Here is a 72,089-nt window from a genome sequence, read left to right as displayed (position 1 = left end):
TAGAAAATATCTAAAAAATTTAATATTAAAAACTACTTGTACTGATTTGCAATCTTAATAGAGCCATGTTACTATATAATACAATTTACATTTTACAAACAAGTACTGTACAAACATTAAATAGTACTAGTACTAACTGCAGGCTGTATCCAAAAAAAAGCCTCGCATCCTACTTGCTTAGTGAAAAGCAATATAGGATACAGCCATAGTAAAAAAAAACGCGCTTGCTATAAGAGGTCGGTGTATATATTCTTATTAAATCAAAGAAATTCAGCTAACTACCTCGTTTTGACTGGGCAAGTCGTGTGTTCTCGTCGTGTCGAAATCTTCTTCAGGTTGTTCTTCATGATAAAGACATGAGCAGACATTTGGGGAGATAAAGAACGCCAGGTAATACTGTGACAGCCCCGCCTGTGTCGCACGTTGATGACGCAGGAAAGGGGGGCGGGATGATGACGTGGAGGTGGACGTGGAGTCGGAGTCTACTGATATCATTGAATTATTTAACAAACTAAAAAGAAAATAAGAAAGAAATGAATAAAAAAAAAATACAACAATTACAAACAATGATGATTACTTTATATCCAGATTGTCCCTGACATAAGAACAGAATGCACATAAACCAGGATTTACTTACTGATATAACTGTATTTATTTCAATCACGTTTTTCCTTATATATATATCAACAGACCAAAGTTTGTACAGACCAAAAGTTTGGACACACCTTCTCATTCAAAGAGTTTTCTTTATTTTCATGACTATGAAAATTGTAGATTCACACTGAAGGCATCAAAACTACGAATTAACACATGTGGAATTATATATGGAATTATATACATAACAAAAAAGTGTGAAACAACTGAAAAATGTCATATTGTAGGTTCTTCAAAGTAGCCACCTTTTGCTTTGATTACTGCTTTGCACACTCTTGGCATTCTCTTGATGAGCTTCAAGAGGTAGTCACCTGAAATGGGCTTCCAACAGTCTTGAAGGAGTTCCCCGAGAGATGCTTGGCACTTGTTGGCCCTTTTGCCTTCACTCTGCGGTCCAGCTCACCCCTAAACCATCTCGATTGGGTTCAGGTCCGGTGACTGTGGAGGCCAGGTTATCTGGCGCAGCACCCCATCACTCTCCTTCTTGGTCAAATAGCCCTTGATGCCTTCAGTGTGACTCTCCAATTTTCATAGTCATGAAAATAAAGAAAACTCTTTGAATGAGAAGGTGTGTCCAAACTTTTGGTCTGTACTGTATATATATTTAAAATGTGCCTTCACAAAACACAGGCTTTTTTTTCGTACCACATTTGGTGTCACATTTAAAGCACCTATTTGAGGAACTGGTTCTATTACAGGAAGGCCAAATATTTTGGAGGCTTATTCATTATTTCCTGGTCTGGTTTGACTACTTCTGTCATGAAAGCACATACCATACATTGCAACATCTAACAAATGTACATCGATACTGTTTTCTAAAAAAAAAAGACATGGTTTTGAGAATTCAATGTATGCATATATTGCTGTATATTGTTCTCACTCTTCACTGTTGGATAAATCACACATTACAGTTTTTCTCAATTGCTAAAACACTAAACCCTATTGTCTAAACCAAATGCTCAGTTGCCTGAACCCACTGATTGAATCAATCACTCTTTTGGCAAAACCATAAGCACTTTTCACCTGTTTAGGCACAACTTGCCAACACATTTTCATTGTGATGCACCCGTGCTGCATAATGGTGAGCACAGGTGACAAAAGTCAAACACAATTAAAGCACAAGTTTCACAACTTGAACACTACAACTCAAAATGGATCACACTTGTGGCTAATGATGTGAGGCAACATGTAAAGTAAGCCAGTTCAGAGAGCACTGGTTTGTGAGACCCTACAATAGATAGAAATCTGAGAGGAAGAGTTTGTGTGAGAGGAGGTCGAGGTGGTCAGCGAAGACAAAGAACAGTAATATCTGATGAAATCAGAGCTACTGTGATTGACCATGTTCTTGTCCATGGTATACAGTTTTTCTCGATTGCTAAGACACATTTCTTGAAAGCTGCTCTCTTTTTCTCTAAACTGTGAACACAAAACCCAATTCTCAAGCTACATTCACAAAACCTCAGACTCTTCTTGCAAAACCAAACTTTCACCTCAAAACAGTTCAATCTGTGCTCAAAACTGAACTATGTTGTCAAATCGTTCCCCGAGTCAATCAAAATTAAAATCACTACGGAACAGTCACTAAACACTATGTAGAAAAATAGAAAACACAATGCTCAGGACATGAAGCTGGAGAAATAAATGTTTATTGTTCACTGTAGGCTAAATGCATGTTGCAAAACAAAAAAACCTGTGCATTTTGCACTTGTACAAAAAGACAAAACAGAAATCTTGTGCATTTACACGTAGCACTTGTAAAAACAGAGAGAAATCTTATGAGTTTGCCACTTGTGTACAGTAAGCCCATGTAAAAATAAAGAACAAAAATATACAAATAAGTGCATTACTCAGCCCAGCATCATGTCTCCGTACTGGGTCAGGCCACAGGGCTTCATCCACATCACAGGGCACATTTTGTCTGGCAAGGCAAAGGGGGAAAAAACCCTGGCATGCCGTATCCAGGCTTGGCATGCCTCCACACCTATGTCACCACAGGCAAATCCCATGGCTTGCAGGAGATTTACTCTGGTGTAGGGTTGGCGTTCATATACCTTCCATTGTCATGAGGAGAAGAATTCCTCAATGGGGTTTAGGAAAGGGGAGTACAGTGGAAGGCAAAGATTGATAAAACCTTGGTTCATATTGAACCACTCTCTAACCTGGAGGGCTCTGTGAAAACTCACATTGTCCCAAACAACAACATAAATGGGATGCTCATCCTGTTGCCCTACAGAGCATCTCATCTCGCGTGTGATTGAGTGAGATTTGGTAAGATTAAACCCAGCTTCATTCATGTACACGTATTCATGGGGTCTTTCCATTGCATCCAGTTGAAGAACCCTCTGCAGAAATAGATATAGTTTTGTAAGTGATACGGAAAAAGTGATTTAGGCCACTACAGTAAATCATTACTTAGAGTAATCAACATTGAATGTGTCTGGATATTTGCCAACCTGAACATACTGGAATCTTTGCTCTCTGACTCTGTCTGAGTTGCGATCAAAAGGCACTCTGTATAGCTGTTTCATGCGCAGTCTGTTGCGGTTGAGGACACGATCAACAGTAGAGAGGCTGACACTGATGAAACCCTCAAAATGTACATGGTCCTCAAAGATCTTCTGCTGAATTTCACTCAGTTTAATGGCATTGTTCTCACGGACCATATCTCTTGGTGGGGGGAGAACATACCTGTCCTCCCACCCCCATGTGGCAGTCTTTCAATTCTACAAAAATAGAACATGGAGTTACAAAAAATATACATGGAATACTAGGCCTACAAACAGTTAGACCAACCCTCCATGACAAGACTACAGTACATTGGTACAGTGATGTTCTGAAACATATATTTACTTACAGTATACTGTGGTACAATATATAGTATTTCATAGAGTAATTGCTGTCAACATTTACATACTGTACTATCAAAAAATGTAATTACCTGTTCTCTTCTCTAAATCTTCGGATTATGGTGGACACAGTGAATCTACTGATGTTTGGTTGTACCCTTTGTCCAGCCTCCCTCATGCTTATACCATGGACAAGAACATGGTCAATCACAGTAGCTCTGATTTCATCAGATATTACTGTTCTTTGTCTACGCTGACCACCTCGACCTCCTCTCACACGAACCACTAAAGATTCGTGTGTGAATCCACTCTCAGATTTCTATCCATTGTAGGGTCTCACAAACCAGTGCTCTCTGAACTGGCTTACTTTATATGTTCCCTTACATCATTAGCCACAAGTGTGATCCATTTTGAGTTGTAGTGTTCAAGTGGTGAAACTTGTGCTTTAATTGTGTTTGACTTTTGTCACCTGTGCTCACCATTATGCAGCACGGGTGCATCACAATGAAAATGTGTTGGTAAGTTGTGCCTAAACAGGTAAAAAGTGCTTATGGTTTGGCCAAAAGAGTGATTGATTCAATCAGTGGGTTTAGGCAACTGAGCATTTGGTTTAGACAATAGGGTTTAGTGTTTTAGCAATTGAGAAAAACTGTAAGCATGAGGGAGGCTGGACAAAGGGTACAACCAAACATCAGTAGATTCACTGTGTCCTCCATAATCCGAAGATTTAGAGAAGAGAACAGGTAATTACCTTTTTTGACATTATAGTACAGTATGTAAATGTTGACAGCAATTACTCTATGAAATACTATATATTGTACCACAGTATACTGTAAGTAAATATATGTTTCAGAACATCACTGTACCAATGTACTGTAGTATTGTCATGGAGGGTTGGTCTAACTGTTTGTAGGCCTAGTATTCCATGTATATTTTTTGTAACTCCATGTTCTCTTTTTGTAGAATTGAAAGACTGCCACATGGGGGTGGGAGGACAGGTATGTTCTCCCCCCACCAAGAGATATGGTCCGTGAGAACAATGCCATTAAACTGAGTGAAATTCAGCAGAAGATCATTGAGGACCATGTACATTTTGAGGGTATTATCAGTGTCAGCCTCTCTACTGTTGATCGTGTCCTCAACCGCAACAGACTGCGCATGAAACAGCTATACAAAGTGCCCTTTGATCGCAACTCAGACAGAGTCAGAGAGCAAAGATTCCAGTATGTACTGGTTGGCAAATATCCAGACACATTCAATGTTGATTACTCTAAGTAGTGATTTACTGTAGTGGCCTAAATCACTTTTTCTGTATCACTTACAAAACTATATCTATTTCTACAGAGGGTTCTTCAACTGGATGCAATGGAAAGACCCCATGAATATGTGTACATGAATGAAGCTGGGTTTAATCTTACCAAATCTCACTCAATCACACGCGAGATGAGATGCTCTGTAGGGCAGCAGGATGAGCATCCCATCTATGTTGTTTGGGACAATGTGAGTTTTCACAGAGCCCTCCAGGTTAGAGAGTGGTTCAATATGAACCAAGGTTTTATCAATCTTTGCCTTCCACTGTACTCCCCTTTCCTAAACCCCATTGAGGAATTCTTCTCCTCATGGTGATGGAAGGTATATGAACGCCAACCCTACACCAGAGTAAATCTCCTGCAAGCCATTGGACTTGCCTGTGGTGACATAGGTGTGGAGGCATGCCAAGCCTGGATACGGCATGCCAGGGTTTTTTTCCCCCGTTGCCTGGCCAGACAAAATGTGGCCTGTGATGTGGATGAAGCCCTGTGGCCTGACCCAGTACGGAGACATGATGCTGGGCTGAGTAATGCACTTATTTGTATATTTTTATACTTTATTTTTACATGGGCTTACTGTACACAAGTGGCAAACTCATAAGATTTCTGTTTTGTCTTTTTGTACAAGTGCAAAATGCACAGGTTTTTTTTGTTTTGCAACATGCATTTAGCCTACAGTGAACAATAAACATTTATTTCTCCAGCTTCATGTCCTGAGCATTGTGTTTTCTATTTTTCTACATAGTGTTTAGTGACTGTTCCGTAGTGATTTTAATTTTGATTGACTCGGGGAACGATTTGACAACATAGTTCAGTTTTGAGCACAGATTGAACTGTTTTGAGGTGAAAGTTTGGTTTTGCAAGAAGAGTCTGAGGTTTTGTGAATGTAGCTTGAGAATTGGGTTTTGTCTTCACAGTTTAGAGAAAAAGAGAGCAGCTTTCAAGAAATGTGTCTTAGCAATCGAGAAAAACTGTAAATAGGAACCTTTAATTCATCGTTCCAGTGATAATCTTCAAGCTTCTGGAAAACTGTGCTCAATCAGCCACCATTAAATTTAACAGTGGTGGACAATAATGAAGTAAATGTAATTCAATGTACTTATGTAGCTTTTTTTTTTATGTATGTCTGTACTTTCCTGAAGTGTTTTTATTTGGGAAGACTTTTACTTTAACTTTTTACTCAACTACATTGTGCAAAATCAGTTCCTTTTATTTATGAGAGGATAAACACGTAACTGGTCAAACCCGCGTGAAATAGTTTGGATTGCCGCTTGTAACATTAGTGTCATTTCACATAAAGTATTTAAGCAAAGAGTCTTATGACACAAATAATAATAGGAACATTATAGCCATAATAAATCATAATACTTTGGATACTTAATAAATAATATTTTTGTACTTTTACTCAAGTGAAAGTGTAATGGGCGCACTTTAACTTTTACTGGAGTAATATTTATCCTAGTCTAGCTCTTCTTTAAATAAAGTTCATGGTTTGTGTACTTTAGGAACTAGATTGGTCTTCCTTTTTAATTAAAGAGAAAAATCTCATCCTATAAACTTATAAACCACATACAGCTGACATCCCAATATCCCGAAATTGCGGTGGTATAAGGCGAAATAAAACATCCCCTGTTCCACTGGAGTGAGCAGATGAGAGGAAAGATAAAAAAAGAGGAAAAAAGAGATAAAGAGAGAGAGCGAGAGAGAGAGAGAGAGAGAGAGAGAGAGAGAGAGAGAGAGAGAGAGAGAGAGAGCACATTAAGGCACAGATCTGGGAAGGGAACAGAAATGTTTCTGCAGCATTGAAGGTCCCAATAAGCACAGTGGCCTCCATCGTAAATGGAAGAAGTTTGGAACCACCAGGACTCTTTCTACTGAGCGATCTGGGGAAAAGTCAGGGAGGTGACCAAGAACCCGATGGCCACTCTGAAAAAGCTCCAGCGTTCCTTTGTGGAGAGAGAAGAACCTTTTAGTAGATCAACCATCTCTGCAGGACTCCACCAATCAGGTCTCTCTCCTCAGTAAAAAACACATGACAGCCTGCCTGGAGTTTGCCAAAGACAAAGCTGAAGGGCTCTTAGACCATGAGAAACAAAGATTGAACTCTTCGGCCTGAATGCCAAGCGTCATGTCTGGAGAAAACCAGGCACCCATATTTATTTTTTTAATAAATTTGCACAGATTTCAAACAAACTTCCTTCATGCTGTCATTATGGGGTATGTAGAATTTAGGGTTAGGGTTAGGGTGTGTAGAATTTTTTATAGAAAATAATTAATTTAATCCATTTTGGATTAAGACTGTATCATAACAATGCAGAAAAAGTGAAGCGCTGTGAATACTTTCCGGAAGCACCGGATGCCAGATTGGTGTATTATTGCAACTTTTGTAGCAGATTAAACAAATACAGACACATTTAACAGGAACTATTTGTTCATTCGTCCTCACTAAGCAATTTCCTTCTTATTATGGTCACAGTGGAGGATACCCTAAATGGAATGCTGGTCCAACACATAGATAGCACTAGAGGCAATTTAGACCAAACCACTTACCAACATATCTTCTTGGGTGTGACAAAAGCAGAGAACCTGATGGAAACACTAGTAGGTTTTTTTTTTTTTTTTTACAATTTTTTGGTTATGATATTCAGTGTGCGTTTTTTTTTAAATTATTATTATTTCTCCAGCACCCCCTCAGTGTGCATTGATGTGAAAAAAATAATCAAAACATTCGGGGCAGGAGGGGAGAAAAATCATGTAGTTAAAATTTTTTTTTTATTATTATTATTTGATCTCTTTAAAACATTATGAAAAATATTACACACAAAGTAGGTGGTTCTTAATGCATCAGGTTGCTTTAGCTGTTTTTTCCCAAATTATATAACTTGTTCCCTTTCTCTCTCTTCCGAGCCAATTACTGGCCCATTTGTGTCGTTGACAATATGGCACCAGCTGGTCTCATATCCAGAGCGAGTTGTGTTAAAGTTGCCCTGGCTCAGGGGCGGCACGCTTGACCCTTGACGGTTTCCTCATTCATTGTCTTAATTAAGCACCATCGGTCCTGATAAATGGGCCAATCTGCAGTGCGTGGTCGCCTTGCATTTATGTGTGTGTGTGTGTGTGTGTGTGTGTGTGTGTGTGTGTGTGTGTGTGTGTGTGTGTGTGTATAAGAAGCCTCACTCACTTCTTTTTTCCCGTCCCATCAAGTGCATGAATATATATGACCCATATTGAAAGGCCTGGCTGGGCGGAACAGCAGCAGGAGGAGGAGTGATGAGATCAGTTTGACTGATTTTCAATTGAACGCACAGAGTGGGGCATCTGAAGGCCATATGGTCACATTTAGGGAGGAGTTCTGGGGGTGTAAAGGTTCCTATCTAGGGCACGGGCCCAAAGGGAGGTACATGCCTTGTGTGAAAGCTTTCTGTCTAATCAAAGATGAGTGTGGGCGGGCCATAGGGAGGGTCGAGGCTTTGCGACCATCACAAACTGTTGCTCTTGCTACAAACACATAGACGCACAAGAACAAACACAAGTTACTCGTTGCGTGTGACAGTCATTAGCTGGGTTAAATAATCAGATAAGCAGAAAGAGTGAAAGCATCCATCACCACTTTCATCTCCATATCACCCCATTCCCATTTCCATTTCCTGTCCTTTCTCAAAATAATCAATCAGCAGAAATAGAAATAGAAAATTATACAAATAGAAAAAAATATTTTTATTTTAGTTCTGGACTTTTTAGTTACATCTCCTTACATTTATTATTAAACTTTGTATATTTTCCTTTATTTAATAATTTCTTTATAATATTACAAACATACCTTGCAGGAGTGTTTTCTATTTAGTTTTTGTTTTATTTCTGCATTTTTCGTTCATTTTTAATAGAGAAAAAAGGAATGTGCTTAAAAAAGTGATATTATGATAATAATTTACAACACAAAACATACTTTTTACTTAAATTACATGACAATATTTATATACAAAACTTGTACAATGTAAAAAGTACAGAGTTAACTGTCAGTGAAAACTCTTGAATTCTCAATTCTTCCCAGTGTAGATTGATTTTCTTGAGCAGCAGCTTTGACAATAGTGCTATAATTCAAAGCCGGTTATTAGCTGGTTTTACAGCTAATTTAGAGCTAATACCACCTACACTTTAAGCATAGGCTTCGCTGCTACAGAACTGTATACTTAGTATAGTTACCCATAGAGAAAAAGTATTTTTAGGGTAGTGTTCATTTATCGCGGTCGGCACGTACCAAAAAGGGGGATTACTGTATATAAAATTAATTGTTGCTATTGAACAAAGAAAGAATTCAGAGTCATGGTGGTGAAGTTTTCTGTAAGCAAATGTTTATTTCCCATTTATAGCAGGGGTCTTCAGTGTTAGTGATTGGATATAATCAGATTTGTCATACAAGTTGCCAGTGAGAATTTTTCAGGTTTTTACTAACAAAAGAATTTGTAGATTTTTCTTTGTGGTATTAACTTTAATTAGAGAGTGAGGGAACGACTGTTTATAGCTTCTATAATGTAAGTATTAACAGATAGCAGATGAACAAAGAGAAAAAAAGATAGTGAGAAAGTGAGAGATTATTGAAACTTTTGTAGCAAATTAAATAAACACAGACACGTTAAAAGGAACTAAATAATATATCTTCAGTAAGCCTTTTTTCTCAACATTAAACCCTAATCATAACCTATTCCAAACCATATTCCAAACCATATACCTGTTCCTAACCCTAACCCTAACCCTTAACCCTAATCGTAACCCAACCTAAACCATATTCTAACCCTAACCCTAACCCTTAACCCTAATCATAACCCAACCTAAACCATATTCTAACCCTAAACCTAACCCTTAACCCTAATCGTAACCCAACCTAAACCATATTCTAACCCTAACCCTAACCCTTAACCCTAATCATAAACCTTAACCCTAATCATAATTCAAACCATACTCTATTCTAACCCTAACCCTAACCCTAATCATAACTCAACCCAAACCATATTCTTACCCTAACCCTAACCCTTCATTCTAACCCTATCACTTAACCCTAATCATAACCCAACCCAAACCCTAACCCTTAACTCTAAACCTTAATTATAACCCAACTAAAGCTATAACCTCAACCCTGTACCCAAACCTAATCCTATCCTTACTCTAACCCAAACCCCTAACCTTATCTAATCCCTAAACCTCAACATAACCCTAAACATATCCCAACACTATTTCAACCTTAAACCCAAACCTAACCTTAACCCTAACCCCTTACCCACACCTAATCCTAACCCTAAACCCTAACATAACCTTAATCATATCCTAACCCAATTTTAACCCTAAACCCTAGCCTAACCTTAACTCTACCCCTAACCCTAATATTAATCCTAATACAGTATAAACACTGATCTATTTTCTATGGTCTAGAACGCCAATTTAAAAAACAAAAAATAGCCATAATTTCTATTACCACAGTGTTTTGACACATGGCATTACAACAAATTCCTTCAAAATCCATTTAACATCCATTTAAATTCCACTCCAGAAGATTTTAATCATGTAGCCAGTGAGTTAAACAATCCAAAAAGATTAGACCTTTTTTCTTTTTTATTAAATGCGGTTATTTTTCTTCGTAAGAGCCTGCTCCAATCGGCCATCGTTTATGGCATTAGCCTGGCGCAATCCAATTTTCCTTCACTAGCTTGCTACCTTTTATAGATGAAAAAATAAAGGGATCAAAGCTAATGTCCTTCAGATTTGTTCTATAAATATATTTGAAAGTCCAGAAATGGGAAAGATAATAATAATGTAGTACAATTAATTTAATGTGCATGGTTTAAGGCTAATCTGAAGGAAATTTCTGCTAAATCTAAGTGATTGAGGGGAAAATAAAGCAGGTTTTACAAATGGTTTCTCAGTCAGGCTAGTTCATGGTAGGCATTTATACTTTAGACATTTTCAGTGGGTTGTGTGTGTGTTTGTATATGTAGATAATGGATAGTAAGATTCTACGATTCGCATCGGAGCATCGGCATAAAAGTAAACGATGTATTTGGAATCAGTTTCGGTGTCATTTCAAGCTTACTGATCTATCTTTGAATCCAATGAGGAAAGGCCACTGTGTGTTTGCTCCGTCCTATACAGATAATGCTTTCGGGGTATGGTTAAAGTGTGGTGTCATAGTCATTCTATGATCTTTACATTGACAATACCTTTGGCTCATTTGAACAACTTGTACAAATGTTTAACATTCACAGGACACATTTTTATAGGTATCTACAGCTGAGGAATTTTATTTCCTGTAACTTTGACTCCTTTGTCTCCTTCTCCTGAACTATCTGTACCATATTTATTTTTTTTTATTTTTTTTGCACTACATTGTTCTGGTTATATTCACTCCCGGGTATAGTTTTTAGGTTTACTGGTCGGCGCTATATTTGTTTTTTTGTCTTGTCTTGTGTTGTCTTGTGTTGTCTGTCTGCACTGTTTTTTGTCTGCACTGTTTGCACTAGGTTGCACTCGATGCACTTTATGTAGCTTTGTGTTGTGTTGTAGCTCTATGTTGTTTAGTGTAGCACCAGGGTCCTGGAGGAACGTTGTCTCGTTTTTACTGTGTACCGTGTACAACTGTGTATAGTAGAAATGACAATAAAAGCCTCTTGACTTGACTTGATATTGAATTGCAGAGCATTCTATATGGTTTTTTTCAGTGCATTGTATTGCATTGAATTGCATTGTGTTGAATTGAATGGAAATCGGATCCCACTGCATTGTAATGGGGTGAAACGTATCGCCTCGGTAACTGCTTCATATGTAACTTTAATGTATTGTATCATTATCTATGCATCGAGATGCGAATCACATCAGCCTCAGTTATAGAGATGGACATCCTTATTGTATATGCACTTACTTGTGTATTCTCCTCTCTCTCTATCTGTGTATCTGTGTGTGTCTTTGCCTGTGTGTGTTTTTGTGTTTATTTGTGTGTGTGTGTGTGTGTGTGTGTGTGTGTGTGTGTGTGTGTGTGTGTGTGTGTGTGTGTGTGTGTGTTTGTCTGTATGTCTATGTCTATGTCTGAGTGTGTGTCCTTTTTCACTGTACAAATGCTAAATAATCTCGACCTGCTCTGAGTTAACGGCTGCTTAAGAAGCCACCAGTTCACACTCACACTCACATCAACACTCACATCAACTCTCCTTTTTATATTTAAAAACCTGAGGCACACTTTTGCCTAATCGGAGTTGACAGGAAATAAAAAGAATGAGAATATTTCTGCACACAAATGCAAACAAATGGTTTATTTTTCTATCAATCCCACAAGCACATGCTGATCTTTGGAACGAAACCTCGTCGTCCCCCCCCCCCCCCCTTTATGTATTATTTCTTTCTGTTCCATTTAGTTTCATCACCCTTTGCTCATTGCCCCTGATTGGTCTTTAAACATTTAATATCCGGATGTAACCTGTCTGCTCCTCTGTCATCTTTCTCCTCGCTAACGCCACGACGATTACATCGACGATTAAAGGAAATCAAATTACTTAGTGCATTAGCAAATGAGGCCGGGCTCAATCTCCCTCGCACTCAAATGACTCTTGCTGTTTGCTTTTAATTTAAGCAATCCAGTGGAAGACTCATTACGGCGGCGAGTAGATTAACCCGTGGAGATGACTTAACTTAATCCGGGTTATCTTGGTTTTGAGGCCCTTTCAGAGATTTGAGCAGGAAAACGAAGCGTCGTCAAAAAGTCACCTCAACATCGGCGATATCACAATCATTAATAACAGGTTCATCGTTGTTAACGTCGCTTCTGTCATTTGTTAAAGAAAAGCAAATATGGTTAAGTAAAAATCTGTTCAATCCAGGAATTCATACAGATTTTTTAAAGATTAATCAGCATCTGTAGGTCAGTTTAAACACAGTGTAATTATTACATATAATGGCATCATTCTTTACTCACGTAATCCATTTACAAAAACACAATACAAAAAGATGTACTGATTTTACACTTGAGACAATTATAATTGGCTTCAGGTAAAGATCTATATTTTTTATCTTTATGCCATAACCAGAACTATTAGACTATTAGCCAATATCTGAAACCAATCTAAGACTGATTTTCTTATAATAATCAAACCTAGTGCATGATAGAGCTGTCAAAATACACTGACTTTTTCAGCCATATGTGGTTCTTTCCCAAACTGTTACCTCAGAGTTTGAGGCGCACACTTGTACAGGGTGTCTTTGGATGTGGTTTTCTCTTTTTCCTGCTTCGAACTCATCAACTTTGAGGACAAAATGTTTACTTCTATGTGAAATCAGGCATCAAGCACTGTAAACAAAAGGCATGATTCTTGTTTCATAGCACATCTGCGAAGATTCGCCTGTGAGATTGGTAGTCGAATCAGGCTCCTCTTATCGGAGCATCGAATCTTAGACTATTCTGGGTCACCCCTAATTTGTTTTTCCCAAAAAGAACTGTAAAAATTACCAACTAAAACAGTGTGGCACAATAATCAGGCTAAATAAAATAATACTAAATATATCAAGCTAGTTAGCAAACACTGGCTACATAGTTAGCCTAGCACTGCCTAGCATTACCAAGTTTTTGTGCCCTGACACTGATTCTCCAAAAAATAATGAAAAACAAGCAAACAAACAAATAAAAAATGAAACAAATCCTCATTGTATTGATATACTTCACTTTTAGCTTTCATTATAATTATAGGTTTTAAATGAATAAAAAAGTATTTGATATATGAATCTATTCAAATATATGTGCATTAAAGTGACACTTTTCATGTACATAAGACCAAAATGTTGAAGTATACATACAAAAAAATTTACAAATGACCAACAACTAAATTGTACTTTTTTAAAAAATTTTTTACTAAAAATGACTTGCACAGACTCTGATTCTCTAAAATTATTGATGCGCTGCTCAGTGAAAGTAAAAGCAGGAATGAAAAGGGATGAGAAAGCCAGATGAGACTCATTTCTTGCTTTAGGTGAATACTTTTGGAGCTTTGTTTTACAGTATCACAACACACAATCCTGTGTGTTGTACTGTTCTTACTACAGCATACAGAGTTTTTGATCCAGTGTGGCCAGGACTGTGAACATGATCTCCAGTGGTAAAAAGCATAAAAAGTAAATGTTAAAGCTAATAAAAGGCTGTAAAAGCACACACAGGCAGTGTTTATGTCCTGGGTAACGTCCCACAAAGCACATAAAACACCAGGCGCAACATTATGGTTGCTGGTCTATTGTTTACTTAGAAAACAATAGTCTGACAAGGCACCCCCTGTACCCCCACCCACACACACACACACACACACACTCACACATGCATAAATTTATCAATCAAACCCAGACCCCGCCTTTGCTCCACTAATTATGCAAAAAGGGGCTCCTCATAGATTAACCTAATTCAGAGCAGTAAACAACTCTTAGGCCTGGGATTAAAGTTTTTCTTTCTTTTTATTTTTTTTTCTCTATAAGACACACTTTAAATCTGTCTCTAATATAAACAATTTAACAGCACACATTTACACCGCTGTAGGGTTTAAAGATTATGATCAAACATACAAAGCTGCTCCTTAGACAATATTTTTACACTTGAAGCCCAAGGGTGACAGAATTGACCTTGTGAAATTTGAACTCACAACCTTGTGAGTCTGGTTTCATTCAAGCAAACGCAGGAGTACAAGCATTTTCTAGGGCATGTTGTGGTTAATGAAATATTTCAGAGAAAAGAAACTTCAGAGGCAGAGATCCAAAGTTGGATCCAAACCAGGGTTGATTTTAGACAATTTGGCCAAATTTGTCCAGTACACTCTGGGACTTGGACCATTCCTTGTCAGTGAAAACATGATTAAGGTCTAATTCCATATTCTGCTTTATTTTAAAGTGGGATGAGGAGCCCGACAGCACCATAAATATTTTCTTTATTATAAATATTGGAGACAGTACCAAACAGAGTTTGTGAACAATATTTGATATGTAGATTTCTTCTAACTGAACTGTTTCTCAAGTGCTTTCTTTCAGCACCACTGCTGCTACATCGTATAGAATATAGATTAACATGGCAGAGGTAGAGCTGCATCTATCTTTGTTTTAAATCATTTTATTTATTTTTTTCTGTTTGTGAAAATGCCATGCATTAGAAATCAGAAAGCACTGAAATAAATTGATGATTTGCTGTCTGTCTAAACCAAAGAAATAGAAGTGAACTAACTGTGCCATACTGAATTGCACAGCATCATGTTTTTTCCATTGCATCATATCACATTGAAACACATCGTGTTGAATCGAATGGAAATCAGATCACACTGCATCGTAATAGGGGGTGAATCGTATCGCATTGGTAGCTGCTTCATATGTATCTTTGATGTATCGTCTTATTTGCTATGCATCGAGATGCAAATTACATCAGCCTCAGTTATGGAGATGCACATTCCTATTGTGTGTCCATTTGTCTCCATGGAATTTCCTCTGGGATCTCGCTAAATTTCCCTAAACCTCAAATCCCAGCAGGTGTCGTGGCTGGATTCCGACTCCATCTTGACCCTGACCAGGATGAATGCCAGGTCATACATTATGGTCAGGTGTCCACAAACCTTTTTCCATATAATGCTCATCTAGGATTTAACAGTTTTTTATTAATTACTTGCTTTTATCCCAAAAACATATCAGAAGGTGGACTGAAGTGTAAAGGGGTGTGTGTGATTCTGTGTGTGAATGGGCCTCCGTCATGGTGAACTGCTAAGATTCCCACTTTGTACTGTTCCTGGTATGGGCTTCAGATCCACCATGACCTTAAGTCCAAAGCAAAAACAAACAAAAAAATAAATTGAATGAATAAAGAATTATTTTTTTAATTATATTTCCCATATCATGTGTTTTTGCTTTGATCATACTTATAGGTTTATCGAAATAAAAAAAATACTGCTTTACAGTTTATTTGATCGGTTTCTAGTTTATTTTATTTTATTGAACTGACGAAATATCTGAACATCATTTATCAGGGGAATAACGTTAACTAGCCTACTTCAGGTTTTCTTTCATACTCATAACAGTTGACAGAGTGTCTACAAAAGGCTCTGTCTTTGTGTGTGTGTGTGTGTGTGTGTGTGTGTGTGTGTGTGTGTGTGTGTGTGTGTGTGTGTTTGTGTTTGTGTTTGTGAGCTGGAATGTATTCATGAGGGCGCGTGTGTTTAATTACCCTTCAGACCACTGGTGGATTTCTTTTGTCCTTATTCTCTAGAGAGAGAAAACCGCGTCCTAACGTCCCCCACACACACACACTATTCATTGTTTGTGTGTGTGTGTGTGTGTGTGTGTGTGTGTGTGTGTGTGTGTGTGTGTGTGTGTGTGTGTGTGTATATGTGTGTGTGTGTGTGTGTGTGTGTGTGTGTGTGTGTGTGTGTGTGTGTGTGTATATGTGTGTGTGTATGTGTGTGTGTGTGTGTGTGTGTGTGTGTGTGTTGTATCATCTTTAATGATTAAACCGATTCCGTGTGTCATGCTTTATTGTGTCCATTTGTTACACTAAGCAAAAAAACTAAAATAATAATTATATATTTGATAATTAGTTAATGGAGTAATTAAACACAGATTGGGAAGTTCAAGGAATCAAATCTCATACTGCTGGTTAGTAAAATGCCTCCTGGAAAAACAGGAGAAATTTTTAGAATTAAAATGTAAAGCCTGATATAGAGACATGCACTGAAATGTGAATTTAATGATTGATGTTATTTCCTTTTTTTAGGTTTATTATTTTATTCACAATTCCATTTATTCCCAGTGGTAATAACTGTAATCACAAAAGGACAAATTGCACTGATTTCTATTAATAATAAACACATTGCGTCCTACAAATCATTTTAACCACAAATAACTTGTATTTTTTTATTTTTTTGTATTTTAACAAATGTATTATATATATATATATATATATATATATATATATATATATATATATATATATATATATATATATATATATTGTTGAAGAAGTTATTTATCTTTCAGTGCTGAACGTAGTCAATCACAGAGGTGTGAAGCAAAAAATGTAAAGCAAAAACAAGTGTAATTTCAATAGCATGGACAATCTAAACGTGTTCATAAATTAAGTTCGATCATATTTAACAAATAAAGATTAAATCAGACAAAGTCAGGAAACTGTGTGGGGAATTGTTTGTTTATGACTGATATGATTTATAATGGCTTCAAATCATAAATTGTAGTACACACAGAATACTGTTCCTTTTAATTTAATTCCTGTCGCAATTCGGCGTGGCATGGAGGTGATTAGACTGTGGCACTGCTGAGCTGGTATGGAAGCCCGGGCTTCTTCAACAGTGGCCTTAATTTTAATGAGTTGATCAGTAGCGCCTGGTTTCATAACCTCAAATGACCGTATAAGCCTGCAGAAAAGACTTTACTTATAATCTTACATTTCAGTGCTCACGTTAGTTCTCTCTCTCCAGTGTTCTGTATTGTTTAAAGACTATAATCACACTCTTGATGTCACCCAAATGAGGATGGGTTCCCCTTTTGAGTCTGGTTCCTCTCAAGGTTTCTTCCTCATAACATCTAAGGGAGTTTTTCCCTTCCACAGTCGCCATGGCTGCTCATCAGGGATAAACACACATCGTTCACCTTAACTGTTAAATTCTGTAAAGCTGCTTTGAGACAATGTCTTTTGTGAAAAGCGCTATAGAAATAAACTTGACTTGACTTGACTTTAGATCATGTGCATTTTTTGGTCTCTCGTTTCTTATGTTCCTCTTGACAATACTCATAGAGTCTTTATGAGGTTCAGGTCTGGTGAGTTTGCTGGCCAGTCAATCACACCAACACCATGGTCATTTAACTTTTGGTGCTTTTGGCAGTGTGGGCAGGTGCCAGATCCTACTTGAAAATGAAATCAGAAACTCCATAAAGCTGGTCAGCAGAGAAAAGCATGAAGTGCTCTTAAACTTCCTGGTAGACAGCTGCACAGTGGACCAACACCAGCAGATGACACGACTCCCCAAACCACCACTGACTGTGCAAACTTTACACTGGACCTCAAGCAGCTTGGATTCTGTGCCTTTCCTCTCTTCTTCCAGACTCTGGGACCTTGATTTCCAAATGAAATGCAAACTTTTCTATCATCAGTAAAGACAGCTATGGCCCACTGAGCAACAGTTCAGTCCTTTTTCTCCTTTGTCCAGGTAAGACACCCCTGATTGTAGCCCATGGATAGGTCTGTGCATGGAGGCTCTGAATCCAGTTTCAGTTCACTCTTTGTGAATCTCCTCCAAATTATTGAATGAGCTTCGTTTCTTTTTATACCACATTTCTTCCTTCCATTTAACTTTCTATTAATGTGCTTGGATACAGCACTCTGTGAACAGCAGCTTCTTTAGCGATGACCTTTTGTGTTTTACCCTCCATGTGCAGGGTGTCAGTGATCGTTTTCTGGACAACTGTCAAGTCAGCAGTCTTCCCCCATGATTGTGTAGCCTGAACCAGACTGAGACACTATTTAAATGTTTAGAAAACCTTTGCAGGTGTTTGGATTTAATGAGCTGATTAGAGTGTGACACCACGAGTCTCCAATATTGAAATTTTTCTGCGACAGTCTGATCACCTCCATGCCACGCCAAACTGAGGCAGTAATTAAAGCAAAAGGAGCCCCTACCAAGTATTGAGTACATATACAGTAAATTAACATACTTTCCAGAAGGCCAACAATCCACTAAACTTTTCTTTTTATTGGTCTTATGAAATATTAACAGTTTTTTTGAGAGAGTGAATTGGTGGGTTTTTTGTTAAATGTGAGCCAAAATTATCAAAAATAAAATAAATAAACACTTGAAATTTATCAGTCAGTGTGTGATGAATCTATATAATATACGAGTTTCACTTTTTGTATTGAACTACTAAAATAAATCAACTTTTTAATGATATTTTAATTTATTGAGATGCACCTGTAATACTACTATGGTTTTATAATTATATTAATCACATTCAAATATATTATTATCAGTTAAATTACTATCTTAGAGTATTTAAATGCTTTTGGTTGTATAAAAGGGAACCAGAAATGTGATCTCTTGATTGCCTAGTAAACCTTTAAATCTGTTCAAGAACATATTTTCACAAACAAAAAATAAAACAGGGGAAGCATAAAAAATGACAAAATATGAAACTTTTACTGGTATTAACAACAAGTTATTGGTCACAAAAAACGAATTAAACAAGTAAACAACATATTATGGGAAAGCTTTTCCTTTTACCTTTACATGTTTAAGCTGTGTGGGTAAACTTGTTCTCAGCTTGTTACAGAAAGAAGTTTCAATGTTGTTCCATTCAGTGTTGGTGACATGATATATTTAATTCATTTTCCTGATTTGACTTTTGTGGACAAGAAGACTAGGTGAATTTTACCCTTTCCTCATTTAATTTCAACAAAATAAATATGCCTACACTGCCACAGGGGAGTCTATGTGGTGTTTTATTCTCATTCTCATTTCCTTCCAATGATTTGTAATGAAATAAAAAGATGAATTATTTTGCTTTTGGAGATTAGCCCTTTTGTTGGCAGAGTAAACAAATTCTAGCTGCATAAAATGCATGTAAAAAACCAACAAACAAAAAACCGACCTGATCTCAGCGAATAACTAATAATCATTGAGTAACTGCAGTGAATAAGGTGATTGTGAATAATAATATTATAATAATTAATTAATTAATAATTTAGCATCTTCAATGAGCGAAAATCAGCTTAATAAACGTGTACATAATATCACAGTTATTATGTGGATTGATTTTCAGTGAAGTCTGATATTTTTGTATTCATTATTGTTCTAGTCTGGTTGTATACATAATCAGGAAGTGAAATTGGGGGGAAAAACAACTTAAGGACCAAGTGGTAGCAAAACCCTGTCGGATTTAAAGGACAATTGGTGGCAATTAATCCCCTGGGATTGTGGAGGGAAAAAGGGAAACGCCTCAGTAAAAAAATCTGTCTTTAAAATCTGATTGGAGGCTGGATTTCCCTGGATGGAGTGATGGAGAGATAAATTGTCCCGCCAGTCTCTTCTCAGCCTGTTGCTGGTACCTTGGGGGTGAATCATTATAATCAGAAATATAATTAGCATTAAATATTAGACCACTAACACAGTCATGACAGGGCGAGAGAAAGTGGAGGAGAAGCCGCACGCGAAGCTGCTTCCGACTCCGACTTTTTACAGCGCCGACAAGTCGCGCGGCGGCGCGTCGGGATTTCGGTCCAAAGGCTTCGCCATCACCGACCTGCTGGGCCTCGAACCGGACTTCCGGCCGCGTCAGAGCAGCGCTTTGGAAGTCACCGAGCACCTCGGGGGCACTGATGAGGGTCACGGGACCGGAGGCTTCTCTTTGCCCGCCGCGGGGTCTCTCCCGCTCGGTCTGGGGTTCCTCTGCAGTCTGGCGGCGCAGCAGCCTCCAGGTGCTCCGTGTTTCCTCCCGGGACACATCCCGCTCCTGCAGTCCCGCACTGGCCGACACTTTAACCCCAACTCGGGACCACAGCGGCACGACGTCTATTCCGGTGGGTCCTGTGATTGTAATAAAATCGGGCGCTGTTCATGCACTCCAGTGCTGAAAGAAATATTCTAACAAGCGAAAGAAAAGTTTGGGTTTTTTTTTTTCCGCAAAAACGTTATTGTTTATTATATTAATATGCTAATAATATTATATTATTAATAAATATAATAATAATATAATATAATTTTTGTTTTAAAAACAAGTGGGATATAAACTGTTTATTATTCACATCCATGCTGGTAATGTGCGCTTTTTTGATTGTTACTAAACAGAAATAAATGATTATTTAAAAATAAATAATAACAGTAAACACCCCATGAAATATAAATGTTTTATACATGTTTTACATATGTTAGATAAGGTAAGCAAACATTCAAACTAACAAATTAATTAATTAAATAATCAAATATTTGGTAATATTTAGATTTGGTAACCCTTAAAATTCTGTAAAGCTGCTTTGAGACAATGTTTGTTGTGAAAAGCGCTATAGAAATAAACTTGACTTGACTTGTCAAAGTTAGTCATAAAATCCACCTTTTTAAATATAAAAAATAAGCAATTAAAAACAAAATAATGATTAATAACAAAATATTAATTACAATAATTACAATAATTACAAAAATAATGCATTTGAATTTGTCAAATAAAAACAACTTTTAATTTTATTTTATTTGTGCTAACTAACTATGCAAGTGATGAAATACTCTTTTTTTTCCCACTTCCTTTTACTTTTACTTTTCTTTTTTTTTAAGCAAATGAATTAATCAGTTAATGAATTTTTATGTGCATAAAACCTTCTGTATAAATATTGGTCCATGTAAAATCCTCAGATGAAGACTGCCTTTCTGGGGATCTTAATGAAGAGAAAAGCTCGAGCAACTCTCAGAAACGAAAGAAACGCCGACACAGGTCAGATCAATATATATATATATATATATGTACATTTATATCTCACAGAATAACTTTTACTTTGCGTGATAGTGATTTTGATGACATCATAATATACAATATATCGAATATATATATCCCTGCTCTGAGGGATTTAAGCTCAAATAAGTTTGAGTTGTTGTATCCAGCAAAATAATGGTTAAAATTAAAGTAATTATGGAAATAATTAATGTCTGATATGTTGATATAGTATGATATATTCTATTTTATAACTCATGATTGAGAACAGTAAAAGAAAATAGATCAAGATGAAAAAAGGTAAAAAAAAAAAAATGGAAAATAAAACGTGTGAAAATTTGGATTGGATTTAGTGTATTGATGTAGTTGAAGCATCTTAACAGTTTTCACTTCTGTCATCAGGACGGTGTTCACCTCTCACCAGCTGGAAGAACTGGAGAAGGCTTTCAACGAGGCCCATTATCCAGATGTTTATGCTCGCGAAATGTTGGCCATGAAGACAGAGCTCCCCGAGGACAGGATACAGGTATACTGTTAGATTCTTACACACATTTATACAACATAGTGGCCAAAAAAATACAAGAAATATTATAAGTTTAACAAATGATCAGAAGAGGTAGCGTCAATGAGTATGAAAAAAATAGGCAAAATAATGTTTTTTAGAGAACATCAAATTCAGAAAACTGTCCCCAACAGATTTCTTTTCCAATTATATGATATGTCCTACTTTTCGATCACTTTTCTTAACTGTGATGATAAAAAAGCAAAATGCCATAAAGAAAATGAATGTATCACATTCAAACTGACACCCTTTTTGCTTTTCCATTATTTTCAGGTATCACATCAATCTTATATGCTAATTTTAAGCCTGTAATAAAAATTAAATAAAAAAATTTATCTTAAAAATGAATAATACCAGGTGAAAAGACTGAACATCTTAATCAGTGTGAAATAAAAAATAAATCAAAAGCATCAGTTGGTTTCATTTGCATTTAGAGTAATTAAAATAAAAATTAACATTAAATAATACAAATATTTAGCCAAAACTTTTGATACTTCTGATAAAAAAAAAAAAAAGCCTAAAAAAAAGGAACCACATTCAGACTAACATTGTTTTATATCTTTCGAGTATCACAAGTAGTGAAATGGTGTTATACTGTATATCAAGATTAAGTCATTAATAAATCTAAATGGACATTTGGTGCCACCTGAATGAGGTTTTCCTTCTGACTCTGGTTCCTCTCAAGGTTTTTTCCTCACACAATCTCAGGGAGTTTTTTCACCTCTGGCTCACTCATTAGGGATAAACTTATAAGGCCAAATTTATAAATGAAACATTTATATTTGTAATCTATTTATTTCTGTAAAGCTGCTTAGGGACAATGTATATTGTTAAATGTGCTGTACAAATAACACTGAATTGGAATTTTTTAAATTGATGAACAGTATTAGTACTTCTTTTTCTGAATATAAGAAAAAAGAAATGTAATAAAAGCGTGTTTTGTGGTCCTTTTTCCATTTTAATAAAAAAACAAAAAATTAATTAATAAATGAATAAAAAACTTGGTGGATGGTGAATGGTGAATCCTTTTATTGATTTTTAGTGCAAAATGAAACATCAGAAAATATAATCAATACAATAAATGTGCTTATTTAGAACAAAATATTTTGTTAGTTAGATTACAAATGTTATTATCCGCTTAAAAAAATTAAACACATCTTGGCTTTATCATGTGGAAAATGAATTGATTAAAAATCTAAATGCACATGAGAATATTGTATGGAACAAATCAAAAACCATTACAGTTATTAGCTTGTGAATATGATTTCAAATGGTGTGTATGATATTTAACACTGTGTATTGTACAGGTGTGGTTCCAGAACCGCCGGGCCAAATGGAGGAAGCGTGAGAAGTGCTGGGGCCGTAGCAGCGTGATGGCTGAATACGGTCTGTACGGCGCCATGGTCCGTCACTCCATCCCTCTACCGGAATCCATCCTCAACTCTGCCAAAAACGGCATGGTGGGCTCGTGTGCCCCCTGGCTTCTGGGTGAGTCACAGAGAGTTTTCACAACCACGCATTTAATCACACACAGTCAGCCATCTTGCTTTCTTGTCAAGCAAGACATCAAAAACAAAAAAACCCATGCTAAATTCAAAACAACTCAAGTATGTGGTCAAGTGTGAAAGAAATTGATGCAAGGAAAATGAGATGGAAATGAAAGAGATTCCGACTGTGAAATGCTAATGTGGAAAAATGCAGAAATTGGGAAAGAAACAGACTTATGTGGAAAAAGAAATGTGCTGTAGAAACTTTACACAAGAAATTAATAGAAATCCTTAAAAAAGTGTCAAGTTTGGTACCATTTTTTTTCTAAGAATGAACGACTACTTGGGTTATAATAACACATACCATTTGTAAATCAGTATTCAGTTACATATATGTATGGGGAGGTGGTAGCTCAGTGGTTAAGGCATTGGGCTTTGGATCAGAAGATCACAGGTTCAAATCCCACCACCACCAAGCTGCCACTGCTGGGCCCTTAAACAAAAAGCCCTAAAAAAAAAAAAGCGCTCAGTTGTAAGTCGCTCTGGATAAGGGCGTCTGACAAATGCTGTAAATATATATCTTTCTTTTATAATATCATAATCTCTTTTGCGCCTAAATTCTTTTAAAATATAAATCTCAGCATCTCTCATATTCGATTTTTCTATCACTGGTTTTTATATATAATTTCTGAAGGAAAAAAAAAACTGTATCCTACTTGATTGTATGTGTGAATGTAAGCAAGTAAACCTAGACTATCTGGGAATAACCATATACTATAGATACTGAAAAAAGTTTAATATATCCTAAACTTAGGTTTACAAATAAATAAATACATACATAGCAGAGGTATAAAAACCTGAAAATCATACTTCAGTAAAAGTATAGATATTTTACTGCAAAACTGACTCCATTACAACTTTCCAAGTCACTGATTCCGATATGATTTGAGTAAAAATCCTCTAGTATCTGATATAAACAATACATGAGTATAACATCTGAGTTGTGAGGGTTTTATTTTTCCAAAAATATAAATCAAATATTACACCTAAACACTGCATTAACGATCAACCCAACAGCCTCTTCAACATGCAGAATAAAACAAAGTTTAAACAAAAAAGACAAAGTATTTAAGCAATTATCTAAATAGCGATGTTCATTTGACAAAAATAGAACTACAGTATCATTTCACAAAGTAGTAGAACCATTAGTATTCAATGGACAAATAGAAATAAAGAGAATCATTTTAGATAAAGTAATGAAAATGAGGCCAGCGGTGCCAAAGAAATTCGCTCAAAGGCAGCAGATGTGTGTAAGAGAGTGTTGAGCCATAATGACATCTTCAGCAGAGGTGCAAAATGTAATTGGTAACAGTCATTATCAATTAAGATATAGTGCAGAAAAAAGTACATATATTTAATCATAAATGTAGTTGAGTGTAAAAGTTGCTTATATCTTTAATACAGTAAAACTAGAAAGTAACCAAAAAATGTACTTAAGTACAATATGGAAATACATCTACTCAAATACTTTACACTACTGATACATACGTACATACATACATACATACATACATACATACATACATACATACATACATACATACATACATACCAGTTCTTAACTCCAAGAAGGAAAGAAACTGTTACTTCTAAATGTGTACCTCACAATAAATGTATACCTAATTCATCCTTACGCACCACTGCTGTACATTTACAGCTTAATGAATCATTTAAAGGGACATTACATGTAATTTAAATAACTCACAATAAAGATACAAAACAATTTTGATACCAATAATAGATTTGAACCTTGAGAATGGATCTACCTGGGTTATAAGGATTTCTCTGTCTTTGTCTTTCTAATCGGTTCCACATATCTTTTTTTTCTTTTACTAATCAAATGCTTTTTTTTTTACACTATACAGACAAATGTTTGTGGATATCTGACCATGAGATTCATATGTGCTTTCTGATCATCACATTTCACGTTTAGTCTCAATTTGCTGTTGTAATAACCTCCACTCTTCTGGGAAGGTGTTCCACTAGACTTTCGAAGTGTACTTGTGGAGATTTATTCAGCCATGAGTTTGTTAGTAAGGTACTGATGTAGGTGATGTGAGGAGACCTGGGGTGGTCAGTGTTTACATACAAGTTTCAATAAGGTGGCCAATTAAGATCTTCCACTCCAAAATTATATGTTCATGGTTTGGGTCTCGAGGTTCATGCTTTCATACCAAAAGACGTCCTATACAGTTGTGTGCCTTCAACTTTGTGGTAACAGTTTAAGGAAGAACTACATATGGCTGGAAAAGTCAGGTGTCCCAATGTTTTTGTCCATATAGTCTATATTTCATCATCTGTTACATATTATTTCTCTATCAATGGCTTTTACATTAAGAGGATATTTTATGGTAATTCTTAAATACAAATATTTATTCTTATTTTGCAAAGTGACAGGCATCTCTGGGTCACAAGGGTATTTAGCGTTTAAATAAAATTTCCTGAAATTTCAGCCAAACTCAAACTCGATCACGTGATGCCATAACAAGCCTTAGTTTTCACTTCTTTGGCTTGACTTATTACAGTTATAATTACAGTGCTAGCTAATGTGGCTACTTGCTACTACTGTACAAACAATTGGCTAGTGAGTTACACAAATTTTGCTAGTTTCGGAAAAGTAATGCTAATATTAGCTAACAAACTGCTGATAGTGTAGTGTTGCATCTTAGTAGCTGACAAACTTTTCGAAAGTTGCTAGATGATGTGAAATTTTAATTAAAAAAAAATATTTTATGCAGTTTTTTATTCTCAAGCAATCTCGAGTCAAAGACAAAGCGAGGCACATGAGGGAATTTGTGTTTGGCTGAGTTCCTTTAACTGAAGTTTCATCCTTGTTGGCCCAGGGACTCCTTTCACTCTTCAAAATCAGGACAAGCTATCAGCAGCACCAGGGACTGGCCCCGGCCGGAGAGGTGTGCTTTCCCTAATTCTTATTCACTTCTACACGTGAGCAGGTTTGCATCCGGTTTTAACACCTTTGTATTTTCTTTTTTTTAAACAGGAATGCATAAAAAGTCCATGGAAATGTCCAAGAAGTCCCCAGCAAGGCCTGAATCCTCTTCACACTCAGAGACATACCCCGAGGAGACGAACGCTAAAGACGGAGACGCCGCATGGCCGAGACGAGGCTCTGTGACAGACGATGTGGAGGACATGGCCATCGATTTGTCCAGCACATCCAAGCAGGACTGCAAGAGCGCACTGAAAGTCTCATCTCCTCAACCTGATCCCAACAGCGACTACGAACACGAGAACTGAAAAGTATTCAGTGTAGAGATACATAACAAAAACAAAAACATGGACCCCTATTTTGAACCCGTGTTTCCTCATCAGCGCTGAGTTTGCTTTTGTTTGTTGAATTTCTTGTTTATAATGTGTTTCATCTTAACTATTCCATGTCACGTGTATTGCAGTGGTTATGAGACGATGGCTAAAGGTGTACAAGTGTGCTGCCTGTAAAGTCACATAGTACAGGTTGTTTATTGGATATTTACATATGGGTATTTTTCTTGCTTTGTTTATTTATTTATTTATTTTTACGAATATGCCCTTGTTGAAAAATAAAACTGTCACTAAAAATTATGTTCCTTGATGCACACAGCTCTGAAGCACTTTATCTGCATTATTGCTAATAAGTCAACAAAGAAATGAAATGCCAAGCAAATCATCATGTCAAGAAATAAAGAATTAGTTTATGTATTTGGTGTAAATGGACTCTTCCTCTTCAATTCTGCCAAACTGGGAAAATCACCAAACACCTTTCTGGGTTTTATTTTTTTGGCTACACCATTAGTTCTGGGATCGAAGAACACTTACTATACAGAACACTGACAAATACAGAGGCCACGCCTCCTTTATTGAGACTGACATGAATAGAGGCCACACCTCCTTCACTGGTGACTGACAGATACAGAGGCCACATCCTCCTTTATTTGGAATGACAGATACATAGACCACGCCTCTTTTATTGGTGACTGAAAGATACAGCAGCCACACGCCCTTGATTTAGACTGACATATACAAAGGCCACACCTACTTTATTGGTAACACACACAAACACACACACACACATATATATATATATATATAGTGAGGAAAATAAGTATTTGAACACCCTGCTATTTTGCAAGTTCTCCCACTTACAAATCATGGAGGGGTCTCAAATTGTCATCGTAGGTGCATGTCCACTGTGAGAGACATAATCTAAAAAAAAAAATCCAGAAATCACAATATATGATTTTTAAACTATTTACTTGTATGATACAGCTGCAAATAAGTATTTGAACACCTGTTTATCAGCTAGAATTCTGACCCTCAAAGACCTGTTAGTCTGCCTTTAAAATGTCCACCTCCACTACATTTATTATCCTAAATTAGATGCACCTGTTTGAGGTCGTTAGCTGCATAAAGACACCTGTCCACCCCATACAATCAGTAAGAATCCAACTACTAACATGGCCAAGACCAAAGAGCTGTCCAAAGACACTAGAGACAAAATTGTACACCTCCACAAGGCTGGAAAGGGCTACGGGGAAATTGCCAAGCAGCTTGGTGAAAAAAGGTCCACTGTTGGAGCAATCATTAGAAAATGAATTTCTAAGAAGCTAAACATGACTGTCAATCTCCCTCGGACTGGGGCTCCATGCAAGATCAGGGTAACTGCACTGTATTAAGGAGAGGATGACCGGGGCCATGTATTGCAAGATTTTGGGGAACAACCTCCTTCCCTCAGTTAGAGCATTGAAGATGGGTCGAGGCTGGGTCTTCCAACATGACAATGACCCGAAGCACACAGCCAGGATAACCAAGGAGTGGCTCTGTAAGAAGCATATCAAGGTTCTGGCATGGCCTAGCCAGTCTCTAGACCTAAACCCAATAGAGAATCTTTGGAGGGAGCTCAAACTCCGTGTTTCTCAGCGACAGGCCAGAAGCCTGACTGATCTAGAGAAGATCTGTGTGGAGGAGTGGGCCAAAATCCCTCCTGCACTGTGTGCAAACCTGGTGAAAAACTACAGGAAACGTTTGACCTCTGTAATTGCAAACAAAGGCTCCTGTACCAAATATTAACATTGACTTTCTCAGGTGTTCAAATACTTATTTGCAGCTGTATCGTACAAATAAATAGTTAAAAAATCATACATTGTGATTTCTGGAATTTTTTTTTTAGATTATGTCTCTCACAGTGGACATGCACCTACGATGACAATTTCAGACCCCTCCATGATTTCTAAGTGGGAGAACTTGCAAAATAGCAGGGTGTTCAAATACTTATTTTCCTCACTGTATATATATATATATATATATATATATATATATATATATATTAGTTTATTTGGACTGACATATACAGAGGCCACACCTCCTTTATTGGTGACATACATTCATAAATACATACATACATACATACATACATACAGAGAGAGAGAGAGAGAGAGAGAGAGAGAGAGAGAGAGAGAGAGAGAGAGAGAGAGAGAGAGAGAGGGAGGCTAGGCCTCCATTAATGGCTTGACCTATACAAAGGCCAAGTCTCCATAATAGGACCAACATTCTTTTACAATATTAATATAAACCACCCAAAAAGTACTTCTGAAGCAAGTACAGAAGTATTGCTGTATTGTGCAAGTACTGTATTGTGATTTTTATACACACTGTATAAATGGCATCTACACTATATGCACTATACATTAAGGTTTATACAGCATATGCATCATGCTCATACCCTGTTCACTAAAAGAGTTTCTTCCCTGAATTTAAGAAAATCCACCCAGTTCTTTTTTCATGTTCAGGTTTATGCTTTAAAGCCTCTACATAATCATGTGTAATTCCTTCTGAGTGGCTCAGAAATCACATAATTGCTCTCTGACCTTGTTTTAGTTCAGTATCCCTGCACCATTCTTCAACTGCTATCAGTGCTTGCTGACTGTTCATCAACGAGTTAGTAGCTCATAGTAGCTCTGTGAACAGAATATTAAATACAATTACAAACAAAAGGAAAAAAAAGAGATAGAAACAATTGTCTGACAAAATGATCAGTCTGGATCAAAAAAGCTCATTTTAGTTGTAAATTTGAAATAATATAATTATAATGAAGACAAGAAAGCAAAGAAGCAAATGCTTCACATGTTTGGCTCTAAGAAATATTTGAAAATATGAAAACTGTTTATAAAAGTGTTCATATCAACAATGAGTGGAAAGAAAAGCTGATTTTTTTATGTATATACAATATAATCTATATTAGCACCCGCATCCCTGTTTTTTCAATTTTAAGGTTTCATTTGACCAGTACATACATTAAACAAACAGAAGTATCATGACACTTCTGGAACTACAGCCAAACTGTTACCACAAAGATGGACGCACACACTTTTATTGGACGTCTCTTCGTGGGATAGAATTGAATTTTTCCTTTACTTGACCCAGCAGACACAAACCTGTCTGTACACAAAGCCAGCTCTATGAAGATTTGCTTTACATGGATTGAAGTGAAGATCTTGCATGGCCTCATTTAGAGCTCTGATCTCAACCCTATTCGACTCGTTTAGTATGAATGTGAACGCTGACTGCATACCAGGTCTCCTCACCTCAGGACCTGATTTTACTAACAGCCTTGTGGCTGAATGAGCACAAATCTCCACAAACACACTCGAAAATCTAGAAGAGTGGAAGTTATTATAACAGTAAGTCAAGTCAAGTCAAGTTTATTTCTATAGCGCTTTTCACAACATACATTGTCTCAAAGCAGCTTTACAGAATTTTAAGAATTAAGGTGAACGATGTGCATTTATCACTGATAAACAGCTATGGCCACTGTGGCAAGGAAAAACTCCCTTAGATGTTATGAGGAAGAAACCTTGAGAGGAACCAGACTCAAAAGGGGAAACCATCCTCATTTGGGTGACATCAAGAGTTTGGTCATAAATCTTTCAACAATACAGAACACTGGAGAGTGAGAACTAACATGAGCACTGGAGTGTAAGATTATGAGTGATGATCTTTCTACAGTCTTTACAGTCATTTGTGGTTATAAAACTAGGAGCTACTAAGCAACTCATAATATAGCTCAACATTTGTGAAAATGGGAACCGAATGTGAAATGGGAGGGTTGGAAAAAACATCACTTATGGTCAGGTGTCCAGAAACATTTGTCCATACATAGTTTTTATAAATTTGCTTTTCAAATTATAAATAACAAGCGACTGGGAAAGACACATTGAGACTGAGAAAGAGAGAAAGAGAGAAAGAAAAACAGATCAGCAGAAGTGAAGGGTGGGTTATAAATCCCTCAACCCCAAGACATCGCCACTCCGGAGGGATTAAATCTATTAAAATGTCATCAATCACTACTTATCCTGATAATCCCAGCCTCGTCTCTGCTGCGCTTTATAAAATAACAATAATAGATGATGGACCCACTTTAAGCCGTGCAGGAGTTAATCCTGCTTCTTACTCAAGAGACACAATCATTTCAAATAACACAACACAACCTACTGGAGATCCGGCCTACAGAGTAAATCAACCAGCTGTTTTATACATTTTTACTTTTTTTTACTATTTATTGTTTGCCCAAATGGCTCCAGAGTGGACATTTATTTCTTTTAAAAGAAGCACCAATAAACCTGAATTTTACTTTCAGGTTAGAATTTAATATTAGATTCAATATTGTGATCACAGTATTTGGTATTGTGAGGGTTTTTTTAATGTTCAGAAACCCCCAAAAAATCTTCTCCATTTTTATTCAACATCAAATCAAAAAAAGGAATAAAGTCCTCGTAATACACATTTCGGGTTATCAGTTTTAATAAAAAAAAAAGAATTAATAAATGCAGCATACATTGCAGTTTTATATGAATTGAATCAACGGACTCGACGTTCACACTTGGGACTGTTTGCTTTTATTCCGAGAAAAATCCAAATAATTAGTCAGTGAATTTGCAGAATATGTCTGCGAAATAAAAATGGCGGGTTAAAATGAACACGAGTTCCTCCAATCAAAAACAAGATACAAATTGAATTGGGTCAGAATTGGAGAATAATCCAATCTATGGGAATGATATAGGAACATTATATGAACAATAATATAAAAAATACATTGTAAGGAATGTTTTATCCTCTGCCTCTTGGGCAGGATCGCCTTCTGTCCCCTGGACAGGATACCCCTGAATTCAGCCTTTCCTCTCGATCTCTGCTCTCCTACGTATACGGGGAAGTCTCAATGAAACACACGAGTCAGCTTTCAGAGAGAAGTTCCAAAGTTTATTGTCTCACACAAAGATATACTTCCAAAGTGAAGGAGAGAAATGGGGTGGGCTGCCAGGTGTGTGTGTGTGTGTGTGTGTGTGTGTGTGTGTAAGAACAGAAGAGAAAGTTAGGAGAGACAACTCCACAAGGTTATGTTGAGCCTGCAAAAGATAAGCCTAAAACAGAAATACAGGAACCAGTGTGTGTGTGTGTGTGTGTGTGTGTGTGTGTGTGTGTGTGTGTGTGTGTGTGTGTGTGTGTGTGTGTGTGTGTGTGTGTGCGTGTGTGCGTGTGTGTGTGTGTGTACGAGCAAAGTAACACATGCCACAAAAGGATAGTTCAGGGTTTGGTCAAAAGAAACATACAAAAAGGTTATTCTAGAAGCATACAACAAAATTACTATAACTACTAATGGCAACAAGATACATATTACCATACTGTGAGAACATAAAAACGGTTGACGATAATAACTTCACATCTGGTCATGTTATTTGTTTAGCAGAAGCAACAAAACTTGGATTAGCTATACCCAAAGGCGACAGTTCAGGTATTCTTACAGCGTAAGCATATAAAGAGAGGATAAAGACAAGAACTGAGAGTTCTGGGTCAACCTAATCTAGGACTAGTGATCAAGGATATCTTACATACATGTAAAATTTAAATTGAAGAAAAAAAATAGAAATTTTATGAAATCACAGGTCAGCAAAATAATATATTTTCTATTTATATACAAATTCAGAAGGCAAGGGAACAAAAGCAGGATTCATACCGGCTATAGAATATAAATCGAAACACATCAGGGGTAATGCTGTGTAATTATATATACATATTTCTATCTATCTGTGTTTTATTATTTTGTTTGTTTTTATACACCCTCAACAATAAAACATTTGTATTTGACAACTTCTATAAAGCAAACTGCTTTGAGACTTTGAAATATGAAATAAAAATGGTTTCAGAGCAGCTTTTGTTTGATTTGAAGCTGCCATTCAGCGTGCACTGCCCTCTAGTGGATGACTAGATGACCTCAAACACAAACAGCATTTCAGCTCATTTTTATTTTCAGCTAAATATTTACTTTTACATATGACTCTACAAGTGGTTTGCTTCCTATTTATTTGTCATTCATAATTTCTTCAAAAATATGATATTCAAATCAAGTGGCTTTTATAGTCATTCCAGCCATATGCAATACAATACACAGTGAAATCAAAGTATGTAGCACCATGGTCCATGTTCCTCCAGGACCATCATGCAACAGAAGGCGAATTAAATTTACATACGAATTAGAATACTTTATCCAGTAGGGGATACATTTCTCAAGGAGGCCTGGGGTGCAGTCAGCGTTCCAGTTAATCCCAAAGGTGTTCGATAGCGTTGAGCTCTGTAGTAAGCCACTCAAGATCTTCCACTCCAACCTATGCAAAGCATATCTTCATGGAGCTAGATTTGTGGACAGAGGTATTTGTTATGCTGGAACAGGTTTGGGTCTCCTAGTTCAATTAAAGAGTCAATTCAATGCTACTGCATACAAAGACATCATATACAATTTTCGAGAAAAAAAGCACATGTCTGGTAATGTTAAGTATCCCAATACTTCTGTCTATATAGAGTGTGTGGTGCTTTAAACAAAGTCAGATTGCAGCTTTACAGAAAAAAACACCTCTGTAATGGTGAGGATGAATCAAGGATTAAAAGGAACTCATCCTCATTTAGTTGATACTGGACAGTGTGATGAGTTGGGAGTTGTATATAATTAAAAGGCCATACACAAAAAGAAGTACAGACAACTTCCCTGTGACACTGATTCAAATGTCTATGTGAGCTGGAAGGAAACCAGACAACCTGGAAAAAAATATTACACTTTCCCTGCTCTTAATAGACTAAAATAATTAGATTCTACCAAAAATATAGTTTTCTTTGTCCATAGTCCTTGAGAATGCTGTGATCTAAACCTACCAGTGTTTTCCTCCTCGACCACACCTGATTCAATGAATCGGCTCATTAAAGACTAATCAGCTCATTAACTCTTCCTGAGTTTAAGAGCATGTGTGTGTGTGTGTAAAAGTGTAAGTAAGTAAGTAAGAGAAAGACAAAGACGGAAAAAAGAATGTGCAGGTACACCACCAAGACTAGGGACCTGCGTTCTGAACACAAAAGTAAAGAAAATCTTTCTGCATTATTTTGTGTAAAATATTAGTACAGTAATAATTAGAGCAGTAAGAGAACTCTTTTATAGCCGTAAGACACCGAGACAACATCTTTAATCCAGTAAATAAAGTCTTTATTGCAGTAAGACAGAAAAACTGTTTAATATAGTAAGACAGGGTCTTTAGGACAGTAAGACAGGGTGTCTAATACAGTAAGACCAGGCAGTAAGACAAGATCTTTATTGCAGTAAGACAGTAAGACAAGTTCAATATCTTTATTGTAGAACAAAGTCTTTACTGCAGTAAAGCAATAAGACAGGGTCTTTAATACAGTAAGACAGGGTCTTTATTGCAGTAAGACAGTCTTTATTGCAGTAAGACAGTCTTTAGTGCAGTAAGACAGGGTCTTTATTGCAGTAAGACAGTCTTTATTGCAGTAAGACAGTCTTTATTGCAGTAAGACAGGGTCTTTAATACAGTAAGACAGGGTCTTTAATACAGTAAGACAAGGTCTTTATTGCAGTGAGACAGGGTCTTTATTGCAGTGAGACAGGGTCTTTAATACAGTAAGACAGGGTCTTTATTGCAGTGAGACAGGGTCTTTAATACAGTGAGACAGGGTCTTTAATACAGTAAGACAGGGTCTTTATTGCAGTAAGACAGGGTCGTTAATACAGTAAGACAGGGTCTTTATTGCAGTAAGACAGTGTCTTTAATACAGTGAGACAGGGTCTTTAATACAGTAAGACAGGGTCTTTATTGCAGTGAGACAGGGTCTTTAATACAGTAAGACAGGGTCTTTATTGCAGTAAGACAGTGTCTTTAATACAGTAAGACAGGGTCTTAAATACAGTAAGACAGGGTCTTTATTGCAGTGAGACAGGGTCTTTAATACAGTAAGACAGGGTCTTTAATACAGTGAGACAGGGTCTTTAATACAGTAAGACAGGGTCTTTATTGCAGTAAGACAGGGTCTTTAATACAGTAAGACAGGGCCTTTAATACAGTAAGACAGGGTCTTTATTGCAGTAAAACAGGGTCTTTAATACAGATTACATCCCAATTAATCAAGCTGCATGAGACAAAAAGACAAAACTGCAGCATCCTCACGAGTGCTCAATTTAATATAATATATTCTCAGTAATCTGCGATGGACGACTCAAGATTAGAGCCTTTTACAAACGGAGAAGCTCAGCAGCACCACAGTGTGTTTCTGAATCTGTTTAAAGGTAAGATAAAGGTCTGATTAATATGGAGATTTCCTTCACCAAGCAGTTAGAAATTCTGCACTTTGGAAATTGTCAGGGTGCAGACAAAAATATAGGTTGTTGAATATATACAATTTGTATTGACCCCCACTGAAAAAAATAAAAAAGCCTCTTTATATATATATATATATATATATATATATATATATATATATATATATATATATATATGTATATATATATGTATGTGTGTGTGTGTGTGTGTGTGTGTGTGTATGTGTGGTGCATGTGCTTTATTTACATTTTCTTAAGAACGCATTCTAATCTTTTTTCATTTTACAATTCACACAGCTTGATGTTTTGCATCTTTTCTATTTATTTATTTTTCTTACTTCATACTTTTCGTGGGAGTTTTTCAATGTGTTGTGTTTCTTATGTGTGCCTTTTGTAATATTTCATCTGATGTGTGTTTACAGAGTTCAGGTTTGAAGCGTTACACAACCCTTCTACTAACACACAACATTCTGGTGACGCTACTGATCCAAAATCATGCAGAGTGGAGAACAAAAAACAGCAGACCACACTGCACTGCTTCCACAGGTCCTTTTGTGAACACCACTCTAGAAAGGATGACCTCTTAAACCTGTCCTACCATGAACATCAGTCTGTGGAGGAGCACACCTCAAACCTGTCTTCATCTAACCTCAAATCTGTAGATGACCACACCTCAAATCTGTCCAACCATGAACATCATTCTGTGGAGGAGCACACCTCAAATCCAGCTTCCTCCAACCACAAATATCTGGATGACCATACCTCAAATATGTCCTACCATGAACATCATTCTGGGAAGGACAACACCACAAACCCGTCCTCAACCAACCCCCAACCACCAGAGGAACCCTCTTCAATCCCTTACTCTCATAAACACCAATCTCCACATATTGACGACATCTTAAACCTGTTCCACCTTGACCAAAAATCTAACCAGACCTTTCCCAAACACCAGTCTGAAGAGAACTGTACCTCTAGAATGCCCTCTACTAAATGCCAATCTGATGAGGAACCCATCTCAAATCCATCCTTCTCTAAGCACCAATCTCGAGATAACCGCATGTCAAACCAGAACTTTTCTAACCACCAGTCTGGAGAGGACTGTACCTTTAGCATGTCCTGTTCTCGACACCAATCTGATGAAGATCCCACCTCAATTCCAACATCTTCTAAGCACCAATCTCAGGTTGACCACATGTTTAACCAGACTTCTTCTAAAAAACAACAGTCTGGAGAGGATTTTAGCATGTCATGTCCTAGACACAAATCTGATGAGGAACCCACTTCACCATCCTCTAAACACCCATCTCGAGATGACCAAAAGTCTAACCAGACCTTTTCCAAACACCAGTCTGGAGAGAACTGTACCTCTACATTTTCCTCTACTACAAAATGTCAATCTGATGATGAACCCACCTCAAATCCATCCTCTTCTATACACCAATCTCAAGATAACCACAGGTCAAACCAGACTTCTCCTAAAAAACACCAGTCTGGAGAGGACTGTACCTCTAGAATGTCCTCTACTAAACACCAATCCAAAAAAGAACACACTTCAAATCTGCCCTTTCCTGAAGACCAATCAGAGCAAAAACTTATACCACAATTCAAGGGTCAGTTCTGTGGAAAGTCATTCCGGCCCCAGAGTTGCCTCAAAGTTCACACTGTCCAAGGACAAGACTCCTTTTACTGTATGTCATGTGGAAAGCGTTTCTCTGCTAAATGCAGGTTAATGGCCCACAGATACTCTAAGCATAAAGGAGAAAAACCTTCAAAACCTGAAAAGTATTTCAGAACTGCTAAAGCAAAAGCAACACATCAATCGAGTCACAGTGGAACCCAAGAGTTTCACTGCCCAAGCTGTGACCAATCCTTCCTGAGCAAGTGCATGCTAAGTGCACACATCGTAAATGAACACCAGAGGGCGCAACCCTTCGGTTGTGACGTCTGTGGTAAAAGATTCAAGCTGAGGAATGGACTCCTCTCCCATCAACGGGTTCACTCGGGGGAGAGGCCGTATCGCTGCGAAGAATGCGGAAAGACCTTCATCGCTATAAGCACCTTTAACGTCCATCGACGGGTTCACACAGGTGAAAAGGCGTTCCGCTGTGAAACTTGCGGCAGGAATTTTATCCTTGCTGCTTGTCTATCCAGACATCAGCAAAGCCACAGGGATGTCAAAACCTTCAAATGCGACATCTGTGAGAAAACTTTTGCGAAAGCTAGTCACCTCCGTATTCATCGCCGCGTGCATGCTAGTGAGACCACGCATAACTGCGAAATGTGTCAAAAAAGTTTCAATAGCATCCGTACCCTTAGGTTGCATGAGAAGGTTCATGTAAAGGAGCGACACTTTGCCTGCTCTATGTGCTCCAAATCCTTTGGTTCAGAAGCCTACCTACGACGGCATCAGCAACTCCATTCGGAAAAGAATCTGCCCCAGTGTCCTGAATGTGGCAAGAGTTTCATCACAGTCACCCATCTCCGTTCGCACCTCCAGGTCCATGCGAGCTCGAAACCATTCTCCTGCGCCGAGTGCGGACAAAAATGCGGCACCCTCGCCGATCTCGGGCGCCACCGCCGCATCCATACGGGTGACGGTTACCAATGTGGGGTGTGTGAGAAGCAGTTCGCAACTAAGAAAAGCTTGTTTCTACACCAGCGCACGCACAGCGGCGAGAAGCCGTACTCCTGCAGCGAGTGCGGAAAGAGTTTTGCTCACTTATCCAACGTACTCCGACATGCCGCCGTCCACACCGGAGACAAGCCCTTCAAGTGTGACACGTGCGGGAGGTGTTTCAGCGCAGCATCTGGTCTCAGGGCACATGTGCAGACGCATGTGAACAAGCAAGAGCACACGTGCACCGAATGCGGGAGAGGGTTCACATGTTTGAAAACTTTACTGAGACACAAGTGTAAAAAGAGGGACGCCCAAAAGGAGGGACGCCCAAAAGGAGGGACGCCCAAAAGGAGGGACGCCCAAAAGGAGGGGAGTCTAAAAAGAGGGGAGTCTAAAAGGAGGGGAGGCCAAAAGGAGGAGAGGCCAAAGGAGGGGTGTCCAAAAAGAAATGAAAAAAGGTGAAAGAAAAAAATATGAAAGAATGTGTCTGAAGTGCTGCATTCAAACATAAATATAAAATAAAGAAGTTCTCATAAAATATATATTGACTTGAGCTTTAAAAATAAAAAGATGTAACATTTATATTATATTTCTATGAATAAATATTAATGTTTAAGAGACACTGGAGTTTGTTGCGTCTCTGGTAAAACTATTAACTACCCTTTTAACTACAAACATACTATATGGGAAAAGGTTTAATAAGACACGAATAAGTTTTTATTTGAAAACGCACATTTTTCTCTCTTTTTGGCCTTCCGTCCACAATGAGAAGACGTTGTCAGTCAATGAAAACTTAGCTTTTTGGAAACGTGTTGCAAAGTGGACACGTTCGAGGATGTTTTTGCCTCGAAGTGTGGACTGTGAAAACAGAGGGTTTCGAAAACGCATTTTTCAGTCGTCGCCACAATGTTTCAAAGAGTTGTAAAAAGTAAATAAACGGCAGGTGGAAATGACGTGGGTCGAAGCGTCCTCACTTGGAATGTGCGCAGGTCAGGGACGTGAGCGTTTCGAGATGATTCAGTGCGGAAGTGCAACTTTTGGGAAAGGATTAAAAACCTAAGTGTGGACGTGAGGCGTTCTTGGACAAAAACGCGGTTTATTCATATACTGGTAGACATAGCCTAAGATTGGTATGTGCATTTTGAACGTCCAATTCCATATTTAGCCCCTGTTTGCTTTTATAGTACCGTAATTTCCGGACTATTAAGCGCACCCAAATATAAGCCGCACCCACTGAAATTTACCAAGATTTTTATTTTGAACATAAATAAGCCGCACCTGTCTATTAGGCTGTCTACACTGAAACTAATGAACGTTACACAGGCTTTAACGAAAGACAGTGTCTGTTACACGACTTCATTGAAGTCATTGTTCACTGTCTTCCTCCTTCCTTTCACAACAATTTCTCTCGGGAGTTTATCTTTTGGCATCGTCGTGCGTTTAAAAATCACCATCGGTAAATCTTTCTCCCGATGCCGTGCAGCTCAGAACACAGGTGAAGTGTGTTTTTTCATGCCCGGTTGTTTTCAGCGTGACGAATGATTCGCATTTCCTGTAGACAGTCCGAGTGAGCGGCAGGTCAAACGTCAGAGGAATATCATCCATATCTATGATGTGGTGCGGCCCGATTCAGTGGGAGCGCATCTGATTTAATATAAAGAATTTCATTGGTTCACCTGAACCCGTTCGGCAATTTCATTGGTCTAATGTTATGGGGATTAGTTTTTTGGCTTGAAGTTTGTGAAACAGGGAAAAACACAGGAAACATCCATAAATCAGCCGCTTCATTGTTTAAGTCGTGGGGTTCAAAACGCGGGAAAAAAGTAGCGGCTTATAGTCTGGAAAATATAGTAACCTCCACACTTCTGGGAAAATGTTCTGCTAGGTTTCCACTAGGTGCTTGAGGAAATTTGTGGAGATTCATTCAATTACATAGGTTTAGTAAAGTCTAATCATATTGTGAGGTGAGGAGGACTGGGGTGCAGTCAGCGTTCATATTCATCCCAAAGGTGTTCAATAGGGTTTAGAGCTCTATAGCAGGAGATCTTCCACTCCAACACATGTAAACCATATTTTCATGAAGCTAGTTTTGTGCACATTGGCAGGCTGGAACAGGTTTGGGTCTCCTAGTTTGAATAAAGTGAAGATTTCATGCTACAGTGTCCAAAGACATTCTATACAATAACTCCAACTTTTTGAAATTTTGGAGAAGAACCACAAATGGCTGGAAAGCTCAGGTTTCCCTACTACTTTTGTCCATATAGTGTACATACATGCTATTTGGCTATACAGCACTAATACATACCCAGTCATTAAACCTATCAAATACATGGTAAAGGTTTTCAGATAAAGACATAGGTAATGACAATCAAGATGATGGACAGCTATAAACGGGAGCTGATCTCATCCAATGTCTTTACATTTACACCATTTTCCATTTGCAGGTTTGTTTTGAAATAAAGGAAGCTTTTAGTTGTGTCTAAAACGCATTAAAGGTGCATTCATTTATAAACATTCATTAAAAATGATTGATGATCAGTATGAAAAGAAATGGTGGTTAGCACTGCTAATGCTTTTAATAATTTTTTTATTTTTTATTTTTTATTTTTTACAACAGCTACATACACCACCTTAATGTCTCACCTTATCTCTAATCATTGCCATAATGTTTTTTATTTTTATTTATTTATTTTTTTTTAATGAAGAATTAGAATTTGAATGGTAAAATGTTTCCAAAGCAAGATGTATGATTTACAAATTTTATGACAATTCTATCTATCTATCTATCTATCTATCTATCTATCTATCTATCTATCTATCTATCTATCTATCTATCTATCTATCTATCTATCTATCTATCTATCTATCTATCTATCTATCTATCTATCTATCTATCTATCTATCTATCTATCTATCTATCTATCTATCTATCTATCTATCTATCTATCTATCTATCAGGGTAGATTTAATTATTGGATTTGCTGTGTGCCAGTAAAGGCAGCAAAACCAAATAAAACACACACATATATATATATATATATATATGTGTGTGTGTGTTTTATTTGGTTTTGCTGCCTTTACTGGCACACATATATATATATATATATTTTTTTTTTAACCACACACACACACACACACACACACACACACACACACACACACACACACACACACACACACACACACACACACAGAGCGTCTCTTACCTTTATTTTGACATCACTACATGATCCATTTCCTGGATTTACTGGTTGGGTTTCAAACACTTCACGCCTCCCTGTACAAGTGCACTACATTAGGGTATGAAATAATAGCGGTTTGTATCTTTCTAGTGCCCTAGGTGTTTAATATTGGGCTATTTGGGACACGGCTTAGTATCCTCAGTACTGTGTAGTGTTGAGGAGGATTCAGAGACTCGGGGACAGAGGTGTCGGTGGATGTAATGGCTCTGAAACGGATTCAGAAGGTAAATTATGGTTGTATGTTACATTACACTGTGAGAAACAGTTCGGACAGAGTTTTAAGAGCTAGCAGGAGATAGATAAGGAGGTATTACTCGCAGACTGAAGCCTGGCTTTGGGAGCATTAGCTGGCGATACTGCCTTGCTAGCGAGAACAAAGCCGGCTCAGTTTAGCTGTCAACAAACCACAACGACACGCCGATTCGGGGATTTATTTTATTTATAACAAGTTCTCAAATAAGGGAATCAATCAAGCATAATATTATCTAATATAAAAAGCAACCTAAAGTTTATAATCTATGTCTGAACCCTGTTTATTTCCTTAAGGCCATTTATTTACCTCCTGAGTCATTGACTTGTTTATTGTTTGTTCCACAATAAACAAATAATATTTTTAGACACATTTAAAAAGGCAACGTGTTTGTATTTCTATACTTCCACCCCACCGAATTGAGCTTTTCATGTAAAAGAAAATCTTGTTTTTGCAGTAATGGCTGCTCGATATGTCAGCAAATATCGCGATACTTTCGCATCTTGCTCACGATAACGCGTCATATCGCGATATTTGGTATTTGGCGAACAATTCGATCGATACTGGAGTTGGAATGAAATGTTATATGTTTGAAGACAACTATTTCATTGTTTAATATACGAAAGGAAAACAAAATACTCGTTACTACGATCAAAATGGGTGATTTGGGTCACGATTTGTGACGTCACTGAGTATACTGGACTGTGATTGGCTGAAAGTTAGCATTCAAAACTGCCTTTTCTCACCAGGAAATTACCAGGAAATTTGAGTTACTGATTAGAAGGTCTGAGGTTCGAGACCCAGTGTTGCCCTGTTGGGCCCTTAAGCAAGGCCCTTAACCATCTGTGCTCCAGAGCTGCCGTATCACGACTGACCTTGTGCTCTGACCCCAGCTTCTGGCTGTACATCTGGCAAAATAATTGGATTTGATCTGATTCTGAGATCTGCTAAGGCTTTTGTAGGATGACGTTCTTAGGAAACCCGCAGGACGGCGACCGGTATGGAGTGGAAACCCAAAATCCTTACGATCTTTTGGAAACCGATCAATTTCCTGACGTAAGCAGAACAGAGCAATTCTCGTCCAGCGCAGCTCTTCATTCCTTACATCCTTTAAATCATTCACTCTCTGGAAATGCAGAATTGTCGGGATTTTTTTTTTCCTTTTAAGAGAAAATTCTTAGAGACAAAACATACCTGCGGTCCGGCGATCAATTCTTTTCCTTTGTTCTGCACATAAAAAGGATTGCATTCGTTACACATCTGCACCGAACCCAAAGCCCTGTACCGGGGAAAAAAACATCTGTATGAATACGTGTATCATCATACCCCTTTAAAATGAATAAAATAAATTCAGATATCTAGATTTTACATTGTAAATCTTCTGAAGGGACAGTAGTATAGATTATATTATAGTCAATGTGCAGTTTTGTACAGCAGTACAGATTTACTGTTCTCTAAAAAATAACTCAACATACAGCCATTATTGTCTAAATAACTGCCTACAAAAGTGAGTACACCCTAAAGAACTGGAAAGAACTGGAATGAAATTCACCAGAGCTGCACAGGCTGTGGCTGGGATTCTCTTGCCGTGTGGTCTGATGGACCTTCTGCAACCTCTAAAGCGATGCTGCAGCACTCATGCGTCTGTTTTTTGAAGCAGCTTCTGCACCTGACGCACAGCGCGAGGTCTCGACTTCTTTGATGAACCATTGCGAGGTCTGTTCCGAGTGGAACCCATCTTGGAAAACCTCTGTATGACCCTGAACACTGTACTGTAACTCAGTTTCAGGGTGTCACTGATCTTCTTATAGCCTCGGAAATTTTTGTGGAGAGCAACAATTCTAATTCTCAAATCTTCAGAGAGTCTTTTCCATGAGGTGCATGTTGAACATCCAGTGGTCAGTATGTGAGAATTGTACTCAAAGCACCACATTGTAACTGCTCTAATACAAGATACATAAATTTGTATGGTTCTGTCAAGCAGACAAAAAACATGACCATGATGAAAAGAACGTGTGGCTTTGCACAACATACAGCTGTTATCACTGAGGGTGTACTCACTTTTGCTGCCAGCTATTTAGACAGTAACGGCTGTATGATGAATTATTTTTCAGAGGACTGTAAATGTGTAATACTGTACAAACTGCACACTCACTGCTCTAAAATATCCAATTTTCATTTCTATAGTAGATGGTATCTCCATATATCCCTTTTTTTATGGTATTGTTTTTGCCCTATTTTATATAAAGTATTTGTATGATGTACATGTATAGTCTGGTTATAGTATGTTTATATACTAGGGCTGTGTATTGGCAAGAATCTGCATTGCGAATACGAATCACGATACAGAGGGTTGCGATACAACAAATTAGTGAATTTTCTTATTTTGGGAAATATTTTTGGGGGATATAATTTTAGAAAATCTGTTCCCTGGTGGTCTAGTGGTTAGGATGCGGCGCTCTCGCTGCTGCGGCCCGGGTTCGATCCCTGGCCAGGGAACCAACCCCAGCCATTAGGGTTGCACAAGCCTTAGTGCCGGTCCCAAGCCTGGATAAATGGGGAGGGTTGCGTTAGGAAGGGCATCCAGCGAAAAAACGTGCCAAATCAAACATGCGGATGATCCGCAGTGGCGACCCCTAACGGGAGAAGCCGAAAAAATGTTTTTTTGTAATTAAGAATACATTATCATATGCAAACCTTTGTGAAAATGTATTTAAGCAGAACACAGTGGGATCCGTGTTTAAATTTATTACATCTAAAATGACACTGCTATCTTTAAACCATTAAACCCACCCATACCACAACACTGCTAACCCTAACCCATTAAACCCACCCATACCACAACACTGTTATCCCTAACCCATTAAACCCACCCATACCACAACACTGCTAACCCTAAATCATTAAACCCACCCATACCAGAACACTGTTATCCCTAATTCATTAAACCCACCCATACCAGAACATTGCTAACCCCAACCCATTAAACCCACCCATACCAGTACACTGCTATCCCTAACCCATTAAACCCACCCATACCAGTACACTGCTATCCCTAACCCATTAAACCCACCCATACCAGAACACTGCTATCCCTAACCCATTAAACCCACCCATACCAGTACACTGCTATCCCTAACCCATTAAACCCACCCATAACGATTCTCCATCATTCTCTACCTTAATAGAATGATGGAGAATCATGGTAAGGGAACACCGTGGGCATGTCACACACTCTTGCACGTGCAGTCCGCGGTGCCTTTGGGCAGGTGTAAATAGCACTGATGGTTAACAGCGTCTGCAGTTCTTTAGCTTTTTAATGCTATTTTAACAGTTTCTCCACCTGAAAAACGAACCGGATATAAACAAAACATATTGTCGATGCTGCTACTACTTCCGGCAGAAGTTATAGCCATAATAGTTTTTACAGTAACACTCCCAGGAAACAGGTTTATATTAACGCTAACATTAGCAGCGTGCCCTTTTGCTAGCACTTCCTGTCACCGTTTTACTCCATAGATAAGAAGACTGCCATCTAGCTAGCGGACGGGATATAAATTGCCACGAAACTGCCATGAATTTTTTGTTTTTTTGGAGAATTTATACAGTATCGCCACACAACGTATTGGACAACGAACTCCTTTGTTATTGTTGTAGAATGATGTTTGTCTATGACAGTGGATTATTTATTGTGCATTTTTGGCCTTTAATCCCCATTTCCAACAGGTTCAGCTAATCGCTAACAAACAATTCTTTAGTGAAGGAGGGAAGAAAAGCCCAAGCGATGGTGAGAACGGAGCAATAGACAGCTCCTGATGTGAATTAGGGAATAAACGAAGCAGCCTGTAACCAAAAATATGACTTGCGTCTACAATACGGTTTTATCTCGACTATCAGTTCATATGATCCAAACCATTAGGTAACTAGTCAACGAAGACCTTAACAGTGCTTCATCATCCTGAAACTATTGTGTGTAGTTACTATGGAAACGCCATTTGACAATTTGAGTGTTAAATAAGTAAACGAGTGATTGTTGGGATCTGATCTACATATCGTAAAGGGAACTAGTGCCCAAGTTCTAAATGATGGAAACGGATGTTCGTGTGTTTATAGACCGCATGCGAAACAAAATCGATCTGATTACTGACCGGCCTTTTTCTTTTTCTTTCCCGGTATCAGTGCCTTTAAAGCAAACTTATAAATCTAAAATCCCAACCCGCCTTCATGCAACAGAAGACTGAATTTATGTTTTTTCCCTTCAGTTTACACCATTCCGTTTTTTTTGTTTTGTTTTTTCTTTTTCTTGTTAATGCTGACTTCATCTACAGAAACCGACATAATTACACGCTTAACTTCTGTCTGTAGCCATCACTCTAATTGTTATGTCGCTGACAAGTACCCCCAACTGACCACACACACACACACACACACACACACACACACACACACACACACACACACACACACTTTCCAGCCACAAGATCGACCCAAGCCGTGTTCAGACATCAGGACAAAGTTCTTACATCTTATAGGAGATTCTCACTGGCTGAATTGGGAGAAAGTCCTAATCATATGAAAAACTCTTTATTTTTTCTTTTAGGCTGGTAAATAAACAAGACCTGATGAGATATTGATTTGTTTTGGGTGAATCCCAGGGCATTAGGTCTCTTCCACAATTTTAGAATGATCTTATAATTCAATAATTCTGTTCTATTTAAGTTTGAAACTGTATCAGAAAAATCTTGCATAATTACAACGATGCGATTTTGTCTTTTTCTTTCTTTGATGTACTTTCCTTCTTCTGTTAGTCATTTCTTTTTTTCCTTTGTGTGACTTCTTTCTTTCCTTTGTATCTCTTCCTTCCTTCCTTCCACACTTTGTTACTTCTGTCCTCACTTCCTTCCATATGTTCTTTTAGTCTTCATTTCAACTTTTCAAACTTCCTTCCTACCTTCCACACTTTAAAATGTCCTTCCAAACGTCCATCCTACTTTTCTTTCTTCCAAACGTCCTTCCGTCCTTCCTTCCTTCCATCCTTCCTTCCATCCATCCTTCCTTCCTTCCTTCCATCCTTCCTTCCTTCATTCCAAACGTCCATCCATCCTTCCTTCATTCCAAACGTCCATCCTTCCCTCCTTTCTTTCAAACTTTCTTTCTACCTTCATACATTTAATGTTTATTGTAAAAATCTTTTTTTTTCTTTTTTTTGGTGGGGGATCCTGAATTTTCATTGCTGTATACACACTTATATTGACATGTTTTAAATAGTCTGAGAGGTTTGAGCCACTTGTTTAGGACAAGATTTGTAATGAATGTGTGGATGTAAACAGAGACAGGAAGAAAGAAAAATGAGCACGCTCAGATAAATTCCTCTGATGTGACTTCATGCTAATGGAGGAGTATAATGAAGAAAGGAGTTTTCCATGGAATATTCCATTACCGTATGCAAAAACATTTGCAAATGCACTTTGTAAGGTCTCTCTCTCTCTGTCTCTGTCTCTGTGTGTGTGTGTGTGTGTGTGTGTGTCTGTGTAGGAATTACAGGACTTGCAGCGAGACCCTCCCTCACAATGCTCAGCAGGACCAATGGGAGAGGACTGTGAGTATTTATTTATTTGTGCTACATAAGTAGGTAAATAAATCACACAGGGGCACGATCTTCAAGGAAAATAATCAACCACACAGTCATGTGATGCAGTATGACACATGCTTATTTGCACTTCATAGTTGCTTATTATGTTACAAAGCCCCTAAAGGAGACTCCATTCATTAGATACTTAAACGAACTACTAGAGAAAAACTTCACCATATGAACTGTTATTTTTGTTGTTGTTTTAAACAATGAAGTGTTTTATAATTAAGTCTTGCGTCTTAAATTCTTTCTTTTCTTCTTTCTTTCTTTTTCAGTGTTTCATTGGCAGGCTACAATAATGGGACCAGTAAGAACCAACCATTTTCATTCTCTCTGTTTTGTTTGACGATTTGATTAATGGGTTTAAAAAATTATATATGATATTTCAGATTTCCTGATTCAAAAGAAAAAAGGAAACATGCAGAATAAGATCATGGCTCGTACATTTTCCCCCAAAACTGAGGGAATTTACTGTATATCAGGAAGAACTCGGAATTAAGTCCATCCTCCGTTTGCTACAAAAGCGGGAATTCTGTTTTCAGGCAGCGTTTTTGGTTTAGTTTCAGTAAACGCTGTGATTCTTTCAGCTGGACACTTTGTTGTAAATAATTTAATTAGCATTGCATTTGTATTTTATGCTGAAGAAAACATTACGCTCCTATTACAGTGTTAACAGCTACCTTTTAATGACGCTGATGTGATTTGTTCTGGTGCCTGAGGAATACAAATGTATCAATGATTGATAAGAAAACGTTGAAAATCCTGAACGTTTTTCTCCTCTGTCAGGGTGACAGTCCGTATCAGGGTGGGGTTTTCTTCCTGACTATTCACTTCCCAACAGACTACCCCTTTAAACCACCGAAGGTGAGTCAGACAGCTGGTTGTGGTGGTGTAAATAACATGCTGTACACTATGCGTGTGCGATACTGACAAAAGAATTATATCTCGATATTGTTTTGGATTGTGCTGGTACCTTGAGGACTATCGTGGACGGCCAATTCCTTCATTTTTTTACATTCTTTTTATTCTGTGTTGTGGCCAGTTCACAGCAGAGACAGAGATTAGTCTTTTCCAATAAGTTTAAATATTTTTTTTTCCCAAAATTGTGTATGATCTTTTGAGTCAAATTTAACTGATTAAGCAGATAAAATCACGTAATGCATGCATGCACTCTGTAGGTGTGTTTTGTGTGGGTGTTTGCGGTATACTCGATGATGTCGAATCGCATATTGTTAAAGTAACGATTTCAATATTATTGTAAACGATATATAGTTCACTCCTACTGGACATATAATTGAGTTGTTTTGTGTTCCTGTTTTTGTTCGAAAGAATTGGGCCGATTACTTACTCACAACTTCTAATTCTTTACGTTGTCACCAGAGATACAAGACCAAAATAGCTAACATGCTGGTGTAGATTATAGCCACTGGTTTGGTGACAGACAGACAGACAGACAGACAGAGCGAGCTGTAACGGTACACATATTTGTACCGAGATTTTTCGGTTTCAGTACGCATGTGTACCGAATGAAGTCCTTGTTACTTGCGGAACAAAGTTTAAATCGGAGTTGCCTCAAGAACGTATAAGGTGGCGGACCGCAAGTTTGTTTAGTCTCCACTTCGCACTTTTTTTTCCCCAGATTACTTTTTAACTTGAAAACATTCACAACAATACCAGGTGTACTCCGTACTGGAAATACGATTTGTTTTGCACATACGTAAAAAAAAAAACAGCAGAAGAGTCAACGAGAAGAGTCAGCTGCTAACCAGGAAGTGGCTAACGGCTAATGCTAGCGCAGTGCAAATGCAGTGAAATTAAAAGTTGAATATTTTTTTTTTCTTTAATCCATATTGCTAGCATTAGCCGTTAGCCACTTCCTGGTTAGCAGCTAACGCTAGCACTGGATTGTTTAGCGTGTTATGTCCAGTGTCCAAGAATTTCTCTTAAAAGGAAAAAATCCTGACATTTCTGCATGTCGAGGAGGTGAATGACTGAAGGATGGAGGGAATGAAGACATTGTTTTATGTATTTCAGAAAACTTTAACAAGTTAAACACACACACACACACACACACACACACACACACACACACACACACACACACACACACACACACAAGTATTACCCGAATTACAACCCAAGTATTTCAAAAAATTTTTACATTTGGAACTCTCAGTGAATATTTGGCTGTGGGTCAATGCCTGGCCTAAATCATGACTTGTTAACTCTGTGTATAAAACGCTGTATAAACACAAACAAAAGAGTTACACTGATATAAAACAGGCGCAGTGTCATATTAGATCACTTACTTCACCAGGACAAACTTTTTTTTTTCTGTCAACAAATAGGATTTAACTGAGGAATTTTTTGTCCTTTTTTGTCCTTTTTTTTTTTTTTTTTTTTTACCTTTACCAATTTATATACAAATGGTGTCATTGAGCTGACTGGGGAGGTAGGAGTTTTGCACAATGCTCATATATTTGCTTGTTAGTAGTGTTAGTCAAGGGTGTCTTTTTAAAATGTTTCCTTTACTCCACCACTTGTCATTTCCCCTCTCCCAGGTTGCCTTCACAACAAAAATCTATCATCCAAACATCAACAGTAATGGCAGCATCTGTCTGGACATCCTGCGCTCTCAGTGGAGTCCTGCGCTCACAGTGTCTAAAGGTACACAGTATAATCTGATCCAGAACAGAACCGGCTCAAAAAGGACCAGTCAGTTAGCGTGGGATATGGAATATCCCTAAATACAAACATTAATATACACCAAATCTTCCTCACCCAGACAACCAAAAAGAAAAGAAAAAACCCTGCAATACATTACAGATAGTCCAAGGTTGCCTATTTTTTAAGAGAAAAAGAGGACCTGGCAACCCAGGTTCAGACATTGTTTATGATTCCTGATTCAGTATTCATGGATGCATTTTGGGTCACTGTAACAGATGTAGTACTTCAGTGGTTAAGATGTTAGACTCCTCATCAGAAGGTTATGAGTTCAAATCTCAAGCACCACCAAGCTGCCACTGCTGTGCCCTTGAGCAAAACTCACAAATCTCAATCCCTCAGTTGTATAAAGATCACTGTAAGTCACTCTGGATGATCGCATCTGCCTTATGCTGTAAATGCAAATGATTTTCATTAACCGTAGGAGATGTAAATTTTTTTTTTTTGCCTTTTTTATTGAGCTGAATATGAAAATCTATACCCAAAAAATCTGCTGCTCATAAAAATCCTGTGATTTTCCATAATCGTTTATAGAACCTCCAGTGGCTCTCAGAAGTTTGGAAACATCTAGTCTTTGATGTTTTTTGAGAGACACATGCATGTTCCCTTTGTTTATATGCACTAGAGTAGTGGTGTTCAATCTTCTCCACAAAGGGCCAGTTTGGGTGAGGGTTTTCTTTCCTACCAATCAATGGGGAACACTTGATAGTCATTGAAAATGAAAATCATTCTATTAAACAGGTAGAATTTGGTGTTGCTCTTGCTAGGTTGGGAAGAAAACCTGCACCAATACCGGTTTGTGGAAAAGATTGGACAGCCCTGCACTAGAGCATGTCGGAGGTAGCACAATTTAAGAGAAAAGGAGGGCCTGGCAACCCGACATGTTCTTACTATTCAGTCATCAATATTGATTTGGTTTCTTGTTGTATACATTTTTGTACACTTGTACTATTGGCTGGCTGATTTGCATTATTATTATTATTATTACTAATTATTGTGAATGAATAACCTTCTAATTCAAACTGTCTTTCAGTGTTGTTATCCATATGCTCCTTGCTGTGTGACCCGAACCCAGATGACCCTTTAGTTCCGGATATTGCACACATCTACAAATCAGACAAAGACAAGTATGTACCCTTTTCATTCTACCTTACACACTGTGATCGCTTTGTTCTTATTTAACATTATTATATCATTGAGACTAGAGGTTGGTCGATTAATTTGGTTTTGCCGATTAATCGGCACCAACAGTTGATTTCTGGAACAATCCACACCGATAGTTTTTCCTGGGTTTACGACCCGCTGCTATTACAGGAGCGGCCTCTAGAGGGCAAATCACTGTGCTGTTTGTTTTTTACATGTAAAACTGCACGCTGCATGGAGAGCGCTATATTATATTTATAAATTGATATATTCATATTTATTTCATTTAGCACATTTTTTTAAATAAAGTTTTAGTACTATTTTACATGGTTATGTTTTTTTTTTTTTTTTACTCAGTATACATTTTATCAAGTATCGGTTGATAAATCGATTATCGGCAAGTACAATCCAACCTAGCTATCTGTCAACCTCCAGCAATCCACTATACAGACACAAATAATTGGGACATCTGACTTTTCCAGCCACATGTGCTTCTTCTCCAAACTGTTACCCCAAGTAAGAGGCACCCAATTGTATAGGATGCCTTTGGATATGGTTGAACTCAGAGACCCAATCCTGTTCCTTCATGACTCTTCCCAGAAGAGTGGAGATTATTTTGACTGCAAATGGGGGCTAAACTTGGAATGGGTTGTTCGAAAAATACATACAAATATCCCAATGCTTTTGTCTGATCCCCTGTGGCCGAATAAGCACAAATTTTCACAAGCACAGTTCAAAATCGAGTGGAACATTTAATAAGGGCTTCTGTCACAGACAGGGGATTCCTCAGTGCTGATTTAGATGTGTTTAATCTGTCTCTCTTTCTTTCTCTGTGTCACTCTCTTCGTCTCAGATACAACAGAATGGCCCGAGAGTGGACTCAGAAATACGCCATGTAACTCCCTCCGATTTCACCAGCAGGACTCTGAACGGTTGCACGTGGACGATTAACGAGGACGTACTGTACCACCTTTATCACAAAGTGGTGGACTGTTTTTTTTTTTTTTTTTTTCTTTTCTGTTCTCCCCTCTTTTATTTTTATTCTTTACAAAGGAAAACCCGTAGCTGAAACCGGAGTCGCGTTACGCAGCCGAACCGTTCACGTTTCAGGTTTACAGAAAACACGACGGAACCCGGAAAACTACGTTATCAGGCTACTGCTGATGAGAGGCTCGGGGTAGTCGCAACAGCTATAACGAGAAGGGGGGGAAAAAAAACACCAAGCTTTTTTTTTTTTTTTTTTTTTTTTTTTTTTTTTTTTTTTTTTAAACCGGCTCCTGTTTTTTCCCTCTGTTTTAGATATTTTATTATATCATATTAAAACCATGTTATATTTTTTATTTTCTAATAAAATTATTTTTTTTTTCTTTCAGTGAATCTGTGTGTGAACTAACAAGCCGGTTTTTGTCCTTTTAGATTGGTATTAAAGGTTTACTGTGCGTGAGGGGGATGATGGTATACTGGGATGAAGGAATCTGGAATAATTATTCTGTTCATGTTAAACTATACTGGTATACATGACCCCGAGGAGAAAAAAACTAAAAGTGTTGTAAAATCAGTCTGCCTTTGGAAAAAGGTGAAAATAAAAAGAAAACTGTATTTCTACCTTGTTTTGATAAACGTCTAGTTTTCTCAAAACACCAAATCAGGAGTGTATATATTTATCATTTACATCACAAGAACAGTCATTTCTCAAAGTGTGTTGGAAACGGGAAAAATTAGCAAGCGTAAGGTTTTGAGTCACTTTTACAAGGGGAGATTTGTGATGGCTGGACGTCTGGGTCCTAGAATCTCTAAAACAGCAGGGTACATGGGGTGTTGCTGGTATAAACGGACATCTGATGAACCAGTCAAGTGGTGACGGGGGGCAATGGTGCACAAGTCTCAGTGAACCATGTGTGGAGCAAGAAGTTAATCTTGACTGATTACTGAAAAATTTAATTTGGATCCTGATAGAAAGGAGCCAGAACACAATGTATTGTTAGGTTCCTGCAATTGGAGCTGTGAAGCTACAGAAAGCTCAATGTGGTAGCTCAACGCTTAAGATATTGGACTCTGGATCAAGGCCATAAACCTTCAACTTTGAAGTTGATAAGGGCCAAATTCCATAAATGTAAACCTCAGACCTGGACCATGGAGCAAAAGATGTAGGTCATATAGTTTGCTAAATCATGTTTTATATCAGGTGCATGTGTCACTTACCTGAGGAAAACATGTCACCAGGATGCACTGTGGGAAGAAGCTGAGCTGGTGGGGGCATTGTGATGCTCTGGGTTACTTCATATGGGTACAATAGCTCGTCTAAACATCGTTGCAGATCAAGAACACCATGTCATGGCAATGGTATCTGCCTCTTACAGCAGTTTTCAGTTGTGCTCCCTGGTACACTGCAAAAAAAAAAAAAGTCCAGAAATGGTTTTGAGCAATGTGATAAGACTTCAAGGTGACTCCAGAGACCTTCACCCCCAGATCTGAATCTCATTGAGCGTCTGTTTAATGCGCTGGACGAACAAGTCGGATTTAACTTAAATGACTTAAAGGATCTGCTGCCTACATCTTGGTGCCAGATACCACAGCATACCTTCAGAAGTCTTTCACTTAGTCAGAGCTGCTTTGGATGCACAAAAAGGAACCTGAGAAATATTAGCCCGGTGGGTTTTAATGTCAGGGCAGATCTGTGTGTATGATTAGCTAAAGCTTGTTTGGTCTCCTAACACATTTGCACTGGAAGTCTTTGACTGTCTCACTTAAAATTCAAGACAGTCATAACAATGTTTTATTTAATAAACATACAGATAATGATATGGTAACTTCCTGTACAATCAAAGCCAATTTAGCATATTATGGAATGTCAAGACTTTGTAACACCCTGTAAGTTTTCCACCATGGGAAAGTTTACACCTCACCTTACCCAGAAGCATGGCAAGCTGAAACTTATGGAAAGAGAAAAGAAGAGCAGCTGGTGAGGGATATATCAAAATATAAATTACAGGTATTTTCCTGACCTGCGATGGAGGGGCGTTAAAATGACCCCATCGTAACTTGAAAATCGAGACATGGCCTAGACTACTCAAGAGACTTAAAGAACAGTGATCAGTATGTGGTAGTATACTGTAATTTGTTAATAACTGATCACAATACAGTAAATAATTAAGCAAAACAGAACAATTTCCACTGCCATACTGTATAAACTATACCGTATTATACACACCAACCCTGCATAACATTATAACTGGTGAGTAAATAACACTCTCTCTTCATCATGGCACCTGTAAGTAGGTGGGATATTATTTAGCAGCAAGTGAACATTTTGTCCTCAAAGGTGATGTGTTAGAAGCAGGAAAAATGGGCGAACGTATTTGAGTGAGTTTGACGAGGGCCAAATTGTGAGAACAAGTTGACTGGGTCAGAACATCTCCAAAATGTAAGCTCTTGTGGGATGTTCCCAGTCTGCAGTGGTCGGTATCTATCAAAAGTGGTCTAGTGAAGGAACATTGGAGAACCGGTGACAGGGTCATGAGCGGCCAAAAGCTCATTGATGCATGTGGTGAGCAAAGGCTGGTCCGTGTGGTCCGATCCAAGAGACGAGCTCCTGTAGCTCAAATTGCTGAACAAGTTAATGCTGTTAATGCTCGATGTTTCAGGACTGTTTTGGCAGCAGAAGGGGACCAACACAATATTAGGCAGGTGGTCATAAAGTTATGCCTGATAGTTGTGGCAGCGTGGACCAGTTCACAAGTGGAGGATGGAACAAAAACGCTGCTACAGTCGCCTGCTGTGCGAAACTTTAAATATTTTGCAACTTTGTCGTATCGCATTCGTCCTCATAAGATCGTAAAATCGCAAGTTTACCCATCATAACTTTGGCACTATCTGGGTACTTGATTCCCTTTTATTTTATTAGGTTTATTTGGTCTCGGACACTTTAGCTCTGGAGCTACGAGGATCGACATAGCCAACACGTACACAAAGATTCTTAAAGTGTACAGATTACGATTTGAAATAAACAATTAAGTAAGCTAACGGAGAGAGAGTACATGTAGGCAATTTGAATTGAAGTAGATTTTTAAAAACATCTGCATAATGTCCCGCTTTCTTTTTTCACTTGCCCCAGATACTTTTTTGCATTCGGGTACATGGTGAAGTTTTTGTTCTTGTTTACTGATAACAGGAAGATCTGCGGAGTCCTAAAAACCACATCAGGAAGTCTGCGACGTCGCTGAAGAAGTAGATGTGGTTTGATGCTCATATTTACTGTAATCATTTCATTACATTATTAGGTTGTAGCTCAAGGTTTATAAAAAAAAAAAATAAATAAATAAAAGAGCAAATGTTTGACAATTACATTCTGGTTGTTTGACTACTTTACGCATTTAAGTTTTGCTCTAAAATGGCAGTGTTTATGGCTTTTAAAGTCAGTGTGTTAAAAGCTTGCTAACAAAAATCTAACTAAAATGAAATTACATAAGAGTTTAATTTTGTGCTGCTGTTTTGTAGCTTGCTTCTATTCTGGTAAACAATGACTAATTTTGCATAGTGTAAACAGGAATGTAATGCCTGGCTAGTTTGTTAGCTAGCATGAAATAGGTACTTAAGACAAAATACAATTGATAATAACAAATATTAAACAGATACACTGCCTGGAAGAACACTCAGTCTTTATGTTTTTTGATACACATACATGTTCCTTTTGTTTTTTGTAACAAACTAGAAAAGTCAACAACACAAGAATTGGACAGTGAATGAGTGGGAAAAAAAGGTCTATGGACAAATGATTGTCCAAATGTGAGATGTTTGGCTCTAACAGAAGAACTTGTAAGCAGCTTTCTCATACCCACCGTCAACCATTCAGGTGGAAGCTTAATGGTTTGGGGTGGATTTGGAGCAGGATGGGTTGGAGACTTATTCTGGGTGAAATGAACCAACATGGCAACCATTCCATACTTTAACACTATGGAATTCTTTCTGGTCTGCAGCTCGTTAAATCAACTTCACCATACAACAAAACAATGACCTGAAGTGTACATTCAAGCTCTGTAAGCATTATTTAGAGAGCAAGTTAGCTGGAGTGTTAGCTACCGTGGCATGGCCTGCCCAGTCACCGCACCCAAATCCCATTGAACTGCTCTCTGATGAACTGGATCACAAAGTCAAAAAGATTTTTACAAGGTATTGACAAGTATTTCAGCTGAATGTTTTGGAGAAATGAACTGTTCAGATGCCAAAAGTGTATAAAGCTTTTGATAATGCTATGGGAGGATTTGTGAGTGAAACGTTTAACATCTGTATAATTATGTATTTGTTTGGTCAAATTAGACCACCTGGTTTGTTGCATAGAATCAAAAGGAACATACATGTGTCTCTCAAAAAATTACTAAATTTTTCGTACATAACTTTTGGTAGATACTGTATATTTTTGTAAATGCTGCTTTGTTAATGACAGGTGACTGCAGCGACCACAAAATGTTCAACCAAACACAAAAAACGGTTTTATAACATTCATATTAAACCTTGGTTGATTATCAGTTTATGGCTGAGTAAACATATTCTGTATACATTTATCATTAGGGGTGAGGTACCCACGTGTCTACGATTAGAATAGTGATTAATTGTATTGCTCACTTAATGGAAATCTCAAAAGTTCATTCAAGATGATTTAAAAAGAAAAGGTTTTCAGAACTTTTTTTGGTGAGCTTTAAGTGATGCACTCAATGTACAACTGAGGAGGTTGTTTTCAATGGATCTTAACATGTCATCTTTCTTTTGTGTAATAAATGTTAGTATATTCACAGTAAGTGATGAATTTGGGTACAAAGCGGTAATGGGCACAACTTATCTTGTTCCTAAGGGTTGATTTGTCCATAAGTGAATCACATGAAAAACACTGATGGATGGGCTCTGCCACCATTAAAAAACCTGGACATTTGAAAATAATGATGGTGGATGAGGGAATGATTTAAAAAAGTAAAAACACTGCTGGTAGAAAAGGTTATATCAAGACTATGTGTTAGCCAGAGGTGTAAAGAGTACCAGCAAATCCTACTTAAGTAAAAGTATAGATATCTTACTGCAAAACCTACTCCATTAAAAGTCACAGATTCCAATATAATTCGAGTTAAAGTCATTAAGTATCTGATTTGAACAGTACTTGAGTATTTGACTTATATTGACCTTAGGCTCAAAGATGCACTAGTCCTTAACAAGACATATGTTAGTGAAAAGCCCAAAGCAGTTTATTTGAAAGTTTTATTTCCTAAAATACAAATCAAATTGTCCACCTCAACTATCAACCCAACAGCCTCCTCAACATGCCAGAATAAAACAAAGATCAAAAATGTCAGACAAAAAAAGACAAAGTAGTAAAGCAATTTTTCCAACAGTTTCTTTAATTAACGAATAACATGGCCGTGTCATGTCACAAAGTAAAAGAACCATTAGAATTTAATGGACAAATAAAATTTAAGTAGATCATTTTGGATGAAGTAAAACCATATATTTAGAGCTGAATGTGATTTGATTTACCTCTCAGAAAGTCTCAGAAAGGGCCAATATTTTTATTCAACTTCAAAAAAAGCTGGTTCTCAAAGCTTTTGGAATTTATTCGAGCTCTTTTTTTCGGACCGAAAATGAGGACAGTGGTGCAAAAAGGTCACTCACAGGCAGCAGATGTGTGTAGAGGAGTCTTCTTCTTCTTCTTCTTCTTCTTTCTGCTTCTCCCATTAGGGGTCGCCACAGCAGATCATCCGTCTCCATACCCCCCCTGTCCTCTAACTCTGACTCTTTTAACCCAACTACCTGCATGTCTTCACTCACCACATCCATAAACCTCCTCCGTGGTCTTCCACTTTTCCTCCTTCCAGGTGGCTCCATCCTCAGCATTCTCCTACTGATATACCCCATGTCCCTCCTCTGCACATGTCCAAACCATCTCAATTTTGCCTCCTTTACTTTGTCTCCAAAACGTCCTACATGCACTGTCCCTCTAAAATACTCGTTTCTAATCCTGTCCATCGTCGTCACTCCTAATGAAAACCTCAACATCTTCAGCTCTGCTACCTCCAGCTCCACCTCCTGTCTTCTACCCAATGCCACTGTCTCTAATCCATACAACATCACAGGTCTCACCACAGTCCTATAAACTTTCCCTTTCACTCTCACAGATACTCTATCACAAATCACTCCTGCTATCACTCTTCTCCACCCACTCCACCCTGCCTGCACTCTTTTCTTCACTTCTCTAACACACTCTCCATTACTTTGCACTGTTGACCCCAGGTACCTGAACTCCTCCACCTTCTCCACCTCTTCTTCCTGCAACCGCACCACTCCACTCCACTGTCCTCCCTGTCATTTACACATATGTACTCTGTCTTAATCTTACTGATTTTCATTCCCCTTTCTCTTCAGTGCGTACCTCCACCTCTCCAGGCTCTTCTTAACCTGCTCCCTACTCTCACCACAAATGGGGAGTATTGAGCCTTAATGACGTCTTCAACAGACGTGCAAAATGTCATTTTGGTAGTCATTAGCCTCAGAAAACTAGAAAGAAGCCAAAACTAATTAAGAACAGTAATGAAGTACATTTACTTGAATACTTCACACCACTGGTGTTGACTGTGTTTTTGGGTACTTCAATGCAAAGCCTGGCTTTATTTCTGTTGAATGAGGTCTTTCTTCTTTGACACCACAACTCTCGATTCTAAACTTTGTTCAAATTTTGAACCTGTTTGAAACACGCTACATGCAAAAGGCATACACTATATGACCAAACGCACGTTCGCACCCAATTACAAGCCTGATATGTGTTCCTTCTCTGAACTTTTACCACAAAGTTGGACACATATGATGTCTGTGTATGCTGTACCATTATAATTTCCCCTTCATTGGAACTAAGAGGCTCGAACCTGTTCCAGCATGACAGTCATTGCCAAGTAGCATGGGTTGCATGCACAAGGAATTTGTCATGATGTGCTGGTGCTATAACAATATTAAAAAACGATCAAAAACTAGGAACTAGGAACAGTTTGTGCAGCGTATGTAAAGTGAGGAAGTGCAATGGCCAGAAAAGCAAGGTCTAAAGTGTGGTAATGTTGAAGTGAAAGAACTTGAGAATTCCACACAGACCCATACCTCAGCCCCAACAAACACCTTTAGGATCACCTGAAATGCCAACTGCACCCCAGACCTCCTCATCCAACAAAATCTGATCTGAATACAAATCCCTACAGTCACACACCAAATTCTGGTGGAAAGCTTTCCTAAGAGAGTCCCGCTAAATATAACAGTAGAAGGGAAATAAAGATGTAATGGGATTTTCAACCAACACGAATGTATGCGTTTGTATCAATAGGTTTCGAGACTAATGGTGCTAACTGGCGCTATTCTGACCACGTGCGTTACCACGTCTGCAATTTCATCATAGACAGCAAGTTAAAACGAAAAACAAAAGTAAAATTTGGCGTGAGACTTCTGACATGACGTACGTTTGACATACGGCGATGCTTCAATGAGTCGTTTTGAGGACAAGAGACCCGCCAAAAATGTCGAAACCATTCAGCAACTCGTGCATGATGATCGTCGGAGAACAATCCACATGATCGCACACACCCTACTCACCAGACTTGGCTCCGGCAGACCTCGCCCTCTTCCCGAGGATGAAGATCCAGCTCAGGGAATGCCATTTTGACACCATTGCCCAGATCCAGCACAAATCGCAGAAGGTGCTTGACTTCCAGGACACATTCCAGAAGTGGCGGGAACACGGGGGCGCTGTATTGCTGTGTAAGGGGACTATTTTGAAGGTGATAGTGTATAAACGTAGATAAATGAAATACTTTCTTGTAAACAGAGCTTGTCTCGAAACTTTTTGATACCAACTCATAGCGGCCAGGGGTGCATTTACTGTTAGTAGGTCGGCCTTCTTGTGGATCTCTACATGTTTCGGCTTGAAAATTTTTAGAGGTTAAAAAAACTGCAATGGAAATGGAAACTTAGCTGTTGATATAGTAGAAGAAACTTCATATACTAGAAACCCCCCCCCCCCACATATTTATGGTGGTTATGCGCATGCGCGCGTCAATCTAGCCCTGAAATCCAGAAGGGGAAAAATGGGGGCGTGACAATGAAGGGGAAAGTGGGCGGGGATTATTTTTTGGGCATGAAAGAACTCGGGGATCTTCTCCCAAAAAAAAAAAGAAAAGAGAAAGGAGGAAAAAGGAGAAGAGATGGTTAAGGGTAAGATCGAGGGGCTTTCTGGGGAGCTTTCTGGTGGGCTTTCTGAATGACCAAAGTAGCTCCTGGGATCAGCAAAAGAAAGAAAATCTCCACTAACGCACTGGAATGTTCCACCGTTCCGTCGTATGCAAGAAGTGAGAGTGAGATTCCCGGAGCTCAGTGTGTCCAGCGGCGGTTCCCGTGCGATATGGCCGCGCTGCGCGTCCCCCTGAGCGCCTGCTCTCAGCACTCTGACCAGGGTTCCAACAGCGGGCGGAGCGCTGACTCTCCTCTGGCCGCCTCGGAGAGCGACTCAAGCGGCCACGTGTCTCCGCCCAACCCGGAGTGGACCGAGGACCGGTTCCGCGTGGACCGAAAGAGATTAGAAACCCTGTTATTGGGTAGGATTTCTTTACTTATTATTCCAAAAAATTTTATATTTTTTTTTGGTTGTTTTCCCCGAAAGACATTTTTGCCCTTCCATAATAAAATTTCCTTTATCATCTTTTGTAAGCAAGTGTAACTTGTTACAGTTATACTTTATTCAGTATTTACTTTTTTAGTATTTAGTATTTTATTTTTTTCCTTTTTGTAATTAATTTTTTTTCCTTTTTTCTGTTTTTTTTTTTTTCCTTTTTTCTTTTTTTTTTTATACGGTTAAAACTAATTTCTGTGGCTGCCCACAATATTTACTCAATTATTAAAAAGTTAGTAAATATTTCTGCTTGTTAGTTGGATAATAACAACAATTTCTTCTGCGTTTTTCATGACCTGATTTTTCCAATAAAAAAATATTTATTCCCCCACTTAATATTTAGCAGTTTTACTGAATTGTTTTCAAATGATTATAACAAATATATATATATATTTTTTATTTTTATTATTATAAGTTTTGTTTTGTTAAACAACCAGGGGTTATTCACATATTTTGGTTTACTAGGCCAAATTCATGTTTAATATCCCCAAAAGCTTTGTGGTGATTTTTGAATAATTAGTTTTGTAACCTTTAAATATGAATAGGTCCATTTTGAGGTTATCTCCAAGCTAGTGTGCTCTGACACACTGATGAAATATGCGTTTACCAGCACGGATTAACAACTTTGATGACATCATTCTGCACTTTAGTGTCTCATCTGATGTTCCTGCCCAACCAATGCTCTGAAGTCTTCTCAATCAACGTTATAAAAATCATCTTTTCAAGTTGCCAGTTTCGAGCTGTATGATGAACGCTATTGGTTATTTAGAGGCCGATATTTCTTACCCTGGGTCCTGTTTAATTAAAAATCACGCCCAACATGTCGAAGAACCCTGTGTGTTTAAAAGCACTTTACTAAACGTGTAAATCTGAAGAAATCATAATTTCCTAATTTCTTACAGAAATGTTTCTTTAGTTATGTTCTTGAAGTTTGTTGTGCATATGTATTACACAACTCCACCACTGGGGGCGCGATTGAGTTACGATAAAGTTGTGACTATTTTGATTGTAATGTTCTTGTGGTGCAATTTATGTTGTAAAACTAAATAAGAAAATTCTATCCTTATCGCTTTCACAAAATGTGTAGAACGTGTCATTCTTTGAGTGATACCTCAGAATTCTCCATAATAGTAAGAAAACACTAAGGTTGATCTTGTGCATCTATTTTTTAAGGCTATTTTAGAAAATTAATACTAGCCAAAAAATTTCATGTAAAATTGTGTTAATTTTTTCCTTTTTCTTTTTGTAATTCAATATAATTTATAATACTAGAGAAATTTATGAATGCCAGTCAGTGGTAGACTTGTTACTTGAAAGATTTTTACACTTTCAAAGTAACTTGATGAGCAGAGTTTTGTTTTTGTCATAATATCAGACAAGTCACACAGAGAGATATAGAAACAGTGGCTGGTGAGGGAACACCTGTTTGTACCTGCTGTAAGTGATGACTGGAACTAACTTGTTTTGTGGAGAATGGCCTGTAAGGCCTAGAGCCTTGGTGGCAGAGTGGTTAAGGCTCTGGGATACAGATTGGAAGCTCTCTGGTCCAGGGGTGCGTATCATGCCAATATCATGCCCCTGCGATTTGACTTCAGCTTTCAAGCCAGGATATTCGAAGAAAGAATTTACACTGTGCATCAGTGTATATGTGACAATTAAAAGTTTCTCTACTGGATTCTGATTGGATAAAATGTGTCCTTTCAAACCCGCCAGTTTAATCAGTTTTCTCTATTAATACACTGCTTAATAAATAACTGTAACCATAGCAACTTACAGTCTCAGTTAAATATAGCTGTATCACTAGTAAAGATATGACTCTTCATGAACATATACACACTTACTCTCACTCTGTTTTTCTCTCTCTGAAGGAAGTTGTAGCTCAAGGGTTAGGGCTCAGGGTAACTGATTGGAAGGTCGGGGGCTTAAGCACCAGCACCACCAAGCTGCCACTGTTGTGACTTTGAGTAAGTCCCTTAACCCTGAATGCTCCGGGGTGCTGTATCACGGCTGACCTTGTGCTCTGACCCCAACTTCCTTAGAAGCAGGGATAAGCGAAGTAATAATTTCACTGTGCTGTGGTGTAGATGTGACAGTTCAATTATTTCTGTCTGGCTGTCTGTCTGGCTGTCTGTCTGGCTGTCTGTCTGGCTGTCTGGCTGGCCTTTTCAGAAAATACAAGATGAAGAAATCCTAATTTTATTGGTGTCAGCACTCGCATTTTTGTACAACACAGCTTTAAAAAAGCTGCCCGGATTGTGGAACAGATCGTATATTTTAACATTGTCTCATCCTGTTTTATTGTCTCATCCCACGTTTTGCAAAGAGTATCCAAAAATGTGCCTCCTGAAAGTCTAGTGTGACCCTGGTTTAAGTCCAAAATGGGCAGTGCAGGTGGCAAAAGACACCATAATTGAGCAAAGTTAAAGTTTATGCAAATGAGAACCGATACAATTTTGAAACTTTCATAACATAACGTAAGCTTTACTGATCGATATATATACACCTCCCAGGCATGACATTATAACATTTATGACCAGTCAGTGAATATGATTGTCAGTGGGAATTTATTAGGCAGCAAGTGAACATTTTGACCTCAAAGTTAACGTGTTAGAAGCAGGAAAAATGGGCAAGTGTAAGGATTTGAGTGAGTTTGACAAGGGCCAAATTGAGACGTCTAAATGACTGGTTCAGAGCATCTACAAATCTTGGTGATCGGTATCTACCAAAGTGGTGCAGTGAAGGAACAGTGGTGAACCAGCGACAGGGTTGTGGGCGGACATGTGGAGCGAAGGCTGGTCCGTGTGGTCCGATCCATCAGACGAGCTCCTGTAGCTCAAACTGCTGAAGAAGTTCATGCCTGTTGATGCTCCATGGGTCATGACTGTTTTAGCAGCAAAAGGGGGACCAACACAATATTATGCAGGTGGGCATAATGTCATGTTTTTTATGGAATTTTCTTTGTTAGACACTCGATGAAAGATTTTGACTCCACTGCACATGTATAAAATATATAAATATATAAAATATAGTGATCTGATATTTTGTCGTATTTTTTTTACACTTCTAGGTGACGTCATGAAATTGGGAAAGGGAAACAGTGGTTTAGATTCTTTTTCTCACACTAGCGTTTTTTTTTTTTTTTTTTTTTTGGTAATCAGAATTTTAACTTTAAACTTGTTCCAGCATGACAATGTGCACAAAGTCATCTCCATTAAGATATCGTTTACATGAGTTGGAATTGGAGAGTTGGAGCCTAAAGATCTACGAAGTTACTAAGCAACATAAGAATTTTGAGCATGGATTTAGACAGTAATGAATATCAAAAGTCTATTACAATGGCACAGAACAGTTCTGCATTTGAGCACCCATCACTAAACGGTATAACTCTGAATGATAGCACAATAAGGAATGGATATTTAGCGCCACCGAGATGAGGATGGGTTCCCTTTTGAGTCTGGTTTCTCTCAAGGTTTCTTTCTCATTTCATCTCAGGAAGTTTTTCTTTCCCACTGTGGCCACTTGCTCAATCCTTAGGCCTAAACTTAAAAGGATGTGGAACAAACTTTTGGGCACTAAACCTATACCCCTGTACATGCTTTTATACCACTTTATAACCGCTTTATCTCTGTAAAGCTGCTTTGAGACAATTTCCATTGTTAAAAGTGCTCTATAATAAATAATGAATTGAATTTGAATCGAAGAACTTAAGTCACCTGTTGTTATAGACCTCAACCCTATTAAACACTTTTGGGATGAATGTGATCTCTTTCTGCACTCCAAACCTCCTCACCTCACCTACATCAGTACCTGCCTTTAATAACAGCCTTGTGGCTGAATGAGCACAAATCTCCACCAAAACACTCCATAATCTAGTAAAACATCTTCCCAGAAGCGTGGAGGATTTTATTACAGCGAATGTGAAATGGGAAGCTCAGAAAGCACATATGACTCTAATGGTCAGGTGTTTTAATATGTTTATCAATATAATGTAGGTAGTGTGATTGTAACTTTTTAAAAATGATGTTGGGAAAGAGGTAATTCAGAGGACCAGAAATGCCAAGATTTAAATGTTTCCCCGTAGTCTTATCTCGACATCTTTTTCCTGTGATCCTGCAGCAAATAAAGGTGATCGATAAGAAGAATAGAACTCGTAGATTTTCTGTCTCTCTTTGTAACTCATTCAAGAATTCATACAAAACCTTCTAACTGGGGTGCTTTTGAAATACATTTAATTCGTATTTTATCAGAACCTAATCGCCCGAATGTCCCCATAATACACCGATTTCTAAAATCTATACTGACTAAATTAATGGAATGTTTCCTGAAATTTTCAATAGGAACTTCATCTAGGGAATTTTGGAACTCTTCCAACTTGGAAACTCATCAGAAATTTGTGGGACTGAATTAGAAAATTAGGGAAATTTATATACAAAGATAAACATTTTGTTTGGTCATAAGCTAATATAGATAAAAATGCAAACTAATACAGATTTAAAGAAATTACATTTTTGTCTTTGATTTGATTGTAATTAGAACAAATAGATATATCTTAATATATATTTCACAATATTACTGTTTTTCTTTTGTATTTCTGATCTAATAAATGCAGGCTTGATGAGCATTAGAGACTTCCTTTATTCCTCAAAAATAGTGACATGTTCTAGTTGTGAGTTGTGTGTTTTTCTCAGGCCGCTCCCCTAATGGGGGGGGTCAGAGGTTCTTCTGGACTTCCATAAAGCTCTGTGATGGTGCGCTTTGAATCGCTATCGCTCTTTTTACTGACCAACCGACTGCTGTTTAGATTGGCCCGCACTCTTTGGTGTGGGTTTGGGGTGTGTGTGTGTGTGTGTGTGTGTGTGTGTGTGAGAGAGAGAGTGTGCACGTGCGTGTGTGTGTGTGCGCTGTGATTGGTCAGGTGGGATAATGGAGGCATTGTGAAAAGACCATGTGTGTCTTTATGTAGGAGAGGGAACAGCTGACTGTTTTTTTTTTTTTTTTCTTTTTAGGAAAATATGGGGGGGGGGGGAGACATTCTAGAACAGCATTCTAATAGAGCGGTGGGAGAGGTTTTGCTTGAACGAGGTCGTTTCGAGGGGGGGCTTTTTCTGTAATACTGTACAAATGTCAGCCATGATAAGTGATATCTTAAAGGTATTATGAATATTTTTTAGCTGAATATCAAGAATCTGATTAAATACAGACATATTTCCGTTATTATGAAGGCATTTTATTTGTTTAAGAATGCCACATGTGCTTTTGTTATGATGAACCACATAACACACACATTCACAAATGCACAAGTAGTCTTTAATGTCCGGTTTGTTTAGATGTATGTCTCCGGCTGTTTGCTACTTTGTATGCACGTCGTGTGTCTGTGTGTGTGGAAACAGGAAGTGAGTTCAGTTTAGGGAATGTGCTCTTTACTCCCACTCAGTTGGCCAGACGAACTCAGCTGACGTGGACCATGTGTTCTTTTTGTACAAGACGCATGTTGCACCGAAACACCACACAGTACAAAACAACATCTGAGAAATTGCAAGAATCTGAGCTGGATAACTTGCGGTGACATCATAGCGATGATGATGAATAATGGGACATGTAATCCGGAGACGGTGTCCGGGGTCGGTCCATCTGGAGCGTGTTTTATAATCTGGAAACGCTTAAATCCATAGTTTCACTTTTCATTTCCAAGAAAAAGGAGAAACTCGAATAACCGAGCAAAGACCAAACCTGATGCCAGTCATGTTTACTAGTTTCACACAACGTTTTGAATAACTCACCAATGAAATTCTGAGGCCTGTGAATATTTTGTTGCATTTACATTACATTTAAGTTATTTAGACAATGCCTTAATCCAGAACAATTTACACTTCTCATTTTACACAAATGGTGAAAATGGTTGTTGTCAGCATTTTTTCACTAGAAGCCAGTGCACAGAAGTGCGAAGGGGCAGTCAGAGTGCAGCGCTCAACATCCTAAAGCCTGTAACCAGAAAAGTGTACCAAGACTTTGGATGCTGGGTGGTCTTTAGTAGGAGCTTCTGGAGCTGAGTATAGATAGATGGATAAAAAAAAAAAATACTCATACCGGATCGGTCGAGGCCCGGGTTATCAACGACCGCCACAGGTATCGTTAGCCGACAGGGTACCGGTGGAAATTAGGCTACTGTTGGCCGAAGGAGGAGAAGGAGAGGAGGAAGACGTCTACAGAGACGGCAGGGAAAGGAGCAGTGTAGGAGAGTGGAGGTTCGGGTTGGTACTTTAAATGTTGGTACTATGATGGGGAAAGGGAGAGAGGTAGCTGATAAGATGGAGAGGAGAAAGGTAAATATGCTGTGTGTTCAGGAGACCAAGTGGAAAGGGAGTAAGGCCAGGAACATTGGAGGTGGATTTAAACTGTTTTATCATGGTGTGGATGGAAAGAGAAATGGTGTAGGGGTGATTATGAAGGAAGAGTACAGTAAGGGTGTAGTGGAGGTGAAGAGAGTTTCTGATAGGGTGATGATCGTGAAGGTGGAAGTTGAAGGGATGATGATAAATGTCATCAGTGCTTATGCAACACAAGTTGTCTGTGAGATGGAGGAGAAGGAAAGATTCTGGAGTGAATTAGATGAAGTGGTAGATGGTGTACCTAGGAAAGAACGATTGGTGATTGGGGCAGACTTTAATTGACTTTTAATGTAGGTGAAGGGAACTGAGGTGATGAGGAGGTGATGGGTAGGTATGGTTTTTAAAAGAGGAATGTGGAAGGGCAGATGGTGGTGGATTTTGCTAAAAGGATGGAAATGGCAGTGGTGAACACTTATTTTAAGAAGAAGGAGGATCATAGGGTGACGTATAAGAGTGGAGGAAGGTGCACACAGGTGGACTATGTGCTATGCAGGAGATGCAACCTAAAGGAGATTGGAGACTGTAAGGTGTTGGCAGGGGACAGTGTAGCTAGACAGCATCGGATGGTGGTCTGTAGGATGGTTTTGGAGGCGAAGAAGAAGAGGAGGAGAGTGAGGACTGAAAGAAGAATAAGATTGTGGAAACTGAAGGAGGAAGAGTGTAGTGTGAGGTTCAGGGAAGAGGTCAGACATGGGCTTGGTGGTGGTGAAGAGGTGTTGGATGATTGGGCAACTACTGCAGGAGTGATGAGGGAGGCAGCTAGAAAAGTACTTGGTGTAACATCTGGCAATAGAAAGCAAGACAAGGAGACGTGGTGGTGGAATGAGGAAGTGCAGGAGGGCATAAGGAGAAAGAGGTTGGCAAAACAGAAGTGGGATAGACAGAGTGATGAGAAAAGTAGGCAGGAGTACAAGGAGATGCGGAAGCAGGTAAAGAGGGATGTGGCGAAAGCCAAGGAAAAGACATATGAGGAGCTGTATGAGAGGTTGGACACTAAGGAAGGAGAAAAGGATGTGTACCGATTCGCCAGGCAGAGGGACCGAGCTGGGAAGGATGTACTGCAAGTTAGAGCAGTAAAGGATGGAGACGGAAATGTGTTGACTAGTGAGGAGAGTGTGTTGAGAAGGTGGAGGGAGTATTTTGAGCAGCTGATGAATGAGGAAAATCAGAGAGAGAGAAGGTTGGATGATGTGGAGTTGGTGAAGCAGGAAGTGGATAGGATTAGTAAGAAGGAAGTGAGAGCGGCGATTAAGAGGATGAAGAGTGGAAAGTCGGTTGGACCAGATGACATACCGGTAGAAGCGTGGAGATGTTTAGGAGAGATGGCAGTGGAGTTTTTGACCAGATTGTTTAACAGGATTTTGGAAGGTGAGAAGATGCCTGAGGAATGGAGAAGAAGTGTGCTGGTACCGATCTTTAAGCATAAAGGAGATGTGCAGACCTGCAGTAACTACAGGGGAATAAAGTTGATCAGTCACACCATGAAGTTATGGGAAAGAGTAGTGGAAGCCAGGCTGAGAAAAGAGGTGACATCTGTGAGCAACAGTATGGTTTCATGCCGAGGAAGAGCACCACAGATGCCTTATTTGCTTTAAGAATGTTGATGGACGAGGTCGGACAGGAGTCTCCCTGGACTATGATGTTTGCGGATGATATTGTGATTTGTGGTGAGAGTAGGGAGCAGGTTGAGAAGAGCCTGGAGAGGTGGAGATATGCGCTGGGGAGAAGGGGAATGAAACTCAGTAGGATTAAGACAGAATACATGTGTGAATGAGAGGGAGGGCAGTGGAGTGGTGCAGTTGCAGGGAGAGGAGCTGGAGAAGGTGGAGGAATTCAGGTACCTGGGGTCAACAGTGCAAAGTAATGGAGAGTGTGTTAGAGAAGTGAAAAAAAGAGTGCAGGCAGGGTGGAGTGGGTGGAGAAGAGTGACAGGAGTGATTTCTGATAGTAGGGTATCTGCAAGAATGAAAGGGAAAGTTTATAGGACTGTGGTGAGACCTGCGATATTGTATGGATTAGAGACAGTGGCATTGAGTAAAAGACAGGAGGTGGAGCTGGAGGTAGCAGAGCTGAAGATGTTGAGGTTTTCGTTGGGAGTGACGAGGATGGATAAGATCAGAAATGAGTTTATTAGAGGGACAGCGCATGTAGGATGTTTTGGTGACAAGGTGAGGGAGGCGAGATTGAGATGGTTTGGACATGTGCAGAGGAGGGACATGAATTATATTGGTAGAAGAATGCTGAGGATGGAGCCACCAGGTAGGAGAAAAAGAGGAAGGCCAAGGAGGAGGTTCATGGATGTGGTGAGGGAAGACATGCAGGTAGTTGGTGTAAAAGAGGCAGATTTAGAGGACAGGGTGGTATGGAGACAGATGATCCGCTGTGGCGACCCCTAATGGGAGCAGCCGAAAGAAGAAGAAGAAGAAGAAATGGTAACACTTAGAGAACGTATTGCTTTTATCTAGGTTAACACAGGTTTTCCTTGTCCAGAGTTTATCCGTGGCATTTTTTTGCCTACTTTAGACCATCAGAGTGAATAGCTGTATTCTTTTTCTTCTTCTTTTGTCCTCTCCCATTAGGGGTCACCACAGCGGATCATCCGTCTCCATACTCCTCTGTTCTCTACATCTGCCTCTTTTAACCCAACTACCTGCATGTCTTCCTTCACCACATCCATAAACCTCCCCCTTGGTCTTCCTCTTTTCCTCATTCTTGGTGGCTCCATCCTCAGCATTCTTCTACCGATATACCCCATGTCCCTCCTCTGCACATGTCCAAACCATCTCAATCTCGCCTCCCTCACTTTCTCTCCAAAACGTCCTACATGCGCTGTCCCTCTAATAAACTAATTTCCAATCTTGTCCATCGTTGTCACTCCCAACGAAAACCTCAACATCTTCAGCTCTGCTACCTCCAGCTCCACCTCCTGTCTTTTACTCAATGCCACTGTCTCTAAACCATACAAAATCACAGGTCTCACCATAGTCCTATAAACTTTCTCTTTCACTCTTGCAGATACTCTTCTTTTACAAATCACTCCTGCTATCACTCTTCTCCATCCACTGCACCCTGCCTGCACTCTTTTCTTCACTTCTCTCACACACTCTCCATTACTTGCACTGTTGACCCCAGGTACCTGAACTCCTCCACCTTCTCCACCTCTTCTTCCTGCAACCGCACCACTCCACTGCCCTCCCTCTCATTCACACACATGTACTCTGTCTTACTCCTACTGACTTTCATTCCCCTTCTCTCCAGCGCGTACCTCCACCTCTCCAGCTCCTCTCTCTACCTGATCTCTACTCTCACCACAAATAACATCATCCCCAAACATCATAGTCCATGGAGACTCCTGTCTGACCTCATCAGTCAACCTGTCCATCACCACACACAAGATAGGGCTTAGAGCCGATCCTTGATGCAGTCCAACATCCACCTTGAACCAGTCTGTCGTTCCTACTGCACACTTCCCTGCTGTCACTCTGTCCTCATACTATGTCCTGCACCACCCTTACATACTGTACTTCTCTGACACAGCAGACTTCCTCATACAATACCACAACTCCTCTCTCCACTCTGTCGCACGCTTTCTCTAAATCCACAAACACACAATGCAACTACTTCTACCTTCTCTATACTTCTCCATCAACATTCTCAAAGCAAGAGTGAATAGCTGTATTAGTGTTACAATAAACACTATATAAATCTATAATATGTAATCAATATTTTATATTTATTATATAGTTTACACTTTAGATTTATTCTTTGCACTTACTCGCAAGCACACCCAAGTACACAGAAAAAATAAAAAGGACAAAATGAACGTCTGGGCTCTGTTAACAAAAATTGCACAAAATATTAAATATATCTGTGTCTGAGTTTTGTAACTTTTTCATTCATAGTTTAGCTTTAGCGGGACGACCCACGACATTACAGACTATGAATGGATTATTTTGAACACAAAAATATTAAATTTTACTCCTAAATACAAAAAAAAAAAAAAAAACTAAATATTGTTGATATTTTGCATTATTTTTTCAACAGGACATTTCTTTAATAAATATCGCTTGTGCCAGGTTTTGAATTGATTCTAAATCTGACATTTTCTGAATTTTACTTTGTCAGCTCTAGAGCAGATGAGTGGACGTAAGCAGCGGGAATGGCTACAATTCAGTCCCATTTTGACATTTTTATAGCGCTTTAAACAATGAAAAAAAAATCCTTTCATCTTTAGACTGGTCATGTGGGACCATCCTTTGCTGTACTGAGTGGTTTCCAATTGAACAGAACTTTGTCCAGAAGTAGGCTGTCAGGATTGATCTGTCAGGTCTGAAAAGAAGAAAGGGACTGGATCACTGGTATCTTCGAAGCATGTGTCGCTTACCAGAGAGAAAGAAGAATGAGAGAAGGCAAGAAGGAGAAAGAAAAACATGGATTTTTAGTTATTTTCATTGGTAATTAATCATGTTCATGTTTTTATAACGTAGGATGAGAGATCATAACGTAGCGGGAGAGATTATAATTCAGATTATGACGTAGCGGGAGAGATCATAACATAACGGGAGAGATTATAATTTAGATCATAACGTAGCAGGAGAGATTATAACATAGCGGAAGAAATTATAATTTAGATCATAACGTAGTGGGAGAGATCATAACGGGAGAGATTATAATTTAGATCACACCATAATGGGAGAGATTATAATTTAGATCATACCGTAATGGGAGAGATTATAATTTAGGTCATAACGTAGCGGGAGAGATCATAACATAACGGGAGAGATTATAATTTAGATCATACCGTAATGGGAGAGATTATAATTTAGGTCATAACGTAGCGGGAGAGATCATAACATAACGGGAGAGATTATAATTTAGATCATACCGTAATGGGAGAGATTATAATTTAGATCATACCGTAATGGGAGAGATTATAATTTAGGTCATAACGTAGCGGGAGAGATCATAACATAGCGGGAGAGATTATAATTTAGATCATACCGTAATGGGAGAGATTATAATTTAGATCATACCGTAATGGGAGAGATTATAATTTAGATCATACCGTAATGGGAGAGATTATAATTTAGATCATACCGTAATGGGAGAGATTATAATTTAGGTCATAACGTAGCGGGAGAGATCATAACATAACGGGAGAGATTATAATTTAGATCATACCGTAATGGGAGAGATTATAATTTAGATCATACCGTAATGGGAGAGATTATAATTTAGGTCATAACGTAGCGGGAGAGATCATAACATAACGGGAGAGATTATAATTTAGATCATACCGTAATGGGAGAGATTATAATTTAGGTCATAACGTAGCGGGAGAGATCATAAC

The 72,089-nt window shown here is 38.4% G+C and overlaps 5 protein-coding genes across 8 annotated transcripts in view; 4 read left to right on the top strand and 1 right to left on the bottom strand.

Moving 5' to 3' along the window:
- Window positions 1-448, bottom strand: part of entpd6 (ectonucleoside triphosphate diphosphohydrolase 6) — a gene marked incomplete at its 3' end in the record, with an annotated part of 22,840 nt that extends 22,392 nt beyond the window's left edge. For 2 of the 3 annotated variants that reach the window (XM_083544775.1, XM_083544776.1), the window contains exon 1: window positions 283-448. The remainder of the gene's footprint in view (window positions 1-282) is intronic. The other variant, XM_083544774.1, reaches the window with a different exon arrangement.
- Window positions 449-19,932: 19,484 nt separating this feature from the next.
- Window positions 19,933-26,946, top strand: vsx1 (visual system homeobox 1 homolog, chx10-like). Of its 2 annotated transcripts, XM_083545411.1 has the most exons (6): window positions 19,933-20,390; window positions 21,217-21,295; window positions 21,695-21,818; window positions 23,162-23,342; window positions 26,245-26,313; window positions 26,403-26,946. In XM_083545411.1, exons 1-6 carry the CDS (start codon window positions 19,985-19,987, stop codon window positions 26,657-26,659), a joined length of 1,116 nt encoding a protein of 371 aa, XP_083401537.1. In that variant the 5' UTR covers window positions 19,933-19,984; the 3' UTR covers window positions 26,660-26,946. The 2 variants fall into 2 exon arrangements, with proteins under 2 accessions (XP_083401537.1, XP_083401538.1); XM_083545412.1 differs by lacking the exon at window positions 26,245-26,313.
- A 6,762-nt stretch (window positions 26,947-33,708) lies between these two features.
- Window positions 33,709-38,291, top strand: LOC310727580 (uncharacterized protein). The gene is made up of 3 exons (XM_083544188.1): window positions 33,709-33,798; window positions 34,931-35,018; window positions 35,474-38,291. Exons 2-3 carry the CDS (start codon window positions 34,940-34,942, stop codon window positions 38,131-38,133), a joined length of 2,739 nt encoding a protein of 912 aa, XP_083400314.1. The 5' UTR covers window positions 33,709-33,798; window positions 34,931-34,939; the 3' UTR covers window positions 38,134-38,291.
- A 2,704-nt stretch (window positions 38,292-40,995) lies between these two features.
- Window positions 40,996-51,865, top strand: ube2d1a (ubiquitin-conjugating enzyme E2D 1a). Its single transcript, XM_083544950.1, has 7 exons — window positions 40,996-41,137; window positions 46,699-46,762; window positions 47,071-47,102; window positions 47,582-47,659; window positions 49,357-49,462; window positions 50,553-50,646; window positions 51,516-51,865. Exons 1-7 carry the CDS (start codon window positions 41,114-41,116, stop codon window positions 51,559-51,561), a joined length of 444 nt encoding a protein of 147 aa, XP_083401076.1. The 5' UTR covers window positions 40,996-41,113; the 3' UTR covers window positions 51,562-51,865.
- A 7,932-nt stretch (window positions 51,866-59,797) lies between these two features.
- Window positions 59,798-72,089, top strand: part of bicc1a (BicC family RNA binding protein 1a) — a 54,165-nt gene continuing 41,873 nt past the window's right edge. Inside the window, exon 1 of the mRNA XM_083544580.1 lies at window positions 59,798-60,276. Within this exon, the coding sequence (XP_083400706.1) occupies window positions 59,943-60,276 (334 nt within the window). The 5' untranslated portion in view covers window positions 59,798-59,942. The remainder of the gene's footprint in view (window positions 60,277-72,089) is intronic.

Source organism: Silurus aristotelis, assembly GCF_946808225.1.
Source record: "Silurus aristotelis genome assembly, chromosome: 6".
Lineage (NCBI taxonomy): Eukaryota > Metazoa > Chordata > Actinopteri > Siluriformes > Siluridae > Silurus > Silurus aristotelis.
This window is presented reverse-complemented; position numbering and strand designations above follow the sequence as displayed.

Coding starts and splice junctions, on each gene's coding strand:
- vsx1 (XM_083545411.1), top strand. CDS start 19,985: ATGACAGGGCGAGAGAAAGTGGAGGAGAAGCCGCACGCGAAGCTGCTT. Junction 21,819..23,161: donor TCCCCGAGGACAGGATACAG/GTATACTGTTAG, acceptor TGTATTGTACAG/GTGTGGTTCCAGAACCGCCG. Junction 26,314..26,402: donor GACTGGCCCCGGCCGGAGAG/GTGTGCTTTCCC, acceptor TTTTTTAAACAG/GAATGCATAAAAAGTCCATG.
- LOC310727580 (XM_083544188.1), top strand. CDS start 34,940: ATGGACGACTCAAGATTAGAGCCTTTTACAAACGGAGAAGCTCAGCAG. Junction 35,019..35,473: donor GTTTCTGAATCTGTTTAAAG/GTAAGATAAAGG, acceptor GTGTGTTTACAG/AGTTCAGGTTTGAAGCGTTA.
- ube2d1a (XM_083544950.1), top strand. CDS start 41,114: ATGGCTCTGAAACGGATTCAGAAG. Junction 47,103..47,581: donor AGGCTACAATAATGGGACCA/GTAAGAACCAAC, acceptor CTCCTCTGTCAG/GGTGACAGTCCGTATCAGGG. Junction 50,647..51,515: donor TACAAATCAGACAAAGACAA/GTATGTACCCTT, acceptor TCTTCGTCTCAG/ATACAACAGAATGGCCCGAG.